This window comes from Microcebus murinus, chromosome X (assembly GCF_040939455.1).
Source record: "Microcebus murinus isolate Inina chromosome X, M.murinus_Inina_mat1.0, whole genome shotgun sequence".
NCBI classification, from domain to species: domain Eukaryota; kingdom Metazoa; phylum Chordata; class Mammalia; order Primates; family Cheirogaleidae; genus Microcebus; species Microcebus murinus.
In genome coordinates, this window is record NC_134136.1 from 90,902,512 (window position 1) to 90,965,937 (window position 63,426).

At 40.6% G+C, this 63,426-nt stretch overlaps 1 protein-coding gene across 2 annotated transcripts; it reads right to left on the reverse strand.

Annotated features, from left to right (window-relative positions):
• Positions 1-32,468: 32,468 nt before the first annotated feature.
• Positions 32,469-58,207, reverse strand: ASB9 (ankyrin repeat and SOCS box containing 9). 2 transcript variants are annotated; one of them, XM_012784779.3, is made up of 8 exons: positions 58,167-58,207; positions 57,891-58,062; positions 49,038-49,117; positions 42,290-42,397; positions 40,133-40,283; positions 38,599-38,733; positions 36,880-37,071; positions 32,469-32,685 (listed from the first exon to the last, which is right to left on the reverse strand). In XM_012784779.3, exons 2-8 carry the CDS (start codon positions 57,982-57,984, stop codon positions 32,561-32,563), a joined length of 885 nt encoding a protein of 294 aa, XP_012640233.2. In that variant the 5' UTR covers positions 57,985-58,062; positions 58,167-58,207; the 3' UTR covers positions 32,469-32,560. The 2 variants fall into 2 exon arrangements, with proteins under 2 accessions (XP_012640233.2, XP_012640234.2); XM_012784780.2 differs by having other exon boundaries at positions 57,891-58,180.
• Between the last annotated feature and the right edge of the window lie 5,219 nt (positions 58,208-63,426).

The following is a 63,426-nucleotide window of genomic DNA, read 5'->3' on the forward strand; positions in this document are numbered from 1 at the left end:
AGTATTATCAGTAATTGGTAGAGTTTCTCAAAATAAATTATTATTTAGAAAAAAACAGATATGTATTCACTATTAGCCTGAATACCAGATAAGAAATGTTAAATTCTATTGAAATATTTCCCCAGGTATTCAACCAAAATAGCTCTAGAAGCAATAACCTACTTTTTCAGCATATTCTAAGTTCCGGTTCTATAAATGAAGATAACGGTTTTTTTACTCAAAGGAGGAAGGGAATGGGTAGAAAAACTTGTGAATATTGATTACACTTTTATGAATGTTACTGTAGAGGTCTGAGCTCCTGTTTTCTCACTTGGCTTTTCTTTTTTCCTTCCTTAATTAAAAAGAAAATTATACAAATGTGGTAAACATTAGGGCTATTTGCAAATTCTCCCCTCTCTGGGTACTGGGTCCGTTTGTATTTCTCCACCCTCTTGAACTCAGGGGGGGCCATGAGACTTGCTTTAGTGGGTGAAATCCAAAAGGGACCTTAATTCCTTCCAGGAGAAAGGCTTTAAATTGCCACTGTGAGGACCCCCTCCCCATCCTTTCAGTCCTTTCACCATGGTGACCAGTGAGACTCCTGCTTTGTCAGTCTGGGTCCTAGGGTGACAAGACGCAGAGCAGAGCCCCCAGCCAATTCGTGATGAAAATGTGTAATGTGAGAGGGAAATAAGCATTCATTAAGTCACAGAGATTTTTCAGAGCAGTTGGTTATCACAACATAACCTAAACCATAACAAATGCCACATTTTTAAAAGTCCTTACAAACAATATAAAAGTATATAGACCTGCACTGTCCAATAATAGCCACTAGTTGTATGTGGCTATTTAAAATAATTTTTAAAAAGTGACATTAAAGGTTCATCTCCTCAGTTACACCAGCCACATTTCAAGTACTCAACAGACACGTGTTCCTAGTGCCTACTGAACTAGACAGCACAGATATAGAATGTTTCCCTCATCACAGAAAGTTCTATTGGACAGCGCTGAAGAGTTAAACAGCAAAGCATCCAAATCACTACCCATACCCCTCCACCAACCCCTTACTAAGGTTATCCTCCTTAAAAAGTATGTATCATTCCAGTCCTTCATCTATGTTTTATTACTTTTTCTATGATTTTACATTACAAATAAATTACAGTCATACATGGCTTAATGACAGAAATACATTCTGAAAAATGTGTCATTAGGTGATTTCCATTTAATTTTTTTTTCGCTTTTTAAACTTTTTTTGTCAAAAACTAAGACATAACACACATAATTAGCGTAGGCCTACACAAGGTCAGGATGATCAATATCACTGTCTTACACCTCCACATCCTGTCCCACTGGAAGGCCTTCAGGGGCAAAAACATGCATGGAGCTGTCATCTCCTATGATAAAAATGTCTTCTTCTGATAGACCTCCTGAAGGACCTGTTAACTTTTTTTAATAAGTAAGAGTGTACTCTAAAATAACAGTAAAAAGTATAGTAAGTAAATCTATAAACTAGTAACATAGTCATTTATTATTATCAAGTATGATGTACTGTACATAACTATATGTGCTATACTTTTTTTTTCAACTGGAAATAGGCTTTATTTATGTGGGTTTTTTTTATTTTGGCATATTATGGGGGTACAGATTTTAAGGTTTCAATAAATGCCCTTTCCCCCTCCTCCCCCCACAAGTCTGAGTTTCCAGCATGACCATCCCTCAGATGGTGCACATGTCACTCATTATGTATGTATATACCCACCCCCCTCTCCCCTCCCCCCCTCCCCAATACCCTATTACTGTAGTACCTATGTGTCCACTTAGGTGCTACTCAGTTAATACCAGTTTGCTGGTGAATATATGTGGTGCTTGTTTTTCCATTCTTGGGATACTTCACTTAGTAGTATGGGTTCCAGCTCTAACCAGGAAAATATAAGATGTGCTATATCGCCATTGTTTCTTAGAGCTGAATAGTACTCCATGGTATACATATACCACATTTTATTAATCCATTCTTGGATTGATGGGCACTTGGGCTGTTTCCACAGCCTTGCAATTATGAATTGTGCTGCTATAAACATTCGAGTGCAGGTGTCTTTTTTGTAGAGTGTCATTAGATCTTTTGGGTAGATGCCCAACAATGGGATTGCTGGATCAAATGGTAGATTCACTTGTATCACTTTAAGGTATCTCCATATAACCTTTCACCTCTCACAAAAATCAACTCATTCTGGATAACAGACTTAAACCTAAGGTATGAAACTATTAGAATTCTAGAGGAAAATGTTGGAAACACTCTCCTAGACATCGGCCTAGGCAAAGAGTTTATGAAGAAGTCCCCAAAGGTAATCAAAGCAGCAACATAAATAAATAAATGGGACATGATGAAACTAAAAAGCTTCTGCACAGCCAAAGAAACAGTCATGAAAGTAAACAGACAACCTACAGAATGGGAGAAAATTTTTGCATCCTACGTATCCGATAAAGGGCTGATAACTAGAATATACTTAGAACTCACGAAAATCGGTAAGAAAAAATCAAATAACCCTATTAAAAAGTGGGCAAAGGACTTGAACAGAAACTTTTCTAAAGAAGACAGAAGAATGGCCAACAAACATATGAAAAAATGCTCAACATCTCTAATCATCAGGGAAATGCAAATCAAAACCACAATGAGATATCACTTAACTCCAGTGAGAATGGCCTTTATCAAAAAGTCTCCAAACAACGAATGCTGGTGTGGATGCGGAGAGAGAGGAACACTCCTACACTGCTGGTGGGACTGCAAACTGGTTCAACCTCTGTGGAAAGCAATATACTTTTATACATCTAACAACACAGTAGATTCATCTACACCAGCATCATCACGAACACGTGAGTAATGCATTGTGCTATGACGTTATAATGTCTACAATGTCACTAAGCAACAAAAATTTTTCAGCTCCATCATGACCTTATGGAACCGCCTTCCTTTATGCAGTCTGTCATTGACTGAAATGTCTTTATAAGGTGCGTGACTATACATCTACATATATACATATACATGTTGCTTGGTGACTTGCCCCTTAATTCAACTAACAAAATGTCCTAAAGATTATTCTGTGTAAGTAATATATATTATATATCCCCTCGATTCTTATTTCATGGCTGAATAATATTACATTTGAGGAATTCTCATAATTTCATTTTTTTCTCCTGCTGGACTTAGGTGCTTTCTAGAAGTAACCATGGAAGGCATATTGATATGGATCTTCCTAGTTCTATGCTCATGTTTCACTTTTTTCTCTACTTTGACATAACAAATGATATGTATTGTGGTGTGCTTTCTCTTTTTCTATTTAAATAGCAATACAGTTTGAAGATTATTTTATGTTGTTTATGTTCTCCTAAATCTTCTCTAATGCTTTCATAATTTTTTTTCTTTTTTTTTTTTTTTTTGAGACAGAGTCTCGCTTGTTGCCCAGGCTAGAGTGAGTGCCGTGGCATCAGCCTAGCTCACAGCAACCTCAAACTTCTGGGCTCAAGCAATCCTGCTGCCTCAGCCTCCTGAGTAGCTGGGACTACAGGCATGCGCCACCATGCCCGGCTAATTTTATATATATATTAGTTGGCCAATTAATTTCTTTCTATTTATAGTAGAGACGGGGTCTCGCTCTTGCTCAGGCTGGTTTCGAACTCCTGACCTCGAGCAATCCGCCCGCCTCAGCCTCCCAGAGTGCTAGGATTACAGGCGTGAGCCACCGCGCCCGGCTTATAATTTTGATTTTACATACAGCTCTTGAATACAATGGAAATGTATTTAATAAATAAATAATTTAAATAAATATATAAAAAATACAATTGTGTGCTTTAAGAATCTAAAATATTGTTTTTTTCATAAAGATAGCAAATTATGTCAGTTTCTTTTTCTGACTAGTCCATCTTTACCCAGTAAACTTAGTCATCTGCTAATTACAAATAAACATGCATCAATTCCTGAATTCCCTTTTCTGTTCTATTAATTTACTTCTGTTAGCCTTAAGTACAATAGGTTTTATTTGAAGTCCTGTGGCTTTATAGAGTATTTATAAAATATTTTGTTTCTAATATGGCAAGTTATCTTCAATATTCCTTTTTAAAACTCCCTTGGCTTTTATTATATATCTTCCATTCTATATGAATTATAGGGTTGGATTGTAAACTTCTTTTTAAAAATTCTTGTTGGAATGTTGAGTTGGAAAGCACTTAACTTATAAATGAATTTGGCAAAAGCTTGTATCCTTACAACATTGAGTTTTATCATCCAGAAACATGACATAACTGCATTTTGCATATATTATTTCATATCCCTCAGTAAAGATTTTATTTTAAATTTCTTCATCTAAGTCTTATAAATTGTATTAGGTTTCGTCCTGGTTTTATTTCTTAAAGTGTATTTGCTATTGTTGTTTGTATTGCAAATATAATCTTTTAAGAATTCCATTTCTAAGTAGGTTGTTAGTATAAGAAGGCCACTAATGTTTATATTTTTACTTTGTATCTTATTAATTATATGAGCATTCTTCATGGTGTTAATAATTTTTCAGAAAAATCTTTTGTATTTTCAAAGCAGATAATCAGTATTATCTTCAGGCAAAGGCACTTTTCTCCCTTCTTTCCATATTTAGGCTTCTGTGTCTTTCCCTATCTTCTTGCTTTGGCAGTACAGTGGTGAGAATGGGCATTTTGTATCCTTCCTGGATTTGATAAAAATGCTTCTTAAATTTCTTGATGAAGGACAAGAGAAACCAATCTTGAATTTAATTGTCAAATGATTTTTCAGCATACATGAGATGACTACTAATTTTGACTCCTTTAATTTGTTGTTGTCATAAGTAACATTTATCAATGTCCAAATTCTAAACCATCCTTGCATTACTTGGATAAACCCTACTTAATCATTAGGCAATCATAATTTAATACACTTCTGGATTTCAAATGCTAAGTTTGCTTAGGACTTCTGCATACAAGTTCATAGGTTAGGTTGGCAAAATGTTTGTGTGTGTGTGTGTGTGTCTGTGTGTGTGTGTGTGACAGACAGAGAGAGACAGAGAGAGAGAGAGAGTTTTCTGATTTTTCTATCAATATAATACTAACCTCAAAAAGTGAGTCTGGGAGCTTTCCATACTTTTATATGCTCTGCAATAGTTCATAAAGCATGGAAACTATCTGCATTTAAAGGTTTTGGAGAAATTGCTAAAAAAAAATGGCACCTGAGTGTGGACCATTTCTGGGTATAGACTTTTGAATGTCATTTCAATTTATTCTGTGATTATTCTTCTATTCCATTTTGATACATCTTATTGAGTCAATTTTAAGCATTCATACAGTCTAAAAATTAATTTCATTTAAGTTTCAAAATTTATTAACAAAGTTGTATATCAAATCCTCTTATGATAAAAATTTTCTTTATATCTCATATTATGTCCTTTTTTAATTCCTAAGATTATCTATTCATGTTTTCTTTATTTTTCTTAACATCAGATTTGTCAAAGGATAGACAATTTGGGGGGTGGGTATTTTAAAACACGGAGGTTTGTATTCTATTGACCAACTCTATATTTTATAGAAAAATACCATTAATGTCTGCTTTATCTTTATAATTTATTATTTCTACTTCTTTTAGGTTTCCCATTGTTCTTTTATTGGGTTTGGATTCTAATACTAATTTTATTCTCTCTACTTCTCTAAGAAATGTGTTCATGGTTGTATATTTTCTTCAAGCTCTTCTTTGACCATATCCTATGTGTTTTGTTTTTTTCTAGGGCTCTCATTGATCTTGAGTGACCTATTAAATAAGTTGCTTTTGTCCATCTTCATCACAGGAATTATTTGGGTTCTTTGGCTTTTATTTTGTCTAATTTCCAATTTGGTTGCACTGTGATCAGAAAATCTGGTCTGTGATTTAGGCTTTGGAGAATTTGTTATCATACATGTTTGGAGAGAATATTATATTTGGTTTGTTGGTTATGAAAATATATAAAGTTAAGCTTTATAAATGTGTAATTAAAAGCCATACATATCAACAATTTTGTGTTTTATATCAGTTTCTGGGAGTTATGTTAAATGCTTTCAATGTGATCGGGCATTTGTCTATTCTCTTGTATTTCTATTTGTCTTCCCTTTGTATGTTTCAAAAAAACAATCTGTTGTTCGTAAATAAATGTATCTATTGTCAATATAAACTATTTCTTTTATTTACTACTTTTGACCTTCACTTTTATTTTAACAATATTAATATTTCTGCCCTTTCTTTTTTTTGTCCTTTATTCCTTTTTTCTTTCATTTTAGCATTTCATTATATATCATTTCCATCCTTTACTTTTTCTCATTTTTCCGTGTTATTAATATTTCACTTTAAGGTATTTCTTATAAACAGCAAATAACTGGATTTTTAATTTTATAACCAATTTGAGTTTTTCATTGTCTTTTTTGTAAAGGTGTACTTAACCCACATTTCATACCATTATTAATATTCTTGAATTTATTCATATCATTTTATTTCACTGCATCTGTTTACTATGACTTCTTTTTGTTTTCTCTTTTTACTTCCTTGCTGTGTTGATTGACTATTTTTTATACCATTTAACTTCCCTTTAGTGACCTAGAACTAATTTCAATTCTGCTAGTTAATACTCTCAAATTTTTAACAAAGATATTTAAAATTATAGTATTTTACTTATATTCAAAGTCCATGAGTATCTAAATTTTCCTCCTGAACAAGATAGTGCTCTCACTTCCCCCTTTCTCTCCCATTTATCTCCAATGTAGTAACACCTAGGATTGTAGGACCAGGACTGTACTGTTAGTTGTAGTATTTTACTTTTACATCTATAATCATGTATAATGATTACTTTCTTTTTCTGGATTTTTGCTTACTACCTTCTTATTTCACATCTTTCTCTCTCTCAGCTTACATTTTCAATCTGTTTTTCTTTACATTTGAATAGTAGTTTGCTAGGTTATAGGAACCAAAATTCAAAATCATTTCCCTCAAGTGTTAAAAATTATGCAGCAAGAAGGAAGAGGAAAAGAAAACTAATATTTATCCAGTGCAGGCCACTCTGCCAGCCACTTCCAATAAGCTCATTTCTTTACTATCATAATAATGCTAGGTTTAGGTAATAGCTTGCCCAGTTTACCTAAATGGAAACTGAAGCTCAGAAACGTGCTCTTCTGCCAGAATTACACAGCAAGAGGGTGGCAGAGATACTTTAATCCAATATTGGACCTCAAAGTCCATGCTCAGAATGGAAAAGCACTGCCTTTCTATAGAAAGAGAATATGAGCCATGTATGCAATTTCAAATTTTCTAGTAGTCACATTTAAAAAAGCAAAAACAAACAGGCAGAATTAATTTGCATAACACATTTTATTTAGCCTAATATGTCCCAAATATTATCATTTTGACATGTAATCAGCATTAAAAAATATACTGAAAAGATATTTGGCTTTTTTTCCTACTAAGTCTTTGAAATCCAGTGTGTCCTTTACTCTTACAGCACATCTCAATTTGGATTGGCCACAATTCAAGTGCTCCACAGCCACATGGGGCCAGTGGCCACCATATAGGGCAGTACAGCTCTATGCCATGCCACTTTTGAAAGCAAACCCTTTCCAACACTGTTAGGAAAGGTCCTGTGCGGGTGCTTTTTTTCAATCCCTGTTTGACATGAGGAAATGTGGCTCTTCCTGGAAATAATTTTATGGCTATTTTGTGCTAATTGCAGATACACAATTAATTCCCCCTTGGTCCTAATCCTCATTATGTAGCACAGCCTCTCCTCCTGGTCTATGCAGCCAAACGTCAGAAGCGCCTTCTTGAAGCCAACTGTTAATCTATTCAAAAGACAGATTAAACATTTGCCCCGTTTGATGCCAGCTGCATATATATTTCTATACACGCCTGAGTTCCTTTTTCAGGCAAATACCTGGCCCCAGTTCAGACGCTCCTGGGACAGCACTGAGGCTAGAGCAGGCATCCGATAGCTTTCCTTTATTCAACCCCCGAGAGTGTTATGAGAAGGAAATAACACACACACACAGCAATTTATTTTAAATCTCTGAAGCATCCACCATTTCACGTGTTTTTTTTTTTTCTGCCAGCATTTCCACCAAAATTAATCTCCCAGGCCCCTCCTAGAAGCTCCCCAGAGCCTCACAACTCCAGCAGCATCAACAATTTAGAGACTGCAGTTTTAAATAATAAAGGATACCCTCCCTCAGTGGCACATCTAACAGGTTGACAGGCGGGACCGTGGAGATTGAAGGGAGCTCCAAACTGCAGCTTGACTCACATGAGAAACAGCAGAGAATAGCAGTTAAAAGCCCAGTCAGAAACTCTTGGGATCAACGTATCCCAGGTCTATCATACTTAAGGGTTCTACGATCTTAGGCAAGACACCTAATCTCTCTACGCCTTTGTTTCCTTCATCTCGAAATGGGGATCACAATGTCTAATCCGTGAGTCTGTAGGGAAGATTAAAGGATATGATGGGTGCAAGGGTTCATTATATCCCCCCTAATAAAAGTTAGCTAAAAAATATTTTTTTTTTAAATGTCGATACCGAAGCAATTATCTCGAGGTTTAAAGGCTGGCTCTGCCGTTCGCAAGGCTTAAGACCTTGGACGTGTTTCTTCTCTAATTCTCAGTTTTCTTGACTCCAACCTGGTGGAGTCAAGGTCTTGGTCTCACTAGGTTGTTTTCAGAATTGAATAAAGCAACATGTGTAAAGTACTTTGCACAGTATGAACTACACATTGAGTGTTCCATAAATAGTAGCTCTTGTTATGATGGCCTGATATGATATTAAAATGATAATATTTCCATTATAATGTTTTAAGAAGTGAAGATTTGATTCTAGTTGACATTCTCAGAGCAATGTTCATCCAATATGTTGGCATACCTTAAACTTTTAAAGATATAATGTCAATAATTAACTGTTGACCTTTACTGGACATTTGGACATAAGGGCATTGTGTTTATTTGCAAAGAAACATATTAGGCTATTGCCTCAGGACATATGAAACCTTTAACACAGCCCAACTGGGAAGGTGCATACAGTGCGACACCAGCTGGTAGCCTGCCGGATTGTTTGTTAGTCCACCTGACATGTCCTGCTCATGTTCTCCATCCTCACGCCTTAATATGTATTGCTATCACCTTCAGCCTCTAAGTGGCATCTACTCATATTATTCAAGGTGCATTTCATCACGCCCCCTTAGCTCCCCATGTTAGCTTAACCCCTTCTTTGCTCCCTGCCTGACCCTGGTTGGCCATTAGCACCAGTAGAGCCCTGGGTGGATTACAAAATGATATTTATATTAGCAAAGCAAAGTGGTAGGTGCCTTATTACTTGGGCATCAGGAAAACAAGATAAGGAGGCTGCATGACTAGAGAAATCTCATCTCTTTGGCTTAAATTAAATTTTGTGCTGCAAATGAGTAAAAGCTGAGTGTGACAACTGATTTTTAAATCTATCTACACAGTATTCTCTGTTTTCTGTTGCCCCCAGAATCTCAAATGAAGTCAATGACATTAGCCATGAAAATGCCTCTAGCAGAGGAGCAGCTTGTAAGAGGACGGTGACAGCAGGATGTACATAAAATGCCTGATGAAAGGCAGGCTCCTCAAAACAGAGGGCTTCCCCCGGGAAATTAGGGCTGGCGAGCTCAGGAGCATACTCCATATGCCTCGTCTACAATCATCAGCCCCAGCCACCTGTGACAAAATGTCCCCACCTTCGCATGTGCCTCAGGGCCAGGCTTTCCCCTAATGTTTACTTCTTTCCTCGTGTCTCCCCATTTGCAATCTCATTTTTGCTTCCTCTGCTCTTGCTCCTTGTTTATTTGATTATTCGTTTGATAAACGTGTCCTTAGCATTGTGCAAGACCATGTTCTGTTCACTTTTCAAAATAGCCTTCCTGGTCCACCTGCATCACAATAATGTAGGCTAATGTTTAAAACGCATATCCCTTCCCAGTTCAATTGAATGAAACCCTCTCATGGGCAGAGCTCAAGGATTTGAATTTGTGATACGTTCTCAGGTAGTACTGTGATACAGTGGTGAGGGTGTAGCGGTCCTCAAACTTTTTAAACAGGGGGCTAGTTCACTGTCCCTCAGACCGTTGGAGGGCCATTGGAGAGTGTGGCACACATTCCACACATGCGCACTGTGGGCCAGGGACTAGTTGGCTGCTAAGCAGGACAGGCAGCGGTGGCAAAAACACCCGGCGGGCCAGATAAATGTCCTTAGCGGGCTACATGTGGCCTAGGGGCCGTACTTTGAGGACCCCTGGAACCATTCACATGGAACTCCCTAGCCATGGAATTCCCCTCTGATTTGTCAACCTTTCTTCTATAGCAGAATTCTCTCCAAGCATCAATTTCTACACAACACCCAGGCCCTTATTAGGGCCTATTAGACCCACCTATTAGACAAAGTAACACTTGCCTCTTTAACAGATACACCCTCAATATTCTGTGGCTTAAACGCAGTAATGGTTTATTTCTCACTCACATAGCATTTCAGTGCAGTGTAACCAGTCATGCAGCTTTTCTCAAAGCAGTGATTCAGAGCCTAGACCCCTTTAATCTGTGGCTGCACTGTCGTCAACATGTAGCTCCCAAAGTATCCTCCAGAGGGCGCCCTCCATTCCAATCCTCCAGGAAAGGAAGAATATGGAGGGCCCAGTGAAAGTTTTCATGAGCCAGGGCTGGACGTGGCCTTTTCCACTTCTCTCTACATTTCATGGGTCATACTCAATCACATGGCAACAATGAACCTCAAGGAATGCTGGGAAGTAGTCTAGCCATGTTCTTGGAGACCAGAGGTTTTGGAGAAAACTTGTCAGTGTATACCTCATACGGCTCATTGAAAACAATGTTTCTTCCACCTCAGTTGATGGTGGCCATAAGCCTGGAACTGGAAGGAGTTATCCAAAAACTTAAGAACTCCATTAAAATGGGTTTCAACTGCTGATGTTGGCATGATCCTTACCAGAATAAAAATGAATCAGTCTATTCTTTCTCTACCCCAACCCTCTACAGGCTACTGGGGCCATGTTGAACCCTAAAGGTGAGCTGCAGCCTTCATGGGATGCTCAGGACCAGAACTCTCAGATGTCCTGCAGATCGCTTAAAACATTTTGCTAGCTGGAAATCTGAACATAGTTAATCCATAAGCTAAGACAGAATATTCTTGACAGACAGGAGCATTCAAGGAAGCATGGTCATCAAAAGAGGGTACAATTGAGAGTCTGATACACTAATAGGAATCTTGTAGCAAATCCAAAGGCCAGAACCTTGAAGGCTGTGATAAAATGAGCAGATAGAGTAACCCAGAAGAGTCAAAACTCATTATCTCAATTCCTTCACTCTGGGGCTATAAAAGAACTAGGTGAGAAGTGAGATCTTGGGACTCAGTGGTAAAAAAAAGGCAGGGGTGCAGAAGGTAACCTACCCCAAGTGACTCTCAGTCATGAGATGGGCAGTTTGTTACAAGGAGAAGGGCATCAGGGTGCTGTTGTTTCATGATATTACGAATTGGAGTCTTCTGGGAGGAGTCTGTTTATATTTTTACTGGACTCAAAAAGATACTACAACTCCATTTTGGCAAGAAACAAGGAATAAATGGGTTTTATTTAAACCGCAGCTGCAGTGCACATGTGTACAAATTAACAAACCATGCTCCACAGTTACACTTGCCAGAAATGCAGAAATAGCAAAATACAATTAAATCCCCAGCCACACACAAATCAGCATTGCTAGCTATTTAATTTCTTGGTCAATCACTGGTCCAATACCTAAAAGCACTTGGTCTTGGAGATGTATGAGACAAAGGAAGTGTCCCTGCATCTACCTCTATGATAATACCTTACATTGAAAAGAACTCTACTGTTTATATGGCACTTTCATTGTACTTAACAGGATGGTTGTAAGAATAAAATAAGAAAAAATGTGAAGTAAAGTTTTCTCATATATTGGTCCTTGATAATCTTTGCTGGAAATGTCCCCTTCTTATTCCTCACTTCACCCCAGGCTTTCAAAATCATATTCATAATTTGAATTTCATTAAAACTTTCCCAATCCCTTCAACCTAATTATCTCTCATGGAGCTTTGGATATTATATGGTTACCTACTTATTTCTTTGTGAGAATCTTTAAATTCTCTTTTTGAATAAAATAATGGATAGTTGAATAGATGGCTAGATGTTTGAATGCATGGATCGATGGATGGATGGGTGTGTGGATGGATGGAATGGGATGGATGGATAAAAGAGATAGAGCTATAAAAAGATAGGAAGATAGGTAGTATAATATTACAGTTAAATATTTGGGCTCTGGATCCACCCTGAGTGGACGGAACATAAGTAAAAATCAGTAAAAGATCCTTCAGTTTGGTGTTCTCTTCTCACCTGGTACATTCTCTGTCTGGGAAGTCTCAATCAAGCTCATGATTTCTCCTGTCACCTACTGCCAGACTTTCTTGATGTCCAGTGACAAATCACCATCTGACTTCTAATGTCCTAGAAACTTTCTACTCTATATATCCAAAAAACTACTAATTATCCCTCCCCACTCTAGCAATGCAATAAAACTCCTTCTCCCATCGGCTAATTCTGATGTATAGTACCACCATCTAGACAGGAACTCAAGTCAGAAATTTGGTGTCATCCTAGCCTTCTTCATCTCCTTCTCACACAATGTCCAGTTTCACTGGCATGCCTATTCTACCTCTTTAACATTTTCTCCTTCACATCCACTCCCTCTGCTCTTCCCCAGTGGTACAGGCTTGGTTTAGGATCTCATCATTTTTCTCTGGAATTAATGCCATCATCTCCTAACTAGACTCACTACCTCTAGTTTTATTCATTCCCTTTTACCTAGCAACCATCCCAACCACTGAAATGATGTTTATTCAGCATAAATCAAATCATTTTTACTCTTCTCACATCATTCTCCAGAAAGGCCCAAATTCCTAGGCAAGCCATGGCCACTCCAGTGATCACTATCCTACATTCTCAGATTTAATAACATCATAAATACAGCCTGAGTTGGGCTTTATTCAGCATGCAGTAAGTTTCTGAACAAAAGAGATGAGAAGGAAAAGTGAAAGTTAAATTAAGCATCTGATGGATTATCAAGAAGTTGTTATGAACAGCTTTGTCACCTTAGTGAGCTGCAAAGAATTCATTACTTTCTTATAATGATGCATTCAAGAAAATGCAATGTTTATAAAGCACACATAGCATCTATTGTGACAGGTTGGTGCATAAAAGTCAAAGGTAGTGTTGATCCAGTTCACAGTTTAAGAATAATATCACTTCTTGCTGCACATACACATTTGTTTATGTATCTTTTTTCCCTGACCGACTATGGGGGGTCCTCATTTATCACTGTATTCATATGGTCAGCATAGTGTGGTAGGCATTCTAACAATGATGCTGGATGAATAGAAAAGTTAGGCCACAGTTTCCCCGTGTTGTGGCATCACATACAAGCCATCCAACTGAGAACACACATGGTAGCTATTCAGTAAAGGTTTTGATAATGACATCAGAAGGATCTTGTTTGCAATTACAGTCAACCCAGTTCTGATGACCATTTGACAGCCAAAAACTTCAGAGACAACTGTGCTAAGATGCTTCATAAATGGATCATGTCAATACTAATATAAGCAGTTGGTACTCTTAAATGAGGAGAAATTGTTTGAATTACAGTGATTGCCTCATTCCTGCGAATTCCCTCAGCAGCAACACAATCTGTTCACCCAAAAGGGGCTTTTGAAAAGCATCCCACATTGCAAAGCAATGCTTGATATGATGAATAAATTCACTCAGAAACATCTGTTAAGGTACAGCTTCTACAAGGCGAAAATGATTTCTTTAAGACTAGTGAATTACATGGAAGTATTTCTCTGTTATCCAAATATTCCCTGACACTTGAAAACTTCATGGTCTCCTCAAAGAATATAAGGGAAAGGGGAAAGGCAGACCAGGGTTAACATTGGATGAATGCCAGATATTGGTGTTTACAGCCATTATTTCATTAGTGCTTAAATGTATTATTTCATTTAATCCTCATGATAACTACGTATAATTTCTTGAATGTGCTGTTCTCTTTCTTGCATCTGTCATTTGACATACTCTTTACATCCTCTTCTTTTTCTAGCAAAATGTGGCTGGTCCTTTAAGACACAGATCAGGTGTCATCCTTTCAAGAGCCCATCTCCATCTCCCTCTGAGCACCTTGACTATGCTCCTTCTGCGTCCTATACATACTTCAGTTTCAATAACAACATAAAAAGCCTGAGTTTGGCTTCATTCAACATGTAGTGAGTTTCTGAATAAAGGAGATGACAAGGAAAGGTGCAGTTATCCAAATCTTGTCTGTTTCTCTTAGTGCACTAGGGCATCCTTGAAAATAGGGTCAATGTATTGCTGACAACTAAAACAGGAACTCTTCCTGAGTTGGGGCTTGACAATGTTTGCCAAGTGAATATATATATCCATTCTGAGTGTTCTTAGCCAGAAAGCACTTGTTCCCTTTCACAGAATTTGCATGGTATGATGTTTAATTTTGTAGGTCAATTTGAATGGGCTATGGGATGCCCAGACACTTGGCCAAACATTGTTCTGTGTGTTTCTGAATGAGATTAACATTTTAAACGATAAGACTGAGTAAAGCAAATCGCCCTCCCTAATGTGGGTGGGCCTCATCCAATTGGTTGAAGGGCTGAATAGAACAGAAAGACTGAATAAGGTGAAATTCCTCCTGCCTGACTGCCTTCCAACTGGGACATCATTTTTTTTTTCCTGCCTTCAGACTCCAACTGAAACATTGGCATTTCCTGGGTCTTGAGACTGCTGGCCTTCAGACTAGAGCTACATTACCAGATCTCCTGGGTCTCTAGCTTGCTGACTGCAGTTCTTGGGACTTTTCAGCCTCCACAATTTCATAAACCAATGCCTGTAACAAATTCATCCATCTATCTGTCTATCTGCATATCTATCTATTTATCTACTATCCATGCATCCATTAATCCATCCTATTGGTTTTGTTTCTCTGGAGAACCCTCATACACATACCTTTTTATTGGGGTGCATTCTATAACTATACCCTCAATATTTTATCAAAATCATAGATTATGAATTAGAATTATTGACTAATAAATTCTTCTCCAATCTCTGGGTGAATGGTATTAAAAAGCTTTATATAGGGAATGTCAAACAATTGGCTACTTTGGAAACATGTTAACTTAAGTGTCCATTCTTTGTATGACTCAGACATTTGGACTCCTATAACTAGGGCACTAGTATTTTACTCCAACTAACAGGAGAAAGGAATCTTTCATTCTATTCTCCAGCAGATCAGAAGAGTTTTTTTAAAATACCATCCTTTAGAATGCTACCTTCCAGGTCTGTCAAGAAAGCATTATATATAGATTTAGAAACTGCCATGTAACTCAGAATTCTTAATTTTTGCAGTAAATTGTACTTTTCACTTCACAGCACTACACAGTACACAATTCCCAGTTTCACTGCATCAGCGTCCACGAGAAGTCAGATAACACAGTCACTACATGCATGTCAATGAGGTTTCCAAAGAAACCAATGTCTCGTCTTTCCTCCTTCATTTACCTGCAAGGACTTACAGAGGGTTCCAATTCCTTGACTTTTAAACCTGCACTATTTTATATCCATCAGCTTGATACAGGCTGGCATCTCTTGGGAAACAAAAGAATATTCATCATCAAGGGTCCTCCTTCTCTTGAAATGATTTTCACCTTGACATCCAATGTAATGCATTTGCTTTGTTTTTCTAACATCTCTCAATATACCTTTGCTTTGTTAACTGAGCTGGATTTTGTTACCTTTCCCTCACCTATTATCCATCAACATTTGCAAGTCAAATATAATTATTAGACATTTTCTCTCAAGAAACAGATAACATATGTGTATTAATCATGGTCTGGCCCCCAAAACAGAAGCCATTCTAGGTATTTTGAGCAGGAAAGGATTTATCATAAGAGAATTAGAGGCTTATGCAACTCCTGGAAAGGTCGAAGGAGAGAAAGTCAAAGAAATTGATAAAAAGTACAGGATGACAGGAATTGCCACCAATGGCCACAGATGCTTGCAATGCTGAAGTAGGCAGTTTTCAGGGGTGCATCTGCAGCCCCTGTCACCTGCCTCCGACCACCACTGGAAGATAATAGCCTTCCAAGTTATGCCCTCATTAACAGAATGAAACTGGAACCCTGATGGCAAGCCATCTGGGAGACATAGTTTCTACTCTTTTAGCCCCTGTAGTCCAGGGGAGATCTTAGAAGGGCTGGAATTCGACTTAGTATCCACAGAGGGTATTTGGTACAGAATGTGAGCATGCTCAGTAAATCTCTAATGTGCCACGATTGCAGAGCCAAGAGCTCACTCTGTGCTGGTAATGGCAAGATCCAAGCAAAGACATTTGGCAATAGCAATGAAGTATGAATGAGTGAGTAGAAAGAATGGGATATGGAAGAAAGAAAAGAAAAATCTCAGGGTACATTATCAAAGTAATTGCTGTGTTAAATGGAAGCTCTATTCCACCAGACAAACAGAAAAATGACCACACTAAAGATAGGAGGTTGGAGTATTTATATGTTAGCTCCCTTCCCCATTATGAGTGTAGTTCCTGAGGGCACTTCTCTCATATTTCTGGTCTGTGCTTGTACAAGGGCCTAGTGAGCTTCTAAGATGTCAGAAAAGACCTTGAAGCAGAATGCAGAAAGTTATGCACTTGAGGCGGGGCCTTGTGCCAGCTGGGTCTAGATTTTCAAGAACTGTCCATCTCAGCTGCAGCTAAAATCAGAAGTATAATACTGGCATTATAGGCATCTTCCTTAAGGGACTGGCCAAGAGTTTCTCTTACCAGAACTTCATCATTGCTTCCTTCTTGGAAGAATGGCCCTCTTCACTTCCTCACCTATCATTTGTTTTCAATATACTATGATCAAGTTTCAGACACTTAATGAAGCTGAGTTGCTGTTTGATTATTGTATTGGTGATAGCCAAATCATATGGTCATGTCTCAGTTCTTATGTTTGGAAGTTGTTGGTGTACAGGTGGCATTTACATCATGGAGCTGGATAAGACTAACTGGGGCTTCATGGATCATAAAGCATGCAGGGCAACAGTGAGCCATATTGCTTAAGTGAACAGAGGCAAGGGACAGCCTAGGTGGCGATTGAAGGGATCCTCTAAAAGCCTGTTTGAGCCCTAACATCTGTTCTTCCAACCTACAAAAACATGACATTAAAAGCCATTCCTTTGTCTCTGGAGTTCTTTCTGTTTCCCAGAACCTCCAATTACTTTGCTTAGAAATATCTTGGGCTTTCATTAACAAATATCAGAACAGCAATAGTTAGCAGCCAGTGGACCACAAGATGGTGAAATAAATGGGCCATGGATTGTGTAGAGGGAAAAGCCACCACCAGATGTGATTAAGGACAGCAACTTATTACAAGTTTGCCCCACTTCTCAATCCACTGTGGGTCTGGTATGAGTACCATTTCCATCTCCCACGACTCTGTAAGATTGTGCTTCCTTATTTCTCTCCCCTTCATTTTCATTGTCCATGCATGGCTTCTCCTTTCCATAAGCAAGGCAGATTATCTCTAATTCCAGCTCCGGGTTGAGGTTGGAATGTTGCTTGAAAATCCTATTATCATTCAGCGGGTCTCCTACATGAGTTACGACTACATTCAAGTTCTTTATTTGAATAAGAACTAAAAATAGTATGAACTAGGAGAAAGAGAACATATACTTGTATGTACAGTATACTATGATTGATAGATATCGATAGTTTAGTATAAGATTTATTGAACAGAGGAGCTGCAAATGTGGGTGCTTTTCTGGGTGGTGCCAGAGCCTTACTGTAGCCCTCTCTGATCTTGGCTACCCCTTTTACATCCACAGGAAAGATGAAATCAGGAAAGAAATGAGTAATTTACATGAAACAATCTGAAATGCAAAGCAGAGTTGTGTTTGGAAATGTGTCAGAAGAGACAAAACGGTATGACTTTTCCTCCCTTCCCTACCTGGCCACTTCTGCTCCTCCTTCAAGGCCTTCATTTCTGCAAGCCTGACCCTCCCAGGCAGCTACGTGCAGGATCCTCTACAGCAGGGCTTCCCCTCCTTGGAACTATTCACGCTCTGCACCAGAGAGCTCTTTGTCGTGGGGCTGTCCTGTGCGCTGCAGGGTGTTGATTGGCATCCCTTACCTCTACCCACTAGATACCAGTAGCACCCTCCAGTTGCGACAACTAAAAATATCCCCAGACATTGTCAAATGTCCCCAGGGAAGGGATCAAATAGCCCCCAGTTAAGGACCTCTGCAGGCCCAAGAAATCAGTGAGCCCAAGAGAACCCGAGGAGATTCCACTGCATTGCACAGAGTGGAGAAAGGGCTGTCTGGTTAAATGTTGGTTGTCAGCATCGAATTTAGACCATTTTCAGATGTGGTTACAGCCCCGAATCAACAACTGAAACGGAATCAAGGGGCACATATTTCTCAGCATACAGGCCCTTTTTCTTTATTTAAATAGGACCTTCAGCCAAATGCAAAATAGTCTAACACTATCCACAAATCTCTGGTTACCTGAGAGGGAAATATTAGCCTCAGTGCCGTTTCTCTGTTGTGTTCACACATCTCCTTAAGCTTCCATTCTCTCCTCAGCAATAACAAGCCCATTCCAGTCCATTTGTGACCTGCTAATGGGGTGCACTTTCCTATTTATCTGCTTTCGTGTTGCCTGGGGCCTCTTTGGGAATGCTCCCTGATTGCTCTCCAATCATTTCAGACCCCTTTCGAGAACATTAGGTATTAATTCAAGCTTGTCAAATTTTATATGATATATTCCATTCAGGAGCTAATACCTCATCAACCTTACCTGGCACTGGAAAATTCAATTTCTCAAGATACCAGCTGTTATCCTGGAGACCTTGCATATGTGTTTGGAACAGCTAATAGAAAATGTTCTTGCTGAGTCGTTTTTTTTGTTGTTTTTTTTTTTTTTTTAAGCTGGTAAAGGTCTATGAATTGTATGTGAAGTATACCTTAATGGCTCTTGTAAAATGAATGAAATGAATAAATTTATAGTATAGTAATATATGTGCTTTTTTGTTAGCACCCTAAATAGAAACAAATAAAATAACACTACAGTACCTATATGAGAGCTACAAGACTTTTTAAAGATGTTTTTGTGTGAAGGCTATTGTTGCTTATTTTCAAAAAGAACATGAAACCGTGGAGGCACGCCATGTTGAATATCTAATCAACACCAATTTTTTGTTTCAGTGGTTTCAAATATTGAAAAGCTCCTCCATAGAGATACATTGTTGCAAATGGAATTAAAAACTTTCATAGTTCATTTTACAAGGCAAAGATAATCTCTCAAACACATCAGGATGCTCCAGAGCTTTCTGTGTTAAACTCTAGTTGTGAAAACATTCAACTTCATCATTTGATCTAAAGACAGGAAGACCATGATCATGTACAATCTAGCAGTAGGTTAATAAGGTCAGTAATTTCAAAGAAGTAATGAACATAAAAGATATTTCAGAATATTTGCAATAACTATAATCTGATATAAAAATCTGTGATATCTATGGATGGCAGAGTTACAAATACTGCTAATATTAATACTATTCTGGTTGCCTGCATTCCTAATGGAAGGAAATGTTCAATTTCAGTTACAGGTTAGTAAAAGTAAGATGTTTTACAATTTAAATTTACAGGCTTCCTGAATTATGTCCATAGACACACATGTTAAGGACCCCTGTTCTAACTGGAACTGATATATTCATTACAACATGAAGGGAAAAAAGCAAGACAGACTTGGAAAACATTTGGAAGACCGCGTGATTCAGATTTCCACCCATCATCTGCTCCTTACATCTTTGACATCATTTAAGTTTCCCCATCACTCATTCAGCCTTGATCTCAGAGAGTCTCCTGCTTTTCTCTGAATACGGTCCTGCCTCAGGGCCTTTGCACTTGCTGATCTCCCTGCCTGGAAACAAAAGCTGCCTTAAATTTCTCCATAGCTGGCTCTGTTACCACCTTGAAATTTTGAACTGCTATTTAGAATTGCAATTTAGAATTCAGAATTGCTACTTAGAGTTGCAATCTGTGCTGTGAGAGTTAATTGCAGCATGCCCACAATTGGCCTGTTATTCTGTTGAAATAAGAAATGTACCTGTATAGCACTGATCTCTGGCCAAGGCATGAAACCTATTGATTAATAGTGCTGCCATGTAACCATGGGTATGAGGAGGTTGGGATGTTTGTACCAGCTTGTCAGCATTGATAACAGTGAGACTAATGATTTGTACGTGGTTAGGGTGAGACCCTCAGAGATTTCTGCTGCAAAAGCTGGCTACATAGCAGAAATCTGCATATGTCACCACAAAAATATTAAAAAATTTCAGCCAAAACTCCATTTTGAGCTCCCAGATTCTAAGAGATACCGTGTACATGTCTGTGGCTCCTAATCGGAAAGCAAGTGTTTGTCCTGCCAGGCCCCTTACAAAAGGAGAACAAGAGATCTCCACATTTGACCTTTCCAGATCCTTTGCTACAAAGTAGTCTTTAGTGTGATGTAAAGCCTTACTCTACTGCTTTTTCTCCATTGTATCCTTTTCCTGTAATAAACTCCAGATTTTTAAGCATTGTCATTTAGGGCCCTGTGAATCTTCTTTAGCAATCAAATTCTGTTTAACTGCCTCTATTATTAGTGCACAACCCCTACCTGCAATTCTTCCTCCTTGTGTCCTTGGGTTGCTTGTGTCCATGGTGCTTCTCACCATCCGCCATACTATATATTTTACTTATTTAGTTTGTTCATCCTATTACATATGTATTTGTTACTTTGCTTATTATTTTTTTATTGTCCTCCCACTGGGAGACTCCATGAGAGCAGGGTTTCCAGCTTAATTTATTTTTTTACTACACCATCTCCATTGTCAGACTTTCTGTAAATATTCAATGAATAAATAAATGAATTAAAGAAAGAGGCAGAGTAGAAAAATCACTTAGAGTTCAGGGCTGTTTCAGCCCAGCCCTGAGGCTGAAAATCAATACACAGAAGCTTAGAAAGACGGACAATAATAAAGAGTGTGTTTGCCTGCTCATTATACTCAAGTCAGTTATCATAAAGGACAGAGATGTTAGCTGACAGTCAGCTGCAATAGGAATTGATGCACCTAATTTACATTGACTCAAAGACCAAAAACTGATGTCCATGAAAAGCTGCAAGTGGCTAAGAGCTTCTCTCTTTTTTTGACAGCTATTTCAGCCTCTGAAAGACAATCAGAGTCACCCAGGTATAGCATCTCTTTCAGGTTCCCTAATACTTTCAGAAGGTTTTTGGTTGTTTTTTTTTTTTTTTTTTTTCAGGGACTTTGCTTGATGAGTGGGAGAACAAAATGGCTGGCAGTTGGCAGGCACCACAAGGGTTGTCAGTCAGGGACATTAGCAGTGAAGTTTGGGGATCTCGAAGTTTGATGGTGAGCCGCTTCGATGGACCGCTGATACACACGTTTGGCATCTTATCACTGGAAACACTGATCTATCATTGCCCCCATTTGGACTGCTGATTTAGAAAATACAGCTTCACTTTGCTGCCCAGTTGAATAATAATCAAGTCCTTCCTTGCTCTGAAGCAGCCATCTCCAAAGGTTTATCTGCATCTGAATCATCTAAGGAATTTTTTTAAAAATGTAGGCTTTGTCTTTCATCTCTACTCCCAGCCTGATTGGGATTATAAATCATCAGGTCTGAGGTGGGGTCTGGGGAATCAGTACTTTTTAAATATGTGTGTGTGGTTTTACAGTTTGGGAACATCTGCTCTGAGTTGTATTATAAAGGATTAGTGAATTCAAAAGTGATTAGTGATTTCAATGAGAAAATTATATTCGTTTCTTTTGAATTCTAAGCAAAAATCCCAGTTTTAAATGTCAAAGCTGTGAAATCCTTTCTGAGGAGACTTTGCAGTTTGCTCCAGGCTTGGCAAGTTTGCTGACATCTTGTTTCTTGTCTTCCATTTGTGGCCCTATTGTTTAAACTTCCAGAGGGAGAGTGGAGGAGATGAACAGCAAAATATACAACCCTGTGGGTTTGCTCTTGAGTTGGTTAGGAAGAAGCAGGTGCCTGGCTGTTATTCCTAAGTTGCTGGGAAGACTGTGAATGGCAAATAATTTGCCCAAGAATGAAATAGCCAATAATTGGAAGAGCTGGGGATAGAAGTAAGATCTTTCCCTCAATGTGCCACACCCCCACCCCCAATACAAAGTTCTTTCCACAATTCTGTACTACCACAATGAAAACCTGAAATAGGCAGTCACACACAATTTACCTACAGTGGCCAAATGAATCCTCACCCAATTAAACAGCCTCCTCCTCAGCTTGTGTTTAAGCCATACAGGTGAGGCACAGTTGAAAGGGACATCATCAAAACATCTCCCTTAACTCCCCCCACAAGCTAATACTCTTCGGAAGCAGTTGACAAGAGCCAGCCTTGTTGCATATAGTCTAACTAACCCTAGAAGGCAGTCACGGCTGGAGCCAGCTGGTATTGGCTACTAAAGGCTGATTGTGCAAATATGTTCCCAAATTTTGCATTTAGTGATATCATGTTGGTAGCTTTCAATTGGCTATTGTAGGCACATTTACACAGAAATTGGAAAACACTACACATCGAATGCTTGTAATTTTTTTTCTGGAGATTTAAATGTTAAACATTTTACCTGCGCAGCACCACTCAAAGGCTATTGTCCATGCCAAAATGTCATTACGTTGCCTCCACTAGTCAGGTAAAGTATGTGATAAAGAGGGTTTTCTATATTGACAAGCATACAAACATCAAATATTTTCCTGTTAACCACACTGGGGGCAAACAAGCCTCCTCACTAATTTCTGAGTCATTCTTTTCATGATTAACAAACTAATTCACAGAAGCTCATTATCCTATGACTCTCCACTTAAAAAGGACCTTTGCCCACTTTGACAAGCCTAAGAAGATGAAGGATTACAGAAAAAGCTATTTGTTTTGATGACTTCTTCCAGCACGGTACAATTGGAAGTCTAATGTCAGGCTAAAGTTTTCCTCTCTCCTAAAGTATCTGTCTCCAGTCCTGACCTAGAATGGAAATCACATGAGACACAGAAATGCACAGCCCAAGGAAAATGATCTGCCAGCCTCATTTAACAACCAATTTGGCATCACCACCACTGGTGGGGATCCATGGTAGAACAGCTGCCTTCAATCCACAGATTATTGAACTAAAGACAGGGAAGCGCTGAGTCATTAATCAGAGGGAAGGTGTCATCACTGACTAGGCAAGATAAAGAGAGTACACTTAAAGCCTTGGAACCTGAGACATCAGGATTACCACTGGTCAAAGTCTTTCCAGATCCCTGGTGTAGTGTCTTCCCTGCCATTTGTACTTGCACACATGTTTGGTTCTTCCTCTCTTCTACTTCTAAATCCCCAAACAGCATAGTGCATTTTTACCAAACCCAACTAACATAGGAAGCGATCGCATCAGAAGACTTTAATGAACCAAAGGGCACAACAGGGACTGCTTTCATTACTAACTGTTGGTAGCTGGGGCTGTGCAGGAATTTTTTTAAGTTTCTTTTTCCATCACCCCAGCAGTTAGACATGTCCAGAATATAACTGAGACAGCCACACTTGAAATACATTTCTTTCAACACCACACTTAATGTCAGTTCTGGAAAATGACAGAAGGAAAACAGCCAGGGTGATGCTCTACTTAATAAAAATCTTCCAAAGAAACCATTTGTACCTGAATTATCACTCTTAGCTTTGTCTGAGAGAGTCCTTAGACTATTTTTGGGTGGCAAATGACTCCAGTGACCCTTGCTACTCGAGTGTCAGTCCTTTCTATTAAGACTAGAAAAATATATTTGCTACACAGTGTGTACAGTTGGCCTTCTGTATCCATGGGTTCCTCATCTGAGGATTTAACCAACTGCAGATCAAAACTATTCAGAAAAACAATGATAAAAAATAACAATACAACAATAAAAATAATACAGATTAAGAAACAATGCAGTATAACAACTATTTACCTAGCACTTACATTGTATTAGATATTTTAAGTAATCTAGAGATGATATAAAGTATAAGGGAGGATGTGCACAGGTTATATGCAAATACTACGCTATTTTATGCCATGGACTTGAGCATCTGTGGATTTTTGTATCCAAGGGGTTGATCCTGGAACCAATCCCTGAGGATACCGACAGAGGACAGTACTTATTAACTCTGTTTCAATTAGGTTCATGCCACCAATTGTCTTCCCAAAAGTAAAGACTGACTTGCATTTGTGCTGCTCCCTCTATGTTCTTTTCTCCTTATGACAAAGGGCATAAAAAAATTACTGGCCTGGGAAACACATCTTGCCTGAAATCCTAGAAGAGAAAAGCCAATGGACCCACTTAGCGCCAAGAATCAGGCACTCGCGCACTCTTAGTAATCATTTGGTTTTAAGGCATAGAATCTACTCAAGCTAGATTGAGTAAGAGATAAAGATCTCATGGAACAGGAAGCTGTATAGGTTCCAGGTTCCAGGAAAAGCAGAAATAAAGAAGATAGTTTGAGGAAGTTTAATAATACACATATGTGAAAACTTACTCAGGTGTCCCACCACTTACTTGACTCAGGCACCCATTCTCGGAGTCTTTGTATTGCTTGATTCAAATTTTCGAGACAAGGAATGTGAATGAACACTGGTAAGCCTATAGATAGACTACCGTGAAAAATGCGGCCCAATGCCTGCCTCATTAGGTAGTGGGCAAAACCTTGTAGGACAGTTTCCCATTCTCAAGGCTAACAAGGAACCAGTTGAGGTAGGATAGGAAATTAGTCATGGAAGAGAGATCCACTAGCATCTTTACTCAGTACCCCAACAAACCATAGATTAGTGACATAGTCTACAATTTATTTTTTGAATGAGTAGTGATCTGGATTTGCACACTATAAAAAAATTGACCTCTGTAAATCAATCAGGCAGGCTGGCTTAAGCTTAAAAGGAAAATTATACCCATGTACGAAGCTAAAACAGTCAGCCATCCAATGAATTGATTCATTGTGGAAAAAAAAAGTCAGTTGAGTCAAGAAGTTGATCTGGTGACCCAGAGCAGACCCAAACTCAAAGGAACAGAAGGATTTGACATTTGTGTAGCAAGAAAAATTATTGTGATATTAATTATGCTTACTTCTCACTGTGAGGTTAATGCTTTTGCTCTTCATTGCTAATTCTATTTTTTTGAAGCAGTGTGCAAGTTTTTTTATTTCAGAATATTATGGGGGTACAAATGTTTAGGTTACATATATAGCCTTGGCCCTGTCCGAGTCAAAGCTATAAGCATGTCCATCCCCCAGACAGTACACACCACACCCACATTGCTAATTCTAGATCCGAGATCAGAAAACTTTTTTCTGTAAAGGACCAGATAATACATAATTTAGGTTTCTCAGGCCACCTGGTCTCTGTCACAACTACTCAATTCTGCCATAGTGCCTAAGCAGCCATAGACAAGATGTAAATAAATGGGTGTAGCTGTGTGCCAATAAAGTTTTACTTACCAAAACAGGCACCAAGATAGATTTGGTCTTTTAACCATTGTTTGTCAACCTGTTTTAGATCCTTTCCATTCCTCCTCCCTCAGATCCTCAGCTTCTTCTAAATGCATGCCATCAGCGAATACAACCCCCAACCCTCCTTGTTGAGTTCATCAAGAAGTGTCTGGTTTTTAGACCTGGCTCTCCATCTTCCTCTTAATCTTTGATACATGTCATTGTTCTTGGCAACTTTGCTACTCACGACAATTCACCCTGCACTCTAGCATCTGTGTCCCTTGACGTCTTCACTTCCAATGATCTTTTCTTCTGTACACTTAATCCACCCACTTTCTCCTAGAGTCTGTCATCTCCAATAACCAAACTAGCTTTAAAACCTTGATTTCAACCCTCTCACTAACCGTCAACCTCTCTTTCTCCAATTCACTTACTCTAGCGCCCCAGATGCCAGTAGTTAGTTCTTTGCCTAACTGAGGTCACTAGGACTTCTAGGCCATCAGCCCTACCCTTTTGCACTGTCCACCAACCCTGCCCACCCAAGTCTTCCTCTCTCCCCTTGCCCCATTTAGACAGCAATTATACCCTTGCAGACGCCCCTTACTCCATTCTCCTTTTGTCTACCCATGTCACAGCTAGACCTGAGCACTGAGTGTGGCTGGAGGGAAAACACAATCACAACCACAGATCTCATGTGGACACTCAGTACACCTAATAATCCTACCATGTTTCTTTAGTAAAGTAACTTTTCCACTTTTGGAGACAACTGCTTTACATTTTTTTCTATCCTCTAATCTCCAAAGTCACCTCCCCATACTTACTGTTCCTGTTTGATTGGGAAAATAGAAACTACCCAAGCTTGTACTTCCCTGGGCTCAGGAACATTTGTGCTGCAGAGTTGAGGGCTTGGTTCCCTAGAGGCAGATGTCTTCTGTGCTGAGCTTCCACTTTCTTGTTTTGCATTTCTGAAACTAAGGAGATCATGCTAGGTTTGCCCAGAGCGGAAGAGAGAGAGCACTTGGAGACCCAGAGTGGAATTTGCTAACATGGAAAGACATTAATTCCCCAAGGCTGAAAGGGAACTGGGGTTTGGGGATGGGACCTAGAAGCAGGTGCTCATGTCTTCTTCCCACATGCCAGTGTGGGGAAGTAACACAGCATCAAGAGGAAATGGCTACAGGGTCTCCCTAGGCAGGCTGGGCCTCAGGCACTGGGGCTCCCAGCCTCAGCCCGAGCATTATGTTACATGGATGCCTCAGATTCTCCTGCCTCCAAAGAACCACATGGGCCTAGATGACAAATATCATCAGTGGCCATCTGGACCCAATACCAGAGGGCCCTCCTTGTATGTTCTGGGCAACACAAGGCCCTTGAGGTCTCCTCTTAATGCTTCAATGGGATCCATATTGTGACTGAGCTTGAATCTCCAGCCAGGATGATGGTAGTTCAGGACCAATTAAATTCATTTTAGGGAAATAAAAGAAACAGGACATTCTTTCTATCCTGTGTTGAAAGCAAAGCACAGACCCCACTACATTTAATTCTGCATGATGCAATTCAGAGAAATAAATTTCTACCAATAGCGTTCTGAAGTACATTCTTATTTAGGTGAAATGCACAAAATGTGAATTGAATGAAAAGCAGGGTGAGACCATTCCCAGTTTTCATGGCCATAGCCCAACATTTATAATGTAAATAGTTAGGGTACTTAGGTTTCCAACTATGATACAACAGAGGTGTCTTGTTGAACTAATGAAGCTTAAATACCTGGACTATCACATTAAAATTTCCACACGGGCCTGTAGAACCATCTGATTTCCCTGAACTAAAAAACAAACAAAAACAAAACAAGCTTTTCAAAAGGGCATAGAAAGTTAGAAAATCTCAAATCTGCAGGAATGAGCAAAGAGACCTTGGATAGGGAGGGAAGTGAGCGGAAATCAATTTCACTTGCTTCGGTCTCACAATGGATTTTGCAAAATAAAGGGTAGAAAATCAATCCTGTCAAATCAGTGAGAATCTGTACACTTGACGGAGTCGAAAGGACTGGAGGGTGTATTAGGTACCAGGAGATTAGTCTATCACATCATAGAGCCTACAGCATGAAGGCTGAACCCTTTTCTGTATTAAGAGAACCATGCCAAGGATTTTTGCCATGTTCCTCATCAAGATGAGCCCAAGGCAGAAGCCAAAGCTGAGACTGACTTCCTCAGTCCCAACCCAAACACCCTGAAGGATGGGCCAGGAGCAGGACATAGAAAGCCCCAGGTGAGTACAGGCCAGGAGGCGGATCTGTAGAAAACTCAAGTTTCCCTTTTGGTTTCCAGAATCTTTAGTGAAGTCTCTTGGAAAACATCTGCCTAGTAGGAACTGTCCTAATTAGATCCACAGAAGAGTTGCCAAGGCCAGTGTAAGAGAGAACAGCAGTCCCCCGCCACACCCCAGCCCCTGAGCAGGCATGCCAGTGACCTTGTACTTAGTCCCAAAGGGAATGGAATCAAGGCTGAGAAGTTCCTGGCCCAACCTAGACCTTCATTCCTCATTGCCAAACCTGACAATGTAGGCTTGATGTGATTAAAGGACCCATGTGGTTCCTAACAGAAGCTGTATGACCTTGGGGAAGTTACTTGACGTTTCTGGACCTCGGTTTTCTTAGCTATAAAATGGATAACAATAGCACCCATATCGTAGAATTGTTGTAAGTATTATATGAGTTGGTGTTTGTGAAATTCTTAGAGCCATATCGGGCATAGAGTAAGCACTGTATACACATTTGATAAAATAAAAATAATCATTAGTGTGTTAGTATATATTGTATTTCAGACAAATCAATACAAAATTGCTGGTTATTAGCTAATAACAGGTATGATAGGCAGAATTCGAAGATGCCCCCCAAATTCTAGTTCTCTTGTGTATGTACTTCTGCCAGTTATTCAATAAAACACTAATCTAAGTGCTGCTTTGAAGTGATTTTGCAGGTTAATCAAGGTCCCAAATTAGTTGACTTTAAGGGTAGGATACTATCCAGGTGGGCCTGACCTAATCAGTTGAGCCCTTTAGAAGCATAGAGATTCTTCCAGCTGGTCACAGACTAGAAAGTCAGGGAGATGCATTTCACCTGGCCTGTAAGACAGCAAACATCCATGCTTAGAACTTCCTATGGAGAGGGCCTGATGGCAAGAACTGTGGGTGGTCTCTAAATACTCAGAGAAGTCCCCAGCTGACAGCTAGAAGGAAAACAGGGACCTCAGACCTACACCTGCAAGGAAGCAAATTCTGCCAACCAGTGAGCCTGGAAGAAGACACCCCTCCCAGCCCCAGATGAAAACTATTGCCCTAGCCAATACCTTGATTTCAGCCATGTGAGACACCCCCAGCAGAGAATCCAACCACCCCATGCCTGAAATTGACCTACAAAAACTATGAGATAATCAAGTTTTGTGTTGTTTAAGCCACTAAGTTTGTGATCATTTGTTATACAGCAATAGAAAACTAACACAACTAGCAAATGCGCAGACAATTTTGTGCAAAGCCTAGGCAGCCTCTCCTCCACCCTACATTTCAGGGAAAGATTTTGTCACAAAGTCAGTCCAAAATACTCAGTTCAAAAAAAAAAAAAATTCATTTGCCATGTCAGGCTTGCTCTCATGGGAAGGCATTGTTCTGTGCTCACCAGCATCACTGGTAGGGCAAGGCTGACCCATCTGTGCCAAGAGGTAGTAAGTCTGGGGCCTCCCAGGCTGGTTCATGTGACTGGAGAAAGGGAAGTGTGATGTCCAGGCCTAAACTTGGCATAGCTTCCTGGTGTCACGCCAGGACCTCTGACCTACAGACTTGGCCCCACCTCTACTTTCCAAGACCTACCAGGGGATTAGGCAGGGGCTTTAGGACCCAGAGACCAAATCTCTGGGATTGACTGAAGAAAAGAGAAGGCAGAATGTGTACCAGTGAGGAGCTCTAGCTTGTGCATTAAACTCTGATTTCAACACCTACTGCCTGTATGACTTTTTCCAAGTTCCTTAACCTCTCTGCACCATCAGCAAAATGAGGATAAGAACTGTGAGGGTTTCAGGGAAGGTTTATAAATCACCAATGCAGTGTGCCTAGCTTTTAGCAAGCCCTCTAGAATGGGTGCTGTTATTTAGCTGCTTTTAAAGATGCTGATCTTGGTCTTAAAACCCTAATGCTAGGCTTTCAACGTATTATTAATATAAAGGCCCAATCCTGTGCCCTAGAATAGATAGCTGAACACATCTTGGTCCCTCATTTCTGAGGCCCTAATGTCTGCTTAATGGCTGGCCATGCCAGCCTGGTTCAGAGTATCAGCCCATGTCAATCAGCCCCATCCTGAATCCCAAAGAAATAAATCCTTTTTTTCCTGGTCCCCTCTTGCTTTCTTTTTTTGAGACAGAGTCTCACTTTGTTGCCCAGGCTAGAGTGAGTGCCGTGGCGTCAGCCTAGCTCACAGCAACCTCAAACTCCTGGGCTCAAGCAATCCTTTGCCCCAGCCTCCCGAGTAGCTAGGACTACAGGCATGCGCTACCATGCCCAGCTAATTTTTTTGTGTATATATGTATTTTTAGTTGGTCAATTAGTTTCTTTCTATTTTTGGTAGAGACAAGGTCTCGCTCAGGCTGGTTTTGAACTCCTGACCTTGAGCAATCCACTTGCCTCGGCCTCCCAGAGAGCTAGGATTACAGGTGTGAGCCACCACACCCGGCCTCTTGCTTTCTTCTTTCATTATAACATGAATTGTGCTAGCGATGTGCACCAACTAGCTAGCATTTCTACTGAATAAAATCAAGGAAAATGTAGTAAAATGACAATATGAGACTGGTCAACATTAAATATATGTTAAGTTTGAAATCTAAAACCAGACCAAATGATCCTCATTTTTAAAAGATGGGTTCACCAGGCTAAGTTTATGTCCATCATTCAAGAAGGTGGAGTCTATTAAATGTCACTTAACCAGCTTTGATGACAGAATTTATGAGGGTGTGCCAGATTGGAATGACAAAGCATTCAAAGGTATATGCCACTTATAAATATAACATCTAGATTCATAAAAATAGACTCCCTATTTAAATACAATCTTCTGAGCATTGCTAAGTGAGGTACTTTGAAATTTTCCTAAATTGCAATGAGAGGTGGTGGTAGCATTTTTCCCATTTGCAGGATGACCATCTATTATGTGGATTTTCATATTGATTAATTGCCCAGAATATTTAAGAAGAAAAATGCTGTTCTAGTAATTGTTAGAGTCGTAGGTGAAACTCAACGGATTTGACTGAAGGAAGATTAACATAAGCAAAGGTCTGTCATGCTATTTCTTTAAACTGGTGTTTTCAAAAAGGAAACCAGCAAAATGCCTATAGTTCCTCACCCTTAGCAAATGATTCTCAGACTAGAGTGTAAGATCCAGGGAGTCAAATATCTTTGCCTATGCTGTCCACTGTTGGCACCCTGGTGCCTAGAATGATGCCTGGCACAGATACAGGCACTTGCTAAATATTTCCTAAATAAATGAATTAAATGAGTTAGCAAGTGGCAGGATGCTGATGTTCATTAACTGTCCAAATTTTAAGCAGTAAATGTAAACATGATCAGATTAAGAACTAAAAAGAAAAAAAGAACAGGAGGTGAGGTTCTGTAAAATCACATTTGAATTATTGGGTATATTGGAAGAGAAGAAGGAAACCTTGTGTCAGTAGAATCTATCACTACAAAGTTTTCGTTCTTGAATGGAAATTTCCAGAGCCTATGTTGTAAAGCATTTTATGATGGGTCCTTTATGAGGAACACCAGTTTCACTGAAGTGGCTATGTGGCAACAGTGCCATCTGCTGGGGAACTGGTTGGGCATTTCTAGAAAAATATTCTGGAGTCTTTTTTCATATTGCAAATTCAATTTAAATCACAGAAAAAACATACTGGAAATATATTTAGAGATCATCTAAGCCAGATGTCATCTTACAGGTAAGGATTTGACTTAAGTAGCTACAATGTTTTCTTTCTACTGATGCAATGGAGCCCCAAACATCTCTCAGAGAGCTAACTGAAACTTACAGCCATCGTACTAAATTACATTACAGGTTTCCTGTAAATCTGAAGCTGAGAGGCAGTTAAAATCCATTCATCGAGGCTCTAAAGAGCAATGTCCAATAAAAATCTCTTCAAGGATGGAGCAATGGAACCTTCTGCAGTGATCTATATCTGCACTGTCCAACCCAGTAGCCACTACTGTTTACAGCTGCTTGTGGTTATTTAACTCCTGAAATGTGGCCAGTGGTGCTGAGGAAATGTGGCTAATGACACCGAGGAACTGGATTTTTAATCTTATCTAATATTAATTAATTTACATTTCTTAAATAGCCACATGTGGCCAGGGCATGGTTTCTCTGGGCACTATAGTATTTACACTTTGGACTGGATAATTCTTTTTGTCAGGGGCTGTCCTGTGAATTGTAGAATGTTGTACACAAGCGCTGGCCTCCACCCACTGGATGCCAGTCCGTTATGACAATCAAAATGTGTCCAGGTATTTCTGAACATCCCTGGGTGGCAAAACTGCCACTGGTTGAGAACCACTGAACTAGTAGCTACTGTACTGGGTAGGGTTGGTATGAGGGCTAAATTAGATGATGCATAAAGTGTTCCTTGTTTAGTGCTTGGCGTGGGGTAGATGTTCATAACAATAGCTGTTATTTTAGACATTCTCTTCCCAGCAGGGAGCAAAAAAGTCTTCATGCCTTCTAATTAATAATACAAAAGTACCCAGTGAGCTTCTCTTAAAAATAAAAATCGAAATGAAAAAAAACTAGCCAACCTGTATAAACGCAACTTTATTTGAAAATTCCAATGGCTACAACACTCAGTAATGTTTTCCTGTTTTTTGGGAATCCATCCCCCTTGGTGAATTTAATGATGAAGGAGAAACCGCTTCAGCTCTTCCGGGAGAATGAGGCCAGTTATCTTATGATGCTGCCGGGTTCCAAAGCACTTCCGAATTCGAAGGCGGCATAACTGCATCAAAGAAGGGGGCCCTGGAGAAAGATCGCAAGACAAAGCACACATTGGTGTCATTGATCTAAGACTTCTTCTCCTTTCCTTTCTTTTTTTTTTTTTTTTAAGCATACAAGATATAACATTGTTATAAGGAAATAATATGGTACTGTTTAAGACCATTTTCTTTTTTTTTTTTTTGTAGAAGGCATTTTTAGGTCATTTTCCCTCTTTTCTGATATCTAATTGAAATGAGCTTGTTAGGTTTTAATTTAGAACAGGGCGAAAGAAATTTAAAGCTTAGCCCCACTAAGGGAGGCTTAAGAAAGCTAACTCGGGAATTACACAGCTACACAAAAATTCTAATAATGAAAGTAACATTCATGTTGAATGGTGTTCTTGTCTTTCACACCTTAAAAAATAAAGGCATAGTTCCAGATGCAAACACTTTTATTTTGTAATTACAGCAATTTTAAGGTCTTCAAATATAATGAGCTCTCAGTGAATCATCAATGTATTTTATATTAAGTCATGTTTGGTGGGGTTTTTTTGTTTGTTTTGTTTTTGAGACAGTCTCACTCTGTTGCCTGGGCTAGAGTGCTGTGGCATCAGCCTAGCTCACAGCAACCTCAAATTCCCGGGCTCAAGCAATCCTTCTGCCTCAGCCTCCCAAGTAGCTAGGACTACAGGCACATGCCACCATGCCCGGTTAATATTTTCTATGTATTTTTAGTTGGCCAATTAATTTCTTTCTATTTTCAGTAGAGACGGGGTCTCACTCTTGCTCAGGCTGGTCTCAAACTCCTGACCTTGAGCAATCCTCCCACCTCGGCCTCCCAGAGTCATGTTTGCTTTTATACTCTGTATTCAGAGCTATCCCAATACTTCAACTCAGAGGTGAAGAGCCATCTAGCACAAATCTTGCATGGGGAACAACCAGGAGTTTACATTTCTGGACGGTGGTTCTCAACTGGGGACAGGTCAGGTGAGGGAGAAGTAGGAGGAGGTATTTTGCTTCCCAAGGCACATTTGGCAATGTCTGGAGACATTTTTGGCTGTCACAACTTGGGGGGAGGGTGCCACAGTGCACAGGTCACTCCCCAACTGGCCCAAAATGTCAATACGGCCAAGGTTGAGAAACACTATCATAGGGTAAAAGAATGGGGAATGACTTTCCAACCACTCTCCCTGTACCAAATTGTAATGGGAATTCTTTTTTTGGTTATTAAAAAAAAAAAAAAGCAAGGCCGGGCACGGTGGCTCACACCTGTAATCCTAGCATTCTGGGAGGCCAAGGCAGGAGGATCGCTTGAGGTCAGGAGTTCAAAGCCAGCCTGAGCAAGAGCAAGACCCCGTCTCTACTAAAAATAGAAAGAAATTAATTGGCCAACTAAAAATATATATAGAAAAAATTAGCCGGGCATGGTGGCGCATGCCTGTAGTCCCAGCTACTCGGGAGGCTGAGGCAGGAGGATCGCTTGAGCCCAGGAGTTTGAGGTTGCTGTGAGCTACATTGACGCCATGGCATTCTAGCCCAGGCAACAGAATGAGACTTTGTCTCAAAAAAAAAAAAAAAAAAAAAAAAAGCAAAGCAAAACCATATACCCTCAAAAATTCCATAAAGCAGAGGCCCTCTATCCAGGCTGCATTTTAGGGTCACCTGCGGTGGGGGGACATTAAACTACATAATGCTGGGCCCCCCCCCCAAAGAGGTTGCTTCGATTATTGTTGGGTAAAGCCCTAGCTTCTGGGTTTTTTAAAGGCATGTGACCCAAGTCATTTGATTGTGCAGCCAAGGGATTGAGAATACAACAGAAAGGATACTGGGGCCTCTACTCCTATGGCATCGCCACAAGCTACAGGATAACCCGCTTTATGTAACTCTCAGGTGACAGAGAACATGGAGAGGTGGAAATAGACACAAATACAATAAAATTAATACATGCAATATTTTCAATCAGGCCCTAACAGAAGGGCCTTGCAGGAGTAAGGCATCTCCCAGATTATGTCCATTGTACTCAAAGCATAGATTAATGAACTGCAAAAAGTACACTGGGGGGAAACTGAACTTAATCTAACCTCACTAAGGAATGTTGAAGGATGTGACTAATCATCTGTGCTAGATACACTGTCAGGGGCAACCGTAGGTGGTACTGATAAAGCATTATGAAGAATAAAATCTCAGAGCAAGCCCGATAGAGAATTATGAAAAGCAGGATATTAGAGTAAGCGCAGTGTAACTACTGATGCCAACGGAATAGCTGCTGTTTACTGCAAATAGGACAATGTACAACAACTGTAGCTCGAATTCCAGAAAAAAACAGAGCTGGAACTCCACTACAGCTTTGTAGCCGCTCGCTGGCACCTGCAAACATTCACGGGGTTTGCTTTGCTCAACAATAAAATCAGCTAAGTGCATATTAATGAATTGGCATATTCCTTTGGGCCTTGATTTCTTCTCCCTGCCCCCAGCAACACTCATGATGCTGTCATATGGCCAAAGCTCAGTCGTGGGGGGAGGGGAGTGACACCAGGGCTGCAGCCGTGCCAGGCTGAGTCATTTTGAGTTTTCACTATGTGCCACGAGGAAATGCTGTGTTAGATGTTTATCAAGGGGGATGGGGCGGTAATGGTTTTGAAATCCTTTCTCCGTCCCTACAAAGAAGGGAAAATCCCCCACTTTCGTAGTAACACCTATGTAAAGCCCAGCTCAGAACATGTTTGGGTTTCACCTAACATTTTCCTGTCGCCGCACCATTAAGAGAGGACAGTAATTGAATGAATTCCCTCCCCCAGGTACAGAGAAACAAGTGGATGGAAGCAAATGAATTGCTGTTAGGTGAAACCACCCACGTTCTGAAGCAGATAGATACACCCTACATTATGACTTTAGGAGGATCTGAGGCACTTTTGCCTTTGTGGGTCCCTTTCCCAATTAAAAAAAAAAAACAATTAAAAGTTGCATTTTACAACTGTGTTGGTATAAACATGAATATAATCCAAGTTGAGTTTTCGTTTTTCCTTCTAAATGTAAAAGAAATTAAGACATTTCTGTGGGTCCCGAGGCACTGTTCCATCTATGCCCGATGAGGAACCCAGCCCTGAATATATACATAGACTTTTTTGAAAACAACGGATCATTAAAATGCAGGTAAAATTGCCCAGTGATTATCCCACTGATTAACATAAAGAGGTCTCTATTGGACTGTTTCTTGTGCCTGGGATTAATCTTCCTTAGTCTGCCCAGTTAGCGCTCAAGAGTGCACGCCATGCCGGGCATGTCCCAGGCAGGGGCTTGGCTGCAAGTACCCTGGGGTAGTGGGAGGAGGAAGAAGATGGATTGTTCAGCCCACTTGCCAGTTCTGCCCAGAGTCAGCCCTACTTCTCAGCATATGGGGAAAAAAATAACCAGATCGCGTGACATCAGAAACCTTCTGGCAGGAAGGCCTGCTTCCAAGTCCCATAACCCCTAAAACCTGGTAACAGTCCACACTCTGGTCAGAAAGTAGGGACTGAGCTGGCTGCCTAATTGCCTCTAGGGCAATTAACGATTGCAATCAGGCGTGCCCCCAACCTGAGGGGTCTTTGCTCTTCAGCCCCGCCCACCCTGGACCCCAAAGCCCAAGAAAGTAGCTCTATTCCCATACACACCATTCCAGCATGATGTTTAGTTGTTTGGGTAAGGAGTGTCAATTCTTACTTACGCAGGAGAGTGTAGATTTTTCGCTGGCTAGCTTATAATAGTATTATAAATGTCTCTGGATTGGTGTGATTCATCAAAGAAATATCCTAGCTGTATTTTAAGCCCAGAAACCAAATGTCCAGTAGTTTGGCCCATCTGCGGAGCAGTAAGATATCCTGGGGCCGCATATAACCCCAAGGAGTCCTCTGCTGAATCATTCTAAGTCATGTTTTAGATCATTTTAATATTAAAAGTTTGAAACAATATGTTAACTTTTTAAAAACTGGCTTACTCCATATGTGAGTATTACATCTTCCCAACCAGCCTGTCCTCAACATGCCAAACAGCAGGATGGTTATTTACTATAATAGATAATTAGGACTGTACCTCACCGAATATTAAATTATCTCAACTTCCCCAGATTTGGTGATGGCAGAGAATGATCTTTTATAGGACTGGAAGTGAGAACTCGGTAAGTACCTGCCTCCTACTAGATAGAGCCAGAAAGGAATCTCTATGGACTAGGGCTTAGGTTAGAGCAAAGGAGAAGCACCTTCTCTCTCCAAGAAGAGCTGGGCCAGGGGGCTCTCCGGAGGCACCAGGTCCATAGGACATTTGCCTTCGCCATTCTTGGCCTGGGTGTCTGCTCCGAAGTCCATGAGCAGGCTGGCCAGCTCCTCGCTGCACGTCCTCGCCACTACATGAAGAGGAGAATCCAGACCTCTGCCTTGGTTCACGCTTGCTCCTAAGTAGTCACAAGAACAAAAGAGAGTCAGCCAAGACACAGAGACCAACCATCCCCCTTCTCAAGGGACGAGGGACGGAGCCTCAAAATTCCCTAACAAAGGGGCTCCGTGGCAAGTACAGCAATTCTGAGAAAACAGGAGGTGGTGCGATTCCATTTCATGATATGGGGAAAACCCCAGTTGACCACGTGACTGAATGTACGGCATGAGCTCTATAGAGTATGAAGTTAAAATCTTGCCTTTGAGCACTATACATAAGCCTGATGCATACAAAAAAATTCCTGGTGACATGAAGGCTACACATTCATTATTAATGGAGCCTAAATATTAGTCAGGATAGCCCAAGAGTGAGACTAGATGGGGCTATCCTGTCTACACCAAGCAGCCAAGTTCACAAAGTGAGCAGCCACTATGGGACTGAAAACCTGGGACTTGAGAGTGTGTGATTTGGCCTGTGAAAAACAACCAGCTCACAGGGGCATCTCCTAGATTCGGATGTCAATCCCAAGATCACAGGGAAGGTTGGAAAGTTCTCCTCTTCAGTAGTAAGATGGATTTCTAGGACCATCCCCATCTAATTCCACCCCTTACACTCTTAACAAATCCCCACCCCAGCCCAGATCCTGGCTCTTACTGTGATATGTGGGGACATGTGGCTTTGCCTGAGCAGTCCCTCTAGAAAAATGAAAATCTATGTCCACTCAACACATGTTAACTAAGTTGGTCTTGTTTAGTTCTTGACTTCGTAAGGATGTCAAACATGGCCCTTTCCTGGTTAGGAGACTAAAATCTATCTAGGGTGCTGGTGGGTGAGAGTGGCGGGGCAGGGGGAGGGAGAGAGAGAGAGATTGATTGAGGGAGCAGAGAATGAATCTCTTAATTCATAGCAATGGCTGCCAAATGAGTAGAAGGCAATAAGGATTATGACAATATTCAGTAGTGGGAGAGATTACTGGAGTCTTAAAGAATAAATAGGATGCAGATAATTAAAGAGGCGATGAAATGGTCTTCCACATATTGAGATGGGGTCTGAACAAGAACAGGGAGGTGAAAAGGAATAATGGTATATTGGCCTTTTCAAGGAAAGTATAATATTTAAAATGGACTAAAAATGGGTCAAGTTCAATTTCTAAATTAAAGAGAACTGGTGAAGAAGGTCCCAAATAGGAAGATTCAACCCTGATCCAGCCAGCAGCTTTGCAAGTTATGTAGGGCCTAATAACATGATTGGCCACAGGGAGGGAGGCAGAGGGAAGGGAGGCGAAACTAGTCATCACTGAGGACAACCCTGGGAGGAGGTATCATCATCATCATCATCATCATCATCATTACCCTCATTACAAGTGAGAGAACTAAAGCTCAAACAGTGTGCAATGATTCCTCATGGGAACAGCATGATTATGAGCTCTGATCTCGCCCAACACCATTGCCTGCACTTGTTCCTCTGCTATAACAGAAAGATCTTTAAAATACATTTAATTTCCGTTTCATTTTATTTCTTTGCTTTTATTTGCTTTCTGTTTTACCTGACTCCAGAAGCTTTCTGGCACAAGCTATCTGCTGGTTTTCACAAGCCACATAGAGCGGAGTGCCCAGGTGGCCGATATTATGGTCAATGTTGCTCCCATGAACCATAAGGGCCTCGACACACTCCACATGGCCTGCAGGCAGAAGCAGGAGAAAAATAGTTACAGCACAAGTTCCCTTAGCTAGGAAAACAGCACCATCCCCATTTTGTGTGTGTGTTTAAATTTGCCAGAAACTCATGCAGGGGACCAAAAGCTATTTCCTTTATCAGGAATGATTTTAAACGATGCCATCAGCTAATGGGTTGACTACAAGATATGATCTGCAACAATGGGTGAAACCCCACTTGAGATCACTAGCCACAGTAAGAAACCAGCAACCATTCACCTTTTTCAACTGTTTGTGGCTTTGTAGTTAGTCTGAATACAGAAACTTTGGTGAGAGTTGGGGAGAGGTATGGAGGAACAGGGACTGAAGGTGGCCTGGAAGAAGAAAGAGCCAAGTGTGTGCCACAGGACAGGAAAGGAAATGTACAGCCTCACCAAAGGCAGGACTGGGAGAAACAGGCCACAGTGGGCACAGGGAAGGCTCAGAAGAAACTGCCAAATCCAACATGAGCAGTCTGGCAAACTAGCAGAAAGTTGAATCCCTCTTCCTTGGTCCAGAATGTTACCCTTCAACATTGCTTCTTTATGTTTCTCTTGATAAACCATTTTAGTTCTATGCATCCAGTGAATTTGATGAGTTAGTATGGTATGTTCTCAATAAATAAATATCAATGCTTTGGGAAGTAATTATAATATGGGTTGGTCCAGTCAAATGGAAAAATCAATCTGCAAAAACCACTGAGGAAATATTGATAGAAAGCCCTCGGGCAAGGTATGGTCATTATGATGATGGTGATAAACATCAATGAAAAACAAAACTTGCAATTTTATTTTTTTGTCTCAGAGTTAAGAATATCAGGAAAACTGTGGCTTTACAAGAAAAATTATCCCAAACTGTATAAAGCATCTTTATAGTTCCCAAAATTGAAAGTTTGTTTCACTTGACAAACCTAAGTGGCACTGAGATAATATTCTTTAAAGCCTCTAAATAGAATAATATAATTTGTTTTATAAAATAACTTCATTTGTATAAGATCACGGATATAACAATATAGTCCACAAATGCTGATGGATAGTTTGCTATGTGCCAGGCCCCTGTTCCAGGAAATGTAGTGATGAACAACAATATTCCAAATATTCTAGAAGGGAGGCTCTCAAACTTGCTGTGCATCTGAACCAGCTGGAAGGCTTGTTAAATAAAACATAGACAGCTGGGCCCCACCCTCAGGGTTACTGATTCAATGGGGGTGGGAGCAGGGCCCAAGAATCTGCATTTGCAGGCGAGTGTCCTGTTGATGCTTCTAGTCCTCGGACCCCAGTTTGAGAACTACTGCTCTAAAATACGACTCCTCTTTCCTCTTTCTTTCAACAATAAGATATCCCTTGAAGGAGTGGGTGGAAAACTGAAAATACACAACATATTTACCTCTCTTAGCAGCTTCGTGGATGGGAGATGCCAGATTAGTCACAGGGTGGGGGCTGGCTCCATGCTGCAGAAGCACATTGACACAGTCCCGGTTGCCGCTGACACAAGCATTAAACAAAGGAGTGTGCCAGTATGCTGTCACGCCATTCACCTGGGGGAAAAAGCTCCAAGATGAAGACAGGCAGTGGGGGTGGGGGTGGGTGTTTGGGGTTCAACTGTAGGGTCGACCACTTTCAAGATGTTATTTGACTTCTCTGAGCCTTAAATTACACAGCTACAAAATGGAGAGAAAAATACCAAATTCCACAAGGTTGGTGTGAAAACTGAATGAGGTGAATACAAGGCATCAAGGACATACTGAATGTTCCATCTCCTCCATGCCCTCCCCAGGAACTTGAACTTTGAAACTAGTTAGGATAATTTCAACAGCTTACAAACTAATCTCCTTATTTTAAACTTACTTCCTAGACTCATCCCATACCAACTCAGCTTCCTCAACAGCCACAAGAGCAATCTTCTAAAATTATCAAAGTATAATTTTTTAAAATTAAAAACATGACTTTCATACAAATATAGAGTTAACACATGCCGAAGATTTCATTCAATTCATTCATTAATGAGGGAATCATAAGATGGTAAGGCTGGCTCAAAGGAGAGTTTAAATATTCAATGGACTGCTGAAATATCTTTGCTAATAGACACAAAATTGGTTAATGTCCTATAGGGCCGTAAAACTATAATATTTGGTGCTAACTTTTCTAAGGTTGGAAGTCATAAATTTACAAGTTAACGTCTAACTCACAGTGCTTGGGCTATAATTGAGTAATAAGTAGCAAAGCCAATGCAGGCTCATTCTTCTATATCACTAAATAATTCTTTGGTGAATCTGTTAAGCAATGACATTGTGCAGACAATGAATTCATTCTCACACTCTACTTCCAAGCAAGGCCAGGACTAACGTGAGGAACAAAGATACCCAGGGTGCAAATTTTAAAGAGATGCTTACTCTCAGGGTCACACAAATGCTGCAGGACCCTGAGAGTGAGCACCTCTTTAAAGTTTGCACCCTAGGTGCCTCTCTTGCTTCAACTTGGCCCTGGCCCTGTTTCCAAGTTTTAAATAAATTTCTTTAACCCAAATATAAATCTGATGATGCACTGACTTCTGGTTCTTTACCAATCTTAGGACAAAGTCCATTTTCTTGGCATAGACAGTAAGGCTGCTTGTATTCTGAACCCCCTCACTCATTCTACTCTCCTTCCATAAGGAATGACTTGAAGTCACAACAATTTGCTCACTTTCACTTCTAGGAATTTGCATTTCTTGTTCTCAGGGAGCAGGAAACTCATAATTTTCTCCAACTCACCATTCAGCTGCCTAACACCAGTAGGTCTTTTAGGTTGCTGGTTAGGACACCATTTCCTGTAAGCAGCTTCGTTTGTCTCCCTCACTCCCCATCAGAAACAGATGTGTTAGGAACACTTCTATGTACTTTCAACAGCCCCTTTAGCATGAATACTTCATACACTGTGGTAGTTTGCAAAAATGGCCACAGATTCTTTCTATCCCAGTATGCTTATGGGGATATGCAGTGTGGCTCTGCAATTCCTCCCATCACAAGATGGGGACTATTTTTCCAATCCTTCAATCTGGTGTGCCCGTGTGACTTCCTTTGGCCAATGGGACAGTAACAAAGGTGATGCATACAAGCAGAGAGCTTTCCTTCTTGTGCTGCTCTTGCAATCCCTACACTACCACGTGAACAAGTCCTGGCTGCCTGCTAAAGGCTGAGGGACCACATAGAAATATTCTGTCTCCCCAGACATCCTAGCCATTTTAGCCAAAAGTTGTGTGTTTTCTACAATATTTCACTACCTTCCAACCATAGCAATAAAGGCAGAAGTCTAAGAGCTATTCATTAGTAGCGTCTGATAAAGAAAATGATGTAGACTGTAAACATGACTTCCTGGCTGTAACTTCAGTATTTCATCTATCACTAAAGCAAATAAGTTTGATGGGCATAATACGCTTTAACGAAACAACCCTCTTCATATTTCAAATCAGGCTAATCAAAAGTGCTGGAAATTATTCAGAAGGAACACACAAACAGTCACTTGTCATGTTTGCTTTCTAAGATGTTATTTGAGCTTCACTTACCTTAGCTCCATGCGACAATAAGACGTTTGCACAAGAGAGATGACCTCTAAGACAGGCTTCATGGAGTGGGGAAACACCATCTGCTGTGACAAGGTTCACAGGCCACCCCTGAAGAAGGGGAAATGGTCAGAGAAAGGGGTGCAAAGGCCCAGGGCCTTGGGATTGGTTTGCAGCCACAATTCTAGCACTATGACAATTCTTCTAAAAGTTAACCTGGCTCAAAGTCAGACAGGTCACTAAGGTGTTGACAGTTATATAAAAAAGAAAAAGAACTCTTACAACATTACTGGTGGGCAAAATGGTACAACCATTCAGGCAAACAGTTTGGCAGTATCTATTAGAGTTGACAATACACATGCCTATGCCCCAGCATTGTGACTCTTAGGTATATGCACTCAAGATAGATACACCTAGATAAATATAGAATATTCACAGCACCATTGGTCCTGACAGCCAAAGACTGCATAAAACACAAATACCCATCAACAGTTGACTAAATTAATAAACTTTCATGTCATCATTCAGTGGAACATTACACTAAACAACTACAAGGATGATGCTTGCAAAATAATGTTAAGCAGAAGAAGCAAGACCCATAATAATGCATGCTGAATGACTACTACATCAATATAAAGTTCAAACTTAGGCAAAACTAACCTGTATGGTTTTAGAATACATATATAAAAAGTAAAACTAATGAAAAACAAGGAAGTCAGGATCATGGTTACTTCCATGAAAGAGAGACAGAGTTGTGCTCTGGCACAGTGGGATGGGGTGGGAGGTGGTACTTTGGAGGAGCCAGTGATGTGCCATCTTTCCAATTCTTGACCTGAAGGGCAGTCACATGGCAACGTTATCATGGTCACTATTTGTTAAACTATACATGTGTGTTTAAGTTCTTTTGTTAAATGTTTGTTTATGATTTTTTTTCTCAATTAAATTTTTTTTAAAAGTTAAGCTGGTCCAAATTAGTAAGTTTAACAAACAATTGTTAAATCTTACCAAATCAATCAGTGGATCTTGCTTGTGGGACAATTAAATGGAAATTTTGAAACTGCAAGGGAACAGAAGGATAACTACATATACCTTTTAGGAAGCCTAAATGTACTTTATTACTTTAGGAAATGAAAATGTACCTATCAACTAATAAAACTGTTCTTTAGCTATAAGTATTTAATAATATACACGATTTGACAATGTGTGCAGTAAAAATAGCAATTCTACCCAAATTGTTTTCTCAAAAGAAAATAAAACTCTTTTTCTGACATTTAATTTTAATTTTTTTCCTTGGCCTTCCTAGCTCTGTCTCAGTTTTGACAAGGGGATCAGCAAACTACAGCCCATGAGCTAAATCCAGCCCACAACTTATTTTTGTATAGCACAGTAGTTAAGAATGGTTTTTCCATTTAAAATGGCTGGAAAGAAATCAAAAGAATATTTTCTGACACATGACAATTATACGAAATTCAAATTTCAGTGTTCGTAAACAAAGTTTTATCAGAACACAGCCATACCCATTCATTTACATATGGCTTTTATGCTACAATGGCAGAGTTGAGAGTTGCAACAGAGACTGTGTGGTTTGCAAAACCTAAAATATTTATTATCTGGTCCTTTACAGAAAAAAAATTTGCCAACTCTGTTCTTGATCAAAAGGAAAGCTTATATCATTTCTTCCTATACTATTCATACCTAAAACTTAAACGTGCAATTGAGACAATACTGTATTTTCTCACATTGTCATCACACTTTTAAAAAGTAGCTTTGTGAATGCAACAAGAGGGGTATGACTGTCACATGAGGCAAATATCATGTGAGGGTATCAGACACAAGTGGTTGGAACACAGGCCCAGGCACAGAAGTTGGGCAAAAGACAACCACAGGAAGAATGACCCATAAGAAAAGGTTCCAAATTGGGGTGTATAGCAAAGCAAGTGAGCAGTGACCATGGGGCCATAGCACCTCCAGAATGATATAGGTCCCCCAACCATTGTGTACAATTCAAAAGAAGATGCCTTCCAACTCCACCCAGCCCAGCGTGCCCACTTTGACATAGGTCTTTGCCTAGTGCTTATTGGTAGTGGCAAACATGCAACTAAGAATGATGAGAGAAAGTATAAAGTGAGCTTCAACTTGCCTGGATTCCATGTCTCTGACCTGTGAACTCCCCATAATTCCTATCTCGGACACTCAAACCTTGTGTAATCCCCTCCCCTTGAGTGAGGGCTGGACCCAGAGATTTGCTTCTAATGAAGAGAACATGCAAATGTGACAGGAAGTTACTTCCATGATTAGGTTACAAAATACTTTCATCTTGTTCTCTCTCTCTCTTGCCCTCTCACTTGTTAGCTTACTTACCCTGATGAGATCCATGACAAGAGGCTGAAGGTGGCCTTCACCTAACAGCCAGCCAGGAACTGAAGCCTTCAGTCAATAATCCAGGAGAAACTGAATCTTGCCAACAGCCACCTAAATGAGCTTACATGCGGGTCCGCTCTTAGTCAAGCCTAAAGATGACTGCAGCTCTAGCTCATACCTTGATTGCACACTACTCACCGGAGTCCCTGATCCAGCAAAATTGTGTCTAGATTCCTGACCCACAGGCACTGTTTGCTGACTTGTGACACAGCAAGAGATGACTAATACAAGGCCAAAGTATTGGGTGACCCTCTATAGACAGACAAAGAAAGTCCTAAGATAAAGGGGCAATTACATTCCCACTCTAGAAACTTTGAGTCTGGAGAAGCAAGACAGTATCTGAAAGGCTGGTCTTGGGGTCCATCAATCTCTGGGAAAATATGGTCTCCAGGAGAAGGATCATGAGCCCAATCCAAGCAGAACACCAAAAGGATCCCAGGAGAGGCTCCACAACAACCCCCCCCCAACCCTGCTCCTGGAACACATTATCCTTTATTGGGAAACTGGGTACAATAAAAGTTCTTTTTCAGGAGACATGTCAGTGAAGAGCATGGTTAGTTTAATTAATGACTCAGTAATATGTTGGACTTTTTCTCCCCAGAAGAGTCTTCTAGAACCATTCCAACAAATTGCCTCACTCACCATCACTCTGGACACACATTCTTCTACTTTTGTGAGCATTTGCGAGTCAGCCCTCTAATCATCCTGTCCTTTTGACTTTTACCCTCTGATTGGCAAGCTCACGTGTTTCGAGATATGCAGTCATTCTGGGCATACACCTGAGTATACAGGAGCTTCAATCCAGAGCCTTTTTTTCAGTGGGCCTGGGAAGAGGTTCTGGGAGATTCACCATAATCAGCTTGTAAACAAGCCTCCAATGCCCTTCACAGTGTGTTGCCATCCCAGCTCTGCTGCTGGAAGGGAGGGGACTGTAGTCTCCCACCCTTCACAGCTTCAAATCACATCTGTCCCCAGTGAACACTCAATAAAAGTTTACTGACCCCTGGCTCATGAAGAGTTTGAGTTACTCCTGCACAAATACCACCCATGGACTTTACAATGTAGTATCTGCTATTTTATTAAATACTTTATTATTGGCATTATTATTTTATTGGAGGCATTCCTTCAAAGATTTGTCCTCAAATCTTTTTCCCCCCTCAATGCTCTATATTTGTCCAATATCTTCCACTCACACTGCAAGAATATACAAGGAATTCACAGCAAATGTTAATTGCGTTTTTCTCTGTGCAACAGATTGTGAGCTGAAAGAAAACTGCCCTTTGAAGGAATTATTTATTAGGTATTCTGTTATTATAAACATACTCCTCCAGCCATGACTGTCATTTTTAAACCAGCATTTAGGTATTTATACATAAATTTATGTAAATGAAATGCAACAAAAAATATTCACAACACAAAACAAAAAGTTGTTAATATTCTAATTACCAAGAGTTTCCTTCTGAAAATTTGGGAACTTATAGTTTATCATTAAGCTACAGTTCTACCTTAAATGAACTGTGGTGATTCATCTAAATTGTTGACAAGTCTGAGCTCATATAATATCATAAGGTAATTTTTAACTCATTACTTCACGTAGCGTCCAGTCTGCAGTGGATTCTCAGTAAAAAATAAAAAAAATTGTTTGAATGGATTATCTTGAATTTTTCTATTATCAATTGTTACCTAATTTCAGTTGACAAAATGTACTTTCTTGATCCTTGACTTTGGACATGGTCATGTGACTTGCTTTGGCCAATGGGATGTTAGTAGAGGTGCCATAAGCCAAGATTGGGTGTATTCCTGCATGGCTGGGCTCACCCTGCTGGAGCCTTTTGGCAATGGAAGAAAATTTCTCAGGTAGCCAGTGGTCCAAGGAGGAAAGAGATGTGCAACAGAGCTTCATCCAACCCACACCTTGGAGCAAGCCCAGCTAAGCCCAGCATAGATCAACTGATCCAAACATTCATTAGCAAGAGACAATGTTTGTTGTATCATGCCACTGAGTTTTGGGGTGGTCTGTTACTGAGTTTGGGGGTGGACTGATACAGATAGGTATTAGAATGAAGACATTCTAATTTTACGAAGACAGAAATTGAGGGGCTGAGAAGATAACTGATGCAAATAATGTGATAGAGCTTCAATAAAGACATGGTGCTAGCTGATGTTCGGTGAACATGTAACAAATACTGAATGTTAATGAATAGTTGTCCAATTTAACCAATGATATATAAAGCTGCAATGATTATTTTTCATCCTATCAAAATAGGATACATTTTTTATTTTATCTGAGAAGCAGCCTAACTTCTTTTAGCTAAAGTTATCTGTTATAATCTATTTATAATAGGCTGCTGCTAACAAAAACAGCTTAAGATAGTGGTTTAGGGTAGTATGAAATTTTTCTTTAGAAAATATTTTATTATAGGAGGGGTTCTTAATTGGAATCTTTTTAAAAGCACATTTATTTTCACTAACGTCTATATGAAATTTAGCGTGTCCTTCAGTTATGAATGTAGACAACAAGCCACACTAGTAATAGTAGTGTATAGGACTATCACCTATAGAAATCACAGGCTTTTTATTGTATTACAATTGTTGCAGATATCTAAAATATCTCAAAATATATGCTCATCCTACTTAGAAATTATTGTAGTTATTAGAATCACTACTACATCTTTTTTTTTTTTTGAGACAGAGTCTCACTTTGTTGCCCAGGCTAGAGTGAGTGCTGTGGCATCAGCCTAGCTCACAGCAACCTCAAACTCCTGGGCTCAAGCAATCCTCCTGCCTCAGCTCAGCCTCCCGAGTAGCTGGGACTACAGGCATGCGCCACCATGCCCGGCTAACTTCTTGTATATATATTTTTAGTTGGTCAATTAATTTCTTTGTATTTTTAGTAGAGACAGAGTCTCTACCAGCTCAGGCTGGTTTCGAACACCCGACCTCGAGCAATGCGCCTGCCTCAGCCTCCCAGAGTGCTAGGATTATAGACGTGAGCCACCACGCCCGGCCTTACATCTTCTTATTCAATGAATTAATTAAGCAATCCATATATTATTGTGTCACACATTTGTTATCATATGTTGATAGGTTGCTTTTGTATTGCATTTTATGCATTTAAAACATTACTCTGAGGCTGGGCGCGGTGGCTCACACCTGTAATCCTAGCACTCTGAAAGGCCGAGGCAGGCAGATCACTCAAGGTTGGGAGTTCGAAACCAGCATGAGCAAGAGGGAGACCCCATCTCTACTAAAAATAGAAAGACATTAAATGACCAACTAAAAACATACATACAGAAAAAAAAGTGAGCCGGGCATGGTGGTGCATGCCTGTAGTCCCAGCTACTACTCGGGAGGCTGAGACAGAAAGATCACTTGAGCCCAGGAGTTTGAGGTTGCTGTGAGCTAGGTTGATGCAACAGAGTGAGACTCTAACTAAAAAAAAAAAAAAAAACATTACTCTGAGAAGAGGTTCACAGAATGCCAAAGGGATCCATGGTACAGAAAGGGATGAGACCTTCTAACTTAAAAGATCTCTTGTCTTTCAAGAGAATAGAAATTTCTGAACAAAAACTTTATTAGGACTTTGGTGATTTAGAATGCTTTCTTAAAAGTGTCTTTGCTTAGGTTCCAAATAATTTCAAACCAACAAAACTCAAATCAATGCGTACTTGAAATCACACCTGAGGAACACTAAACTAAACTGAACTAAAATGGAACTAAAATGAAACTGTTCAGAGCCATTGTCGACCAGGGATTTAACAGAACTGAAAATGTCTTTGAAATTATGAGACTCCATATTGAAAAAGACATTTTCACGCATTTATTTTACATCAGGGCTTTTCAACCTCAGCATTGCTGATATTTTGGCTGGATAATTTGAGACGTGGACTGTCCTGTGCACTGGAGGATGTTTAGTAGCGTCCTTGGTCTCTACCCACTAGATGCCATTGTCACCCTCCTGCCTTCCACAATATGATAACCAAAAATGGCCCCAGTCATTGTCAAATATCCCATGAAGGGCAAAACTGCCCCAGTTGAGAACCACTGTTTTACATAATTTTCGAGAACAGTCTATTGAATGAAGTGAAGGCAACCTGAATGCACTACTTGCCAGTTATTCATTCAACAGATATTTAATGTAGTAAGTACTATGTGCCTATGTACTAGACTCTGGTATTATTATACCAGCCTCCCAAGAAAGAAATGGTTAGGTAGGATGTGATTCAATTCGGTTTGCTGAAGAGGAGATTTATATCTCATTATCAGTCTATGATTTTTTTTCTCAGTGTGGTGTCAACAATAGGAGGTACCATTATTTTCAAAAAGCTACCTGGCTGATGAGGTTCCTCAGAGAAAGCAGGCGTCCGTGGAGTGCTGCCTCATGCATGGGAGACCAATCAGACACAACATCTGTACGGAAAGGAAGGAATGGGTTACATCCTGTAAATGCACTTAGACCCCAAGGCTTATCGCAGCCCGTCAGTGAGAGCCTAACAGGTCCTGGATGGAGACATTGGAGTCATTCAACCAAAATTCCCATCAGGGCTTCAGCATCTCTCCCCTCTACTGATGTTTCTTGTGCACAGTTTATTTGAAGTGCCTGGATAGCTCATGAAAGAACTATGGCCAGTACTCAAACTGAGGACAAAAGAGGTAGAATTGGGATGACAGATAGATTACTGTACTTCTATTTACACACTGGTTTCAAAAGCAAATGGCCCCATTTAGTTAAGTGAGAGCTTCACTAATTACCAGCATTAGTGTGTTAAGCCGTGGTTGCCAGTCTTATTTCCTGCATACAATATAAACTTTGGCATCTCAGCAAACAGTGCCATATATTAACAGTGGTAATCACATAATTACATACTCCATTAGGTTTGGCATCATATCTAAACAGAACCATATCTATTTATAGATTACCTCCTGTTCTGATATTAAGTGCAAATCAGAGTTCAGTCTGAGCTTGAAATGGGGACATTATTTACCTTCGAAGCCATCATGCCTGTGTGGTTAGGAAAAAACCCTGAATTCAGACCCATTTGATCTCTTCTGAACTGTGGGCCCCTGGAAAGGCCCTGAGCCTGTTTCCTTCTCGGCAAGGTGAGGATAGCAATATATAGGTTGAGTATCCCTGATCCAAATAGCCAAAATCTGAAACTTTCTAAGCACCAACATGACACTACAAGTGGCAAATTCCACACCTGGCCTCATGGACAGGTGATAGTCAAAACACAGTGAAAACTTTGTTTCAGGCCAGGCGCGGTGGCTCAGACCTGTAATCCTAGCGCTATGGGGGAGCTGAGGCAGGAGGATCCCTCAAGGCCAGGAGTTCGAGTCCAGCCTGAGCAAGAGCGAGACCCTGTCTCTACTAAAAATACAAAGAAATTATCTGGACAACTAAAATATATATAGAGAAAAAATTAGCCAGGCACGGTGGTGCATGCCTGTAGTCCCAGCTACTTGGGAGGCTGAGGCAGGAGGATCGCTTAAGCCCAGGAGTTTGAGGTTGCTGTGAGCTAGGCTGACGCCACAGCACTCTAGCTCAGGCAACAGAGTGAGACTCTGTCTCATTAAAAAAAAAAATTGTTTCATGCACAAAACTATTTAAAAATAGTGTATAAAATTGCCTTCAGGCTATATGTGTAAGGGGTATATGAAACAAATAAATTTTGTAGATTTGGATTCTATCTCTACAATAACTCATTAGGTAGTATATGCAAATGTTCCAAAATCTGAAACAAAAGCATTTCAGACAAGGGGATTCTCAACCTGTACTTAACCATGACTCCATACATATTAGCTACTGTCATTATCCTGCCCTAACACTAAACAGAGGGTCTTTATTACACCCCATAATCAATGCTATTCAAAATAGCAAATTGATTCCACCATCATATACAAGGAATACAAATTCTTAGGAAAGAAGCATGTAAACTCAATCCCAACACATTAATTGCTTTCTCTCTCTTTATAATTGATGTAACTAAATGAGTCATAGACCTGATTTTTTTCTCATCTCAAGCTGCATCTGATTTCTAGAACAAACAGACGCAGGAAGTCAGAGGAGGCTTGTCTGAGCTCGCTTCAGCTCCAGCTCTGCCTGCTTCTGTAAACACACTACATACAAACAAGGCAGCATGGTCTGATACCAGTTATGTCTTGCATGGGAGCTAATAGCTCCTAAAAGCTGAGAAGAGCTGGAGAACCAGGATTACCTTGTAAACTGACTGAAAGGCCACGAAGAGGCAAGAGCGCTTTGTACTTAACATGTGTTGGCTGACGCCTGCCTGCCACCTGGAGCCATCAATGCCCTGGAAAGTCTGTCCCAGTGAGCAAATTGCCATCCTTCCAGATGGATTCACTGAGCATTGAAAACATGAAAGAAAAGCTGAATGAGCCCGCCTACAAACTGCCCATGCAATGCTTTCCTTCTGGGGTCACTGAGGTGATTAAGACAAGGCACCTTAAGTGAAATGGCTTTTGCTACCTCTAAAACCTTATGCTCAATAGATACTCATTGTCCTCACAGCATTCCCTGAGATTCCTAATTCTCTCAGAAATAACTATGCTGCTTCCAGGGCTTGGAGTCTAAAATCTGGACTGCAGATATGGAAAGATTGACCTCCCACTTAGAATTTAAAGGACAACTAATTCCACCCTGTTCATGCTGAGAATACCAAATACCATTCACACAAAATCTCCAGTGAGAACCAAGAGCCAAAACTCTAGAAAGGTTTTGAAAACCTGTTTTGCACAGATTTGCAAATGTGCCCTAATGGATCGCCATATGTGTGACGATTAATCCATTTTTCCTTCTAAGTGCTCAGCTGCTAAGAATAGCCGCCACATTCCTCAAGCTTTCTTGAAGCTACTTACGATTATTAGAGTTGACAGCCTAAACAGTCCAGGCAGGTAAATTGGGCTCTAAATTTCAACTTTGCTCAGATTTCATAAAAATGATGCAATTGTATTAACAAGTGTAGACAAAAATGGGGTTTACTCTCCACTCATTCATCATGGAACCTTTACTCTTGTTTGGGGCAAATAAAAAATTACATACTTCTCCAAGAGAGCAACAAAGGCTACCTAAGTTTTTGCACCTCTGCAGAATGTAGCAGGGACAGCCTGTGCCTTTGACAAGTACAGAGTGTTCTGGTACACGCAGTGAGGGTCTAACAATAGGCATATCTGTATCTAGCTAGCTAGCAAACAGCTACATTGAGATGTAATTGACATACCATATAACTCACCCATTTAAAGTGAACGACTCACTGGTTTTCGGTATATTCACAGAGTTGTGCAACCACTATCACAATCAGTTTTAGAACATTTTCATCACCCCAAAAAGAAATCCCATGCCTATTAGCATTCACTCTACATTTCTACGTCCCTCAGCCCCTGGAAACCACAGATCTACTTTCTGTCTATATAGATTTGCCTATTCTGGACGTTTCATATAAATGGAAGTATACAATATATGGTGGTTTGTGAATGGCTTTTTTTAATTTAGCATAAGGTTTCAAAGCTCATCCATGTTGTAGCAGGCATCAGTGCTTTATCTCTTTTTTGGACAAATAATATTCATTGTGTAGATCGACATTTTATTTATTCATTCATCAACTGATAGAAATTTGGGTTGATTCCACTTCTTGGCTATTACTAATGATGCTGCTATAAACATTCATGTGCACGTTCCTGAGTAGATGTATATTTTCATTTCTCTTGTATATACACCTTAAAAGTGGAATTGCTGTATAATATAACACAATGATATAACAGCCTTTTGAGACTATTTTCCAAAGTGGCTGCACCACTTTACAGTCTCATCAAGTAATGTATGAGGCTTCCCCTTCTAACCTGAAGTCACTTCAGTCTGGGGTTTGTTAAGCCTGTCACAGTATGCATCCTGCCCAGAAGAAAAACGTGGGTCCTTGTAACCAAAATCCATCTCAAATTTGTACAAGGACCTTAGCCTCTGCAGGTCTCAGAACGATTGAGTGATTATGCAAAAACTCACAACAGTGATAATAGGTTAGCATTTTTCTAACATTTAGAAAGCATGGATTGTATATATATTTAATATATACAGCCGTGTAACCATTCTTGTTTTATTAACAATGGCTGGATACTTTCTGGACAGCCATCATATACATACACACACACACACACACACACACACACACACACACACACACACACACGCATATACACACAGTTTAGCAAACACCATTAATTTGCAATGGGGATCAGTTCACACATACTCTGTTAGTTCTGGAAAACACTGAAGACATGCACCTTGTGGGACCCAAATAGAGGTCAGCTTGGGAGGACCTGGGAAACGCTTCTCTATGGTTTTCCAGAGCCCACGCCCCAAGGAGGCAATGAGCTATATACAACATGTGCCCAATTAAACCCCAAAGCACCTGTCTTCCTGAGAACTGAAAGCTGGAGAGAACAGAAAACAAACAGGGAAGGGGACATGTTTTCCTATCAGAACAGAGACGATGGTCACAGAAGAAGACCATCAGATAGATGAAGGGTAGAGTCAAGGTCACAATACCCTTTTCCACTGGCTCCACCAGTCTTTGAAACTCAAGGGTCATTATCTGTATATAAAACATTATCCAACCCCCATAATATGCTGAAATTAGAAAAAAAAACATTATCCAAGTCCTTAGCATATATTAAGGATTCTTTCCCAACACTTGTTCAGCCATGGTCTATTAGTTTTGCTGCCCAAAAAATAGATGCCAAATGAGGTCACATCCAGTAATGTGGCCCACAGTTAAAATGGGGCAGAGAGCTCTTGTAAGAAAATCACTCTACAAGTCCTCCAATTAGTGCCATTAAACTTAGCTTTTTAAGAAATTGTGCCTTTCTCATACCTGAAGCACATTAGAGAGGCTGCCAGTTCATTTTTATTGCAACTTCTGGAACCATTTTTTAAATTTCCATTATTTCAGAAGAGATTTAAAATGCACTAATTGGTACATTCTGAAAAGAGCTATTAACAAAGTTCTGGGAGCCTTAGTGAATGGTAGGCAGTAGCCTTAAGTCTATGTATCCTGGGAAACATTTTGCAAAGTCAAGGGGAGGAAAGAGAAGCTGGGTTGCTCTGAGGGGACAGGAACATTTGCCTCCAGTCTTTTGGACATAAGGGTGGATTCAGTGGCATGCAGCAACACTGGAGAGGGTCTGGGTGCTGTGTTTGTAATTATAGTGGATCTTGATGTCATTCCAGGACAAACAAAAAGAGGAGAAACAGAGGCTCCCAGTCAGAAACAGGCAAACAGAAAGGCCCACTGAGGCAGCTCTTGGGCAAGTAAGGCCTGTCCACTGCAATTCTTTCTCCAGTTCCATCATCCATCCAGCCTCCCCCTCCTCTCTCTCTCTCAATATGGAACTGCCTTCTCCAAAGGGACCTCACACTATCACCCATTCTGCCTGAACAGGCAAGATCCCCCCCCAGAAAACTCACCCCTGCTGAGACACCCCAATAGCTAAAAATCCACCGTAAGAGATAAAATCGGCCGGACGCAGTGGCTCACGCCTGTAATCCTAGGACTCTGAGAGGCCGAGGTGAGTGGATTGCTCAAGGTCAGGAGTTCGAAACCAGCCTGAGCAAAAGCAAGACCCCCGTCTCTACTAAAAATACAAAGAAATTAATTGACCAACTAAAAATATATAGAAAAAATTAGCCGGGCATGGTGGCACATGCCTGTAGTCCCAGCTACTCGGGAGGCTGAGGCAGGAGGATCGCTTGAGCCCAGGAGTTTGAGGTTGCTGTGAGCTAGGCTGATGCCACGGCACTCACTCTAGCCCAGGCAACAGAGTGAGACTGTCTCAAAAAAAAAAAAAAAAAAAAAAAGAGAGAGAGAATAAAATCATTTCCTTTCAATACCTATTCTTACCTGTCTTCTGTTTAAACGTGAATACTCTCTACCTCTGTCATTGCACGGCATTCACCCTGTGTGTCTCCTCTCCTTTTCTTATAAAGACACTAGTCATGTTGGATTAAAATCCCTCCTACTCCAGGGATGACCTCATCTTATCTAATTACATTCACAATGATCCTATTTCCAAATAAGGTCACATTCTGAGGTACAGGGGGTTAGGACTTCAATACATCTTTTGAGAGGATACAGTTCAATTCACAACAAGTGAGAACAAGTTTGGAGAGATGGAGTGGTTGATGAAGCTTTGAAAGCTAGGTGGAGGAAGTTAGCCTTCTTGGGGCAGGGAATTGGGAGCCATTGATGGTTCTTGAGCAGAGACCTGGCAATAATGAAGGCTGTAAGTAAATTACTGTGGCAGCTACGGTCAGGATAGATTATGGTGGGATCATGGGAGATTGTTGCACTAATGCACTGGCTCTCAAACTCTCATGTGTCTCAGCATCACCTGGAGGGCTTGTTAAAATGCAGGTGATACAGCATTTCAGGGGCAAAGAAACATTTTCTTCCCTGCTCCTGGGACAGGAGAGTCAACGATTAAACACATCTCTATAAAAAGTTGCCCAGCTTCTTATACTGTCCTTCCTCCTCCAGAGGAGGCAGAGAAAAGCCTGTGGGTGGAGGTGGGAGCAGCAAAGTTCCCCAAGATTATCCATACCTGGGCAATTTATTCCCTCCGACCTGGCCTTGTGCCAGGGGACATGCTTCACCTGAGCTGAGTTTCTTAGTATGGCCATTTGGAAACAGCACTCTGAGTGTTCCACATTCCACACTTCGTGAAGGTCAAGACTTCAGAAGTGTAAACAAATGCAACCAGCTGTAACTGAGGTTTTGCCCAAGGGGCAGGACTGGTGCAAAGCAGAGAAAGAATAACTTGACTCTACTTGGGTAAGGGAGAGGAGAAAGCTCGGAGGGCTTCATGGCGGCAGTGGCCCAGCTGGGTGTGGAAGGTGAGTAGGAGTTTGCCAGTGAGATTCAGAGAAGAAGGAGGTAAGAGAGCAGAGGTATCCAGGCATCTACCCTTATGACTTTCACTTCTTTGAAAATTTCCCTTCCTTTAGTCCCTGTGCGATGACAGCACCGCAGTCTCTACCTGCTTCTCTGTCCAACTCATTGATCCTACTTCCCGGACTAGAGGCTTGTCCCAGGGCTCCACCCTGGGCTCTCGGCTCTCAGCCATCACACAGTTTCTCCTTTCCCAGGGTTTCAGCCACAGCCCCTCCGCAAAACGTCCTGAGGTCTCTGACTCCCAACCTGTAATTGTTTCCAAGCCTCAGCCCGTGTCACGCTGTGCACTGGGCATCATCACTGTCACTTTTATGTCCCAAACACTCCACATCCTCCCTTCCTCACCCTGCTCCCGAACCAACTCGCCTTCCCAACTTCCTGCTTATCTAGCTCTCTTATCTGACATTAATTTAGGCTTGAAGACTTTACGATTTTGCCTGCCTTCTGTCCTTCAGGCCCAATATTCAATCAAGCAGCACAGCTTGCTTGATTTCTGTCCTTTGAAATTATCACCCTTTCTCTGTCCTTTCCAAAGTTCAATCCAAATGTAAGCTTTATGTTTGGATTGGTGCAGTGGTTCTCAAAGTGTGGTCCCCGACTAGCACCAGCTAGCATCACCCGGGAGCTTGTTATGAATTCTGATTCCTAGGCCCCACCGCAGCCCTACAACTTCATCAGAAGCTGCATCGCTTGCATTTTAACAAGCCCTCCAGGTGATGCTGAGGCACATGAGAGTTTGAGAGCCAGTGCATTAGTGCAACAATCTCCCATGATCCCACCATAATCTATCCTGACCGCAGCTGCCACAGTATTTTACTTACAGCCTTCATTATTGCCAGGTCTCTGCTCAAGAACCATCAATGGCTCCCAATTCCCTGCCCCAAGAAGGCTAAATTCCCCCACCTAGCTTTCGAAGCTTGATCAACCGCTCCATCTCTCCAAACTTTTTCTCACCAGACTCCCTAAGACACTCTGCATTTCGGCTGTAACAACATGTTCACTTTCTAAGCACCATACCTTTGAGTATAACACCTGCCCACCTCCATCCACGCATCCTGCCCTAACCAGGATTGCATTAGGACCCTTAGAACCCCTCAACAGTGAAAAGTGGACAGTGCTTCTCTCCCACGTGGAAACAAAAATAAACATAATATTGAGCTGTAAAATAATTGTGCAAAAGTCAGCCAAATTACCAATTCTTTCCCATAATGGTTGGTCTGCTGCTTTAAAAACACAGTTATCAAATTCTTTGTAAAAAGGGACTTTTGGTGCCGCTCTGCTTTCCTAGTGCTCCAAATTCATGCTCAATACCGATTAATCTAGTTCTGCCTTTGGGGATCCAAATCCTACTCACCATTGAGTACTCTGCTCATCTTATGAGAAAAATTAGATAAATAAATGAATGAATGAGCAAGTTTTGTCTGTTCAGTCAGAGGAAAGGAGTTTTATATGTTATTTCTTCTATTCCCCCCCCCTTTCAGCCCCAGTACAGTAGAATAGTAAGTTCTAGCTGACTTTAGGGTCCCTGTTTACTACCCCCAGATGAATAGATGTTGTTGGCACCCAACCAGGGCACTGAATATAATAATCTCTCCACAAATGCCTAAAGAAACCCATTTATCAGAATCCTTTCAGCAAGCAGGCACCTGATGAATGCTTGCAAGAGGGTGCCAGTGCCCATATGCGTGGGACTCTATATGGTAGCAAAGACGCCACTTGCTAGGCGAGAACCATACCTGTGAAACACTTCTCCAAAGTTGACAAAACAAAGTCTCTTTATAAAATGAATCCATCAGTGCTTAATATTTGAACATCATTTATAAACCAAGCCCCACCTAAAAGCCAGATACCCAAGACCTTTCAAACAAAGTAATGCTTGAGCATTACAAATTTTTTCCTGTCTGTAAGAAACTTCCAAACTTCCAATTAATAAATAATGCATTTGACCCACAAAGCTCCTTGGAGCTGAAATTTTCACTGGACAGTAAGCTGTGCCAGTTGAATTCGTGCCGTCTATAGGATTTTGCAGATGGAGGGGTAAACATTTTTAAACAACTGTGTAAAGGACATAGACCAGCAAGCCGTGGACATCTGTCCAGTAACTGTCCCATAGACACACCTCAGATGGAGCCACTGAAATTGCCCAGTCCTCCTCTCTCTTCCCTCCTGAGCATGTTAGCCAACCTCCCCAGCGCCCTGCTTCCACGGCCCCTATGACTCACCGCCCATCATTGGGTTTGTAACAAGCCTGGTGTCCGGAGAGCCGCCTGACCCCGGCGGTTTGCTGCCCATCCTGCGCCCTCGTTTGCCATCCATGGTGCTCTCCTGGGCCAGCAAGCTGCACGCTCCACTTCAGTTGCTTAGGAAAGTCCAAACTCCATGCTCCCCCTGCGCCTGAAAAATTCCAGGTTTGTGGCTGGCTGAGCTGCACACGTCCTGGGCAGACAGTCTGCAGCAAAAACCCGCACAGGCAGGGGGCAGGGTAATCTGAGTACTACCTGTGGTCAGAGAGGCACGTGTGTCTGTCCGTCTCTCTCTCTCTCCCTCCTCTCTCTCTCTCTACCTAGCTAGCTGGAGGCCTGCCAAAGGCCACACCAGCCCCCAGGCCCCAAGCCTGCAAAGTTGCTGATGTCACGTCCTTTCCCAAACTGAGACCAATCAGTGAGGAAGCTTTGTAGTTTTATCAGGAAGGAAACTCACAGTTTGTAACTTTTGGAGAGCAAGGGAGTAGGGTGGGGGTGAGGGAAACAGCTTGATCTCTCGGTGCAACGTGCTTCTGCTTGCTGAGACCTCGGTTGTTACATGGTGGCTTGTTTTGCAGACCAGCTCCAGCACCCAGAGCTGAGAGAGCCGGTTGGTTTTGCAGAAGCCTTGCTGAATTGCCTGCACAGTAACATGTCCAGCACGCCCTGGACATCTGCACATGTGCTTTCAATTTTGCTGGGAGTTTCTTGTGGGAAAATGTGTCTATATGTTACAAAAATGCACATTTGGAAAGAACTCCTTTATTCCTTGCAGCTGCAAGAATTTCATTAAATGTCCTACTTCACCCTTCCTCCACATATTTTATTTTTACTTCTAAATAAATCGTGCATGGTTGCAATTGGAAAAATGGATTGGTAGGTGGCATGGGGTGTAGAAGAGACCCACTGTCTTTCAATTGTTAGTTATGAAAAGTGTTATTTCGCCTATAGACAAGCTATTTGGGTGTTCTGTGTCTGTGTCTTTTCAGATAAACTCAGTTTCCTTATACCCCTGGGTGCTGCTTCAGACTGATGGCCACTCACAGACCCCCCCCCCCCACTACTCCTCTCTTCCAGGCAGAAGGGGATTTTTCATCCACGTGGGAGAAGGCTCTGAGTTAGTCTCAAGCACAGGCTGGCTGTGAAATAAATGATCACTGATTTATTTGTCTTAATGCCAAAGAGGTAGCCTTGCTGCTTTGGATTTATGGAGTCTCAGGTGAAATATTTGGTGGCCACTATTAACAGTTAGAGGGTGTCCTTCATGTTTTCAAAGGCATTTCTGTGCATACAGATATCTCTACACATTTATCCCTTTACATTTTTCACATAAGTGTACCTATATTTGCCTGGGAGATCTTTCCATTTTGGCTTGTAACAGCTGAGCTCCTTTCTTTATTCACTGCTGCATAGTATTCCATATTGTGCCAAAAAATGTTTAATTAAGCCCCTAATGATGCAAACAGAATGTCACCATTTCTTTTAGTGCTACAAAAAGAGGCAGTCCATATTTTTGTACATAATGGCTTGGTGCACATATGCAAATATTTCCAGAGGAGACATTCCTAAGAGTAGAAATGCTGAGTCAGAGGCATGCTCCTACACATGTGATAAATTGTATAGAACTAAACACATACACACACACATAAATAAACACGAGTAAAACTGGGGATTTCTGAATAAGATCAGTAGATTGTTTGAATATCCTAATTGCATGAATGTCAATTTCTTGGTTAGATATTGTACTACAGTTTTGCAAACAGTTTCGGAAACTGGGCAAAGAGCACAGGAGATCTCTCTGTTACTTCTTAGGACTGCATGTGAATCTATAATTCTTTCAATGCAAATTTCAATTTTAACAAAGAAGCTGCTCATTTAACATCGGGATAAATACTACCAAACTGCCCTCCATCTCTATTTGCAGAATTAACTGAGAAAGCCATAACCATACAAATTCTTCCCTACTCCATCAAGAAACATTTGAAGAATGACAAACTTGTATTTGGCAGAGAGTGAGAAATGTAGACATTTCCCAACATAGACTGGATGGGAAGGAGTTAAACAGAGGGGCACAAGGGGAGCTGGATACTATATCCGCTCTTTCCAAGTAAAATCTTCATAGTACAACTCCTTTACTTACATTTAATTACATTCCAAGAAGATAAAGTTTTCAGTTCTAAAATGAAAATAAAGAACATTTCCAGGTTGTTGCCCTCCTACCTGGGAAAGAATTCATCAGATTTTAATCTTCTTGCTGTATTTATAACATTGGTCAACCCTAGTAAATAGGAGGAGGAGGGCCGGGTGCGGTGGCTCACGCCTGTAATCCTAGCTCTCTGGGAGGCCGAGGAGGGCAGATGCTCAAGGTCAGGAGTTCGAAACCAACCTGAGCAAGAGTGAGACCCCATCTCTACTATACATAGAAAAAGATTAATTGGCCAACTAATATATATAGAAAAAATTAGCCAGGCATGGTGGCGCATGCCTGTAGTCCCAGCTACTCGGGAGGCTGAGGCAGTAGGATCGCTGAGCCCCGGAGATTGAGGTTGCTGTGAGCTAGGCTGACGCCACGGCACTCACTCTAGCCTGGGCAACAGAGTGAGATTCTGTCTCAAAAAAAAAAAATAGGAGGAGGAAGCTGAATTTTGTTAACTGTTTAACAACAGTTCTTTACAAGAGGAGTTTATGCATTTTTAAGGATTTGTATGAGGATAAAGTCAAATCACGTGTGTAGGAGCTGTGACTATAGAGAAATGGGTTGGCTTACCACGAGCCATAAGAGAAAAGCAATCTTACCAATCTGTAATCAGCCCTCCCTGTGTCTGCCACTGTCTGTGTCTGGAGGTTCAGTGAAATTGACCCAGGTTAGGCAAGAGAAGGGAACGACTGCTTGCAGCAGAGGGTTAAGGCCACGGTCACTCCTTACCGGGTGCAGAGCTCACACTAGCCAGCGCCTCTGCCTCACCCCTCACTTAGATGTCCAAGGCACGCCTCACTCTTTCCTCCTGAGGCCTTGGGAAGCCTCAAAGGTCATTTCCAATCAGTCAAAGTTGGCCCCAGAGCTGAACCTTCTTGTTATTCCAGCTGGCGATTTTTCTAGCACAAAATCTTTAAAACCTCAAAGGTACACATCTGCTCCCATAACTTCGAATTGCCTGATTTTCTGGCAAAAAATCTTATCTATTTCAGTTGTTCTCCCATAACTGGGTCTGCATGCTGAGGCATCTGATGCCACTGCTTTAGAGAGCACTCAGTCCTACTTCGTCAAGCGGTACAATAAAATTTAAAGAAGAATGCGTTTTTTAAAATCTGGCATAATGCAGTATTCTTGAGGAAACAATCAGGTGAATCAAAATTGAGAGACAGTCCGCCTAACAATGGGGCTGGACTCTTCAAAAATGCCAATGGCAGGAAAGTCAAACGTGGGGAGAGGAATCTATCTAAATTAAAGAAGAATAAAGAGACTTGATTGGATCCTGAATAATGAAACAAGACAGAAAAGACATCAATGCCACAATTGTGGAAACTTAAATCTGGACGTATATTGGATAGTCACACTGAATCAGTGTCAAACTTCCACGTGCGATCACTGAACCAGAGTTCCATAGGAGAAGCTCTGGGTTCTTAGGAGATGCACACTGAAGTGCTTAGTGCACAGCCATGCAGGAGAGCAAGGGGGAAATGTGTGCCTAGGTACATAATTTGCACCAAATAGAAAAAGTCAATGTAAGCTCTACAGTCAAAACACATGAATATATATATAAAGCCCGTGTTGCCCAATCTGTTTGCGTGCCATTGTCATTCCACATAAACCCAGAACCACTGTTCTCATTGCACAATGATGCAGGGTCATAAAACAAACAACAACAGCCTGTCTTTGTTAAGATTTTTGATATTTTGGCCATCATGGACTTTTTGTCTTAACATTGGCTTTTTGAAACATTGCACGAAAATATTGACTTTTGATGACTTTTTCGGTGCCCTCTTAAATTTTTGCCTCATTCAGCTCATACTGATCCTAGCCCTGGTGAAGGATCATGACACCCGCAACTTACAAATTAGTTCATTTTTTAAATATGTCAATGTATTGATTATATATGGGTTTACATATGTAAATATATTAATATTTATGTACGTGTGTGTACATGCATACATACATATAAATATATGTATGCATACAGGGGAATGTATGTATGCTTGTGTGTAGGTGTGCATCCATACACATGTACATAGAGGCAAATGTGGCAAAATGTTAACAATTGGTAAATCGAGGCAACAGATGTACAGATATTGTATTATTCTTGCAATTTTTCTGTAAAGTGGAAACTTTTCAAGATATAATAATGGTGGGGGAAGAAAATTAATAAGTGGAAATAAAAACATGGTATACCTTTTTTTCACAGGCTAAATTTGTTAAAAATAAGAAGCTGCTATTCCAACTAAGATCTGTGTGTTTGTTCTGGTACAGACTTTGCTAAGGGAAAGAGATGATACATTCCCCATGCAAATGGAATATATCCATGCAAGGGTAGACCCCTGTAGTGATTGGCAATGGGAGAAAACGTGAGGTCCTCCAGTGTGGAGAGCATTTTCCCCTGACAAGCTGTGGTTATTCAGCTATTCATCTCTCACCAAGGCAGCTTCAGGCGATGTCTCTGAAGCGTCAGCTATTCTCTTTGTGTTCAGTGCATAAAATCTTCCCAGCAATGAGCATTGTAACTGAAAAAAGAATCAGCTACAAACCTCATGTGTATTTGCCATGGCAATATTAGAAATAGCAGGGAGGAGAATTACTTGGGGAGAAGAATATAATGTGAACAAAAACTTAGAGATGTTGAATGACATACCCAAACATTTAAATGATTCAAGGGATTTTAAAAGTATTGAGGCTTAAATCTTCGAGCGACACAGCAAGCTTATTTTTTTTAAAATAATAGGTCAAGGCAGATGATGGATTGATATACTCAGATAAATGATAGATTAATAAGTGGTAAATCGATATATTAGGTATCTACATAGACAGAGTCAGATGGTATATACATAGGTTAACTACTGGGTATTTATTTGGTTATGAAAAGATTTTCCCTTAAAATGATTAATTGTGTATATACTCTAAATTATTTTAAACTATTATTTTAAACAGGCTTTTTATATGTAAATCCCACATCTGGTAATCTTCTCAGAAATACTTAGCATTTTTAAAGATTTATTTTAAAAACTCGAAGTTCACGCCAATGTTATCTATAATAGCAAGAAATTAGAAATAATCTAAGTACCCAACAATATGGAAATAGTTCAGGAATATTATACAACCATTTAAAAGGATACTTGCAAAGAGTTTGAAACTTAAAAAATTAGGGCCGGGAGCGGTGGCTCACGCCTGTAATCCTAGCACTCTGGGAGGCCGAGGCGGGCGGATTGCTCAAGGTCAGGAGTTCAAAACCAGCCTGAGCGAGACCCCGTCTCTACCATAAAAATAGAAAGAATTTAATTGGCCAACTAATATATATAATAT

What these genes read in the sequence shown, in the direction of transcription:
- ASB9 (XM_012784779.3), bottom strand. Translation starts at nt 57,984, where the DNA reads ATGGATGGCAAACGAGGGCGCAGGATGGGCAGCAAACCGCCGGGGTCA. An exon ending in CCACGAAGCTGCTAAGAGAG is followed by an intron (nt 38,734 to 40,132) that starts GTAAATATGTTG and finishes TTCTGCCTGCAG; the next exon opens with GCCATGTGGAGTGTGTCGAG. An exon ending in CAGAAAGCTTCTGGAGTCAG is followed by an intron (nt 37,072 to 38,598) that starts GTAAAACAGAAA and finishes GTGACTACTTAG; the next exon opens with GAGCAAGCGTGAACCAAGGC.